The following is a 72,089-nucleotide window of genomic DNA, read 5'->3' as shown; positions in this document are numbered from 1 at the left end:
AACAAACTGCATGCATTCAATCAAACTACAACCATTGATTCATTGAATCAAACTGTATTCATTGTTTCAATGCAACAAACCTAACTCCCTTGTACAGTGAAACAAACTGCATACTTTCATTCAATCAAAGAGGCTGCACTTGTCCATTCAGTGAATAGCGTTATTCTCATTCTTTCAATGGGACAAGCTTCACGCTTTCTTTCAAATAAACAAACTGCATGCATTTAATCATTCAATCAAACTATAACCATTGATTCATTGAATCAAACTGTATTCCTTGTTTCAATGCAACAAACCAAACGTACTTTTCACCTGAACAAAACTTTGTAGGTTCATTCATTAAAAAGACTGCACTTGTCAATTCAATGAGTAGAGCTACTCTCATTGATTCAGTGGGACAAGCTTAACGCTTTCATTCAATTAAACAAACTGCATTCATTGAATCATTGAATCAAAGTGAAATCATTGCTTCAATGAATCAAACCGTATTCCTTCTTTCAATGGAACAAACCTACCTCCCTTGTACAGTGAAACAAACTGCATATATTCATTCAATGAAAAGTGCTTCACTTGTCAAATCAATGAGTAGAGTTATTCTCATTCTTTCAATGGGTCAAGCTTTATGCTTTCATTGAATGAAACAAACTGCATTCATTGAATCATTTAATCAAAGTACAACCAATATTTCATTGAATCAAACTGTATTCATTGTTTCAATGCAACAAACCAAACATACTTGTATCGTGATCAAAACTTTATAGGTTCATTCATGAAAAAGGCTGCACTTGTCAATTGCATGAGTAGAGCTACTCTCAGTGGAACAAGCTTAACGCTTTCGTTCAATTAAACAAACTGCATGCATTCAATCAAACTACAACCATTGGTTCATTGAATCAAACCGTATTCATTGTTTCAATGCAACAAACCTAACTCCCTTGTACAGTGAAACAAACGGCATACTCTCATTCAATCAAAGAGGCTGCACTTGTCCATTTAGTGAGTTGAGTTATTCTCATTCTTTCAATGGGACAAGCTTAACGCTTTCTTTCAAATAAACAAACTGCATGCATTTAATCATTCAATCAAACTATAACCATTGATTCATTGAATCAAACTGTATTCCTTGTTTCAATGCAACAAACCAAACGTACTTTTCTCCTGAACAAAACTTTGTAGGTTCATTCATTAAAAAGGCTGCACTTGTCAATTCAATGAGTAGAGCTACTCTCATTCATTCAGTGTGACAAGCTGAACGCTTTCATTCAACTAAACAAACTGCATTCATTGAATCATTGAATCAAAGTGAAATCATTGCTTCAATGAATCAAACCTTATTCATTGAATCAATGCAACAAACCTACCTCCCTTGTACAGTGAAACAAACTGCATATGTTCATTCAATGAAAAATGCTGCACTTGTCAATTCAATGAGTAGAGTTATTCTCATTCTTTCAATGGGACAAGCTTAACGCTTTCGTTCAATTAAACAAACTGCATGCACTGAACCATTCAATCAAACTGCAACCATTGATTCATTGAATCAAACTCTATTCATTGTTTCAATGCAACAAACCTAACTCCCTTGTACAGTGAAACAAACTGCATACTTTCATTTAATGAAAGAGGCTGCACTTGTCAATTCAGTGAATAGAGTCATTCTCATTCTTTCAATGGGACAAGCTTAACGCTTTCTTTCAAATAAACAAACTGCATGCAATTAATATTTCAATCAAACTATAACCATTGATTCATTGAATCAAACTGTATTCCTTGTTTCAATGCAACAAACCAAACGTACTTTTCTCCTGAACAAAACTTTGTAGGTTCATTCATTAAAAAGGCTACACTAGTCAATTCAATGAGTAGAGCTACTCTCATTCATTCAGTGGGACAAGCTTAATGCTTTCATTCAATGAAACAAACTGCATTCATTGAATCATTTAATCCAAGTGAAATCATTGCTTCAATGAATCAAACCTTATTCATTGTTTCAATGCAACAAACCGAACTCCCTTGCACAGTGAAACAAACTGCATACTTTCATTCAATGAAAGAGGCTACACTTGTCAATTCAGTGAGTAGAGCTACTCTCATTCATTCAAGTTGGGCAAGCTACATGCTTTCATTCAATGAAACAAACTGCATTCATTGAATCATTGAATCAAACTACAACCATTGATTCATTGAATCAAACTGTATTCCTTGTTTCAATGCAACGAAACTAACTCCCTTACATAGTGAACCAAACTGCATACTTTCATTCAATGAAAGAGGCTGCACTTGTCCATTCAGTGAATAGAGTTATTCTCATTCTTTCAATGGGACAAGCTTAACGCTTTCTTTCAAATAAACAAACTGCAGGCATTTAATCATTCAATCAAACTATAACCATTGATTCATTGAATCAAACTGTATTCCTTGTTTCAATGCAACAAACCAAACGTACATTTCTCCTGAACAAAACTTTATAGGTTCATTCATTAAAAAGGCTGCACTAGTCAATTCAATGGGTAGAGCTACTCTCATTCTTTCAATGGGACAAGCTTAACGCTTTCATTCAATGAAACAAACTGCATTCATTGAATCATTGATTCAAACTACAACCATTGATTCATTGAATCATACTGTATTCCTTGTTTCAATGCAACGAAGCTAACTCCCTTACATAGTGAACCAAACTGCATACTTTCATTCAATGAAAGAGGCTGCACTTGTCCATTCAGTGAATAGAGTTATTCTCATTCTTTCAATGGGACAAGCTTAACGCTTTCTTTCAAATAAACAAACTGCATGCATTTAATCATTCAATCAAACTATAACCATTGATTCATTGAATCAAACTGTATTCCTTGTTTCAATGCAACAATCCAAACGTACTTTTCTCCTGAACAAAACTTTGTAGGTTCATTCATTAAAAAGGCTGCACTAGTCAATTCAATGAGTAGAGCTACTCTCATTCATTCAAGTTGGGCAAGCTACATGCTTTCATTCAATGAAACAAACTGCATTCATTGAATCATTGAATCAAACTACAACCATTGATTCATTGAATCAAACTGTATTCCTTGTTTCAATGCAACGAAACTAACTCCCTTACATAGTGAACCAAACTGCATACTTTCATTCAATGAAAGAGGCTGCACTTGTCCATTCAGTGAATAGAGTTATTCTCATTCTTTCAATGGGACAAGCTTAACGCTTTCTTTCAAATAAACAAACTGCAGGCATTTAATCATTCAATCAAACTATAACCATTGATTCATTGAATCAAACTGTATTCCTTGTTTCAATGCAACAATCCAAACGGACTTTTCTCCTGAACAAAACTTTGTAGGTTCATTCATTAAAAAGACTGCACTTGTCAAATCAATGAGTAGCGCTACTCTCATTCATTCAGTGGGACAAGCTTAATGCTTTCATTCAATGAAACAAACCGCATTCATTGAATTATTTAATCAAAGTGAAATCATTGCTTCAATGAATCAAACCTTATTCATTGAATCAATGCAACAAACCTACCTCCCTTGTACAGTGAAACAAACTGCATATGTTCATTCAATGAAAAATGCTGCACTTGTCAATTCAATGAGTAGAGCTATTCTCTTTAATTCAATGGGACCAGTCTAAGGCTTTCATTCAATGAAAGAAACTGCATTCATTGAATCATTGAATCAACGTGAAATCATTGCTTCAATTAATCAAACCGTATTCCTTGTTTCAATGGAACAAACCTATCTCCCTTACATAGTGAAACAAACTGCATACTTTCATTTAATGAAAGAGGCTGCACTTGTCAATTCAGTGAGGAGAGTTATTCTCATTCTTTCAATGGGACATGATTAAAGATGTCCTCCAAATAAACAAACTACATGCATTGAATCATTCAATCAAACTACAACCATTGATTCATTGAATCAAACTATATTACTTGGTTCAATGCAACAAACCAAACATAATTTTCTCCTGAACAAAACTTTGTAGGTTCATTCATGAAAAAGGCTGCACTTGTCAATTCAATGAGTAGAGCTACTCTCATTCATTCAGTGGGACAATCTTAACGCTTTCGTTCAATTAAACAAACTGCATGCATTCAATCAAACTACAACCATTGATTCATTGAATCAAACTGTATTCCTTGTTTCAATGCAACAAACCAAACGTACTTTTCCACTGAACAAAACGTAATAGATTCATTCAATGAAAGAGGCTGCACTTGTCCATTCAATGAATAGAGCTACTCTCATTCATTCAATGGGACAAGCTTAATGCTTTCATTCAATGAAACAAACAGCATTCATTGAATCATTGAATCATTGAATCAAAATACAACCATTGATTCATTGAATCAAACTGTATTCCTTGTTTCAATGCAAAGAAACTAACTCCCTTACATCGTGAAACAAACTGCAAACTTTCATTCAATGAAAGAGGTTGAAATTGTCCATTCAGTGAATAGAGTTATTCTCATTCTTTCAATGGGACAAGCTTAACGCTTTCTTTCAAATAAAGAAACTGCATGCATTTAATCATTCAATCAAACTATAATCATTGATTCATTGAATCAAACTGTATTCCTTGTTTCAATGCAACAAACCAAACGTACTTTCCTCCTGAACAAAACTTAGTTGGTTCATTCATTAAAAAGGCTGCACTTGTCAATTCAATGAGTAGAGCTACTCTCATTGATTCAGTGGGACAAGCTTAACGCTTTCATTCAATGAAACAAACTGCATTCATTGAATCATTGAATCAAAGTGAAATCATTGCTTCAATGAATCAAACCGTATTCCTTCTTTCAATGGAACAAACCTACCTCCCTTGTACAGTGAAACAAACTGCATATGTTCATTCAATCAAAGAGGCTGCACTTGTCGATTCAATCAGTAGAGTTATTCTCATTCTTTCAATGGGACAAGCTTAACGCTTTCGTTCAATTAAACAAACTGCATTCATTGAACCATTCAATCAAACTGCAACCATTGATTCATTGAATCAAACTCTATTCATTGTTTCGATGAAACAAATCTAACTCCCTTGTACAGTGAAACAAACTGCATACTTTCATTTCATGAAAGAGGCTGCACTTGTGAATTCAGTGAGTAGAGTTATTCTCATTCTTTCAACGGGACAAGCTTAACGCTTTCTTTCAAATAAACAAACTGCATGCATTTAATCATTCAATCAAACTATAACCATTGATTCATTGAATCAAACTGTATTCCTTGTTTCAATGCAACGAAACTAACTCCCTTACATCATGAAACAAACTGCAAACGTTCATTCAATGAAAGAGACTACGCTAGTCAATTCAGTGAGTCGAGTTATTCTCATTCTTTCAATGGGACAAGATTTATGCTTTCATTGAATTATACAAACTGCATGTATTCAATCATTCAATCAAACTGCAACAATTGATTTATTGAATCAAACTGTATTCCTTGTTTCAATGCAAACAACCAAACTCACTAATGTCGTGAACAAAACTTTATACGTTCATTCTATGAAACAGGCTGCATTTGTCAATTCAATGAGTAGAGCTCCTTTCATTTCTTCAGTGGGACAAGTTTCACGCTTTTATTCAATGAAACAAACTGCATTCATTGAATCATTGAGTCAAAGTGAAAACATTGCTTCAATGAATCAAACCGTATTCCTTCTTTCAATGGAACAAACCTACCTCCCTTGAACAGTGAAACAAACTGCATATGTTCATTCAATGAAAAATGCTGCACTTGTCAATTCAATGAGTAGAGTTATTCTCATTCTTTCAATGGGACAAGCTTAACGCTTTCGTTCAATTAAACAATCTACATGCATTGAACCATTGAATCAAACTGGAACCATTGATTCATGAGGCAAACTCTATTCATTGTTTCAATGCAACAAACCTAACTCCCTTGTACAGTGAAACAATCTGCATACTTTCATTTAATGAAAGAGGCTGCACTTATCAATTCAGTGAATAGAGTCATTCTCATTCTATCAATGGGACAAGCTTAACGCTTTCTTTCAAATAAACAAACTGCATGCATTTAATCATTCAATCAAACTATAACCATTGATTCATTGAATCAAACTGTATTCCTTGTTTCAATTCAACAAACCAAACGTAATTTTCTCCTGAAGAAAACTTTGTAGGTTCATTCATTAAAAAGGCTGCACTTGTCAATTCAATTAGTAGAGCTACTCTCATTCATTCAGTGGGACAAGCTTAACGCTTTCATTCAATGAAACAAACTGCATTCTTTGAATCATTGAATCAAAGTGAAATCATTGCTTCAATGAATCAAACCGTATTCCTTCTTTCAATGCAACAAACCTACCTCCCTTGTACAGTGAAACAAACTGCATATATTCATTCAATGAAAAGTGCTGCACTTCTCAATTCAACGAGTAGAGTTATTCTCATTCTTCAATGGGACAAGCTTAACGCATTCGTTCAATTAAACAAACTGCATGCATTGAACCATTCAATCAAACTGCAACCATTGATTCATTGAATCAATCTCGATTCATTGTTTCAATGCAACAAACCTAACTCCCTTGTACAGTGAAACAAACAGCATACTTTCATTCAATGAAAGAGGCTGCAGTTGTCCATTCAGTGAATAGAGTTATTCTCATTCTTTTAATGGGACAAGCTTAACGCTTTCTTTCAAATAAACAAACTGCATGCATTTAATCATTCAATCAAACTATAACCATTGATTCATTGAATCAAACTGTATTCCTTGTTTCAATGCAACAAACCAAACGTACTTTTCTCCTGAACAAAACTTTGTAGGTTCATTCATTAAAAAGGCTGCACTAGTCAATTCAATGAGTAGAGCTACTCTCATTCATTCAAGTGGGGCAAGCTACATGCTTTCATTCAATGAAACAAACTGCATTCATTGAATCATTGAATCAAACTACAACCATTGTATCATTGAATCAAACTGTATTCATTGTTTCAATGCAACAAACCTAACTCCCTTGTACAGTGAAACAAACTGCATACTTTCATTCAATCAAAGAGGCTGCACTTGTCCATTCAGTGAATAGCGTTATTCTCATTCTTTCAATGGGACAAGCTTAACGCTTTCTTTCAAATAAACAAACTGCATGCATTTAATCATTCAATCAAACTATAACCATTGATTCATTGAATCAAACTGTATTCCTTGTTTCAATGCAACGGAACTAACTCCCTTACATAGTGAAACAAACTGCAAACGTTCATTCAATGAAAGAGGCTACACTTGTCAATTCAATGAGTAGAGCTACTCTCTTTCATTCAATGGGACCAGCCTAAGGCTTTCATTCAATGAAAGAAACTGCATTCATTGAATCATTGAATCAAAGTGAAATCATTGCTTCAATTAATCAAACCGTATTCCTTGTTTCAATGGAACAAACCTATCTCCCTTACAAAGTGAACCAAACTGCATACTTTCATTCAATTAAAGAGGCTGCACTTGTCAATTCAGTGAGTGGAGCTACTCTCATTCATTCAGTAGGACAGTCTTAATGCTTTCGTTCAATTAAACAAACTGCATGCATTCAATCAAACTACAACCATTCATTCATTGAATCAAACAGTATTCCTTGTTTCAATGCAACGAAACTAACTCCCTTACATAGTGAACCAAACTGCATACTTTCATTCAATGAAAGAGGCTGCACTTGTCCATTCAGTGAATAGAGTTATTCTCATTCTTTCAATGGGACAAGCTTAACGCTTTCTTTCAAATAAACAAACTGCATGCATTTAATCATTCAATCAAACTATAACCATTGATTCATTGAATCAAACTGTATTCCTTGTTTCAATGCAACAATCCAAACGTACTTTTCTCCTGAACAAAACTTTGTAGGTTCATTCATTTAAAAGGCTGCACTTGTCAAATCAATGAGTAGCGCTACTCTCATTCATTCAGTGGGACAAGCTTAATGCTTTCATTCAATGAAACAAACTGCATTCATTGAATTATTTAATCAAAGTGAAATCATTGCTTCAATGAATCAAACCTTATTCATTGAATCAATGCAACAAACCTACCTCCCTTGTATAGTGAAACAAACTGCATATGTTCATTCAATGAAAAATGCTGCACTTGTCAATTCAATGAGTAGAGCTATTCTCTTTCATTCAATGGGACGAGCCTAAGGCTTTCATTCAATGAAAGAAACTGCATTCATTGAATCATTGAATCAAAGTGAAATCATTGCTTCAATTAATCAAACCGTATTCCTTGTTTCAATGGAACAAACCTATCTCCCTTACAAAGTGAACCAAACTGCATACTTTCATTCAATGAAAGAGGCTGCACTTGTCAATTCAGTGAGTAGAGTTATTCTCATTCTTTCAATGGGACAAGCTTAACGCTTTCGCTCAATTAAACAAACTGCATGCATTCAATCAAACTACAACCATTGATTCATTGAATCAAACTATATTCATTGTTTCAATGCAACAAACCTAACTCCCTTGTAAAGTGAAACAAACTGCATACTTTCATTTAATGAAAGAGGCTGCACTTGTCAATTCAGTGAGGAGAGTTATTCTCATTCTTTCAATGGGACAAGCTTAACGCTTTCTTTCAAATAAACAAACTGCATGCATTTAATCATTCAATCAAACTATAAACATTGATTCATTGAATCAAACTGTATTCCTTGTTTCAATGCAACAAACCAAACGTACTTTTCTCCTGAACAAAACTTTGTAGGTTCATTCATTAAAAAGGCTGCACTTGTCAATTCAATGAGCAGAGCTACTCTCATTCATTCAGCGGGACAAGCTTAATGCTTTCATTCAATGAAACAAACTGCATTCATTGAATCATTTAATCAAAGTGAAATCATTGCTTCAATGAATCAAACCTTATTCATTGAATCAATGCAACAACCTCCCTTGTACAGTGAAACAAACTGCAGATGTTCATTCAATGAAAAATGCTGCACTTGTCAATTCAATGAGTAGAGCTATTCTCTTTCATTCAATGGGACCAGCCTAAGGCTTTCATTCAATGAAACAAACTGCATTCATTGAATCATTGAATAAATCTACAATCATTGATTCAATTAATCAAACCGTATTTATATTTTCAATGGAACAAACCTATCTCCCTTACAAAGTGAACCAAACTGCATACTTTCATTCAATGAAAGAAGCTGCATTTGTCAATTCATTGAGTAGAGTTATTCTCATTCTTTCAATGGGACAAGCTTAACGCTTTCGTTCAATTAAACAAACTGCATGCATTCAATCAAACTACAACCATTGATTCATTGAAACAAACTGTATTCTTTGTTTCAATGCAACAAACCTAACTCCCTTGCACAGTGAAACAAACTGCATACTTTCATTTAATGAAAGAGGCTGCACTTGTCAATTCAGTGAGGAGAGTCATTCTCATTCTTTCAATGGGACAAGATTAACGATTTCCTCCAAATAAACAAACTGCATGCATTGAATCATTCAATCAAACTACAACCATTGATTCATTGAATCAAACTATATTACTTGGTTCAATGCAACAAACCAAACATAATTTTCTCCGGAACCAAACTGCATACTTTCATTCAATGAAAGAGGCTGCACTTGCCAATTCAGTGAGTAGAGTTATTCTCAATCTTTCAATGGGACAAGCTTAACGCTTTCGTTCAATTAAACAAACTGCATGCATTCAATCAAACTACAACCATTGATTCATTGAATCAAACTGTATTCATTGTTTCAATGCAACAAACCTAACTCCCTTGCACAGTGAAACAAACTGCATACTTTCATTCAATGAAAGGGGCTGCACTTGTCAATTCAGTGAGTAGAGTTATTCTCATTCTTTCAATGGGACAAGCTTAACGATTTCCTCCAAATACACAAACTGCATGCATTGAATCATTCAATCAAACTACAACCATTGATTCATTGAATCAAACTATATTACTTGTTTCAATGCAACAAACCAAACATAATTTTCTCGTGAACAAAACTTTATAGGTTCATTCATGAAAAAGGCTGCACTTGTCAATTCAATGAGTAGAGCTACTCTCATTCATTCAGTGGGACAATCTTAACGCTTTCGTTCAATTAAACAAACTGCATGCATTCAATCAAACTACAACCATTGATTCATTGAATTAAACTGTATTCATTGTTTCAATGCAACAAACCTAACTCCCTTGTACAGTGAAACAAACTGCATACTTTCATTCAATCAAAGAGGCTGCACTTGTCCATTCAGTGAATAGCGTTATTCTCATTCTTTCAATGGGACAAGCTTAACGCTTTCTTTCATATAAACAAACTGCATGCATTTAATGATTCAATCAAACTATAACCATTGATTCATTGAATCAAACTGTATTCATTGTTTCAATGCAACAAACCTAACTCCCTTGTACAGTGAAACAAACTGCATACTTTCATTCAATCAAAGAGGCTGTACTTGTCCATTCAGTGAATAGAGTTATTCTCATTCTTTCAATGGGACAAGCTTAACGCTTTCGTTCAATTAAACAAACTGCATGCATTCAATCAAACTACAACCATTGATTCATTGAATCAAACTGTATTCATTGTTTCAATGCAACAAACCTAACTCCCTTGTACAGTGAAACAAACTGCATACTTTCATTCAATCAAAGAGACTGCACTTGTCCATTCAGTGAATAGAGTTATTCTCATTCTTTCAATGGGACAAGCTTAACGCTTTCTTTCAAATAAACAAACTGCATGCATTTAATCATTCAATCAAACTATAACCATTGATTCATTGAATCAAACTGTATTCCTTGTTTCAATGCAACAAACCAAACGTATATTTCTCCTGAACAAAACTTTGTAGGTTCATTCATTAAAAAGGCTGCACTTGTCAATTCAATGGGTAGAGCTACTCTCATTCATTCAATGGGACAAGCTTAACGCTTTCATTCAATGAAACAAATTGCATTCATTGAATCATTTAATCAAAGTGAAATCATTGCTTCAATGAATCAAACCTTATTCATTGAATCAATGCAACAAACCTACCTCCCTTGTACAGTGAAACAAACTGCATATGTTCATTCAATGAAAAATGCTGCACTTGTCAATTCAATGAGTAGAGCTATTCTCTTTCATTCAATGGGACCAGCCTAAGGCTTTCATTCAATGAAACAAACTGCATTCATTGAATCATTGAATCAAAGTGAAATCATTGCTTCAATTAATCAAACCGTATTCATTGTTTCAATGCAACAAACCTAACTCCCTTGTACAGTGAAACAAACTGCATACTTTCATTCAATGAAAGAGGCTACACTTGTCAATTCAGTGAGTAGAGTTATTCTCATTCTTTCAATGGGACAAGCTTAACGCTTTCTTTCAAATAAACAAACTGCATGCATTTAATGATTCAATCAAACTATAACCATTGATTCATTGAATCAAACTGTATTCCTTGTTTCAATGCAACAAACCAAACATACTTTCCTCGTGCACAAAACTTTGTAGGTTCATTCAATGAAAGAGGCTGAACTTGTCCATTCAGTGAATAGTGGTATTGTCATTCTTTCAATGGGACAAGCTTAACGCTTTCTTTCAAATAAACAAACTGCATGCATTTAATCATTCAATCAAACTATAACCATTGATTCATTGAATCAAACTATATTACTTGGTTCAATGCAACAAACCAAACATAATTTTCTCGTGAACAAAACTTTATAGGTTCATTCATGAAAAAGGCTGCACTTGTCAATTCAATGAGTAGAGCTACTCTCATTCATTCAGTGGGACAATCTTAACGCTTTCGTTCAATTAAACAAACTGCATGCATTCAATCAAACTACAACCATTGATTCATTGAATAAATCTACAATCATTGTTTTTTTAATCAAACCGTATTTATATTTTCAATGGAACAAACCTATCTCCCTTACAAAGTGAACCAAACTGCATACTTTCATTCAATGAAAGAGGCTGCATTTGTCAATTCAGTGAGTAGAGTTATTCTCATTCTTTCAATGGGACAAGCTTAACGCTTTCGTTCAATTAAACAAACTGCATGCATTCAATCAAACTACAACCATTGATTCATTGAATCAAACTGTATTCATTGTTTCAATGCAACAAACCTAACTCCCTTGCACAGTGAAACAAACTGCATACTTTCATTTAATGAAAGAGGCTGCACTTGTCAATTCAGTGAGGAGAGTTATTCTCATTCTTTCAATGGGACAAGCTTAACGATTTCCTCCAAATAAACAAACTGCATGCATTGAATCATTCAATCAAACTACAACCATTGATTCACTGAATCAAACTAAATTACTTGGTTTAATGCAACAAACCAAACATAATTTTCTCGTGAACAAAACTTAATAGGTTCATTCATGAAATAGGCTGCACTTGTCAATTCAATGAGTAGAGCTACTCTCATTCATTCAGTGGGACAATCTTAACGCTTTCGTTCAATTAAACAAACTGCATGCATTCAATCAAACTACAACCATTGATTCATTGAATCAAACTGTATTCATTGTTTCAATGCAACAAACCTAACTCCCTTGTACAGTGAATCAAACTGCATACTTTCATTCAATGAAAGAGGCTGCACTTGTCCATTCAGTGAATAGAGTTATTCTCATTCTTTCAATGGGACAAGCTTAACACTTTCTTTCAAATAAACAAATTGCATGCATTTAATCATTCAATCAAACTATAACCATTGATTCATTGAATCAAACTGTATTCCTTGTTTCAATGCAACAAACCAAACGTACATTTCTCCTGGACAAAACTTTGTAGGTTCATTCATTAAAAAGGCTGCATTAGTCAATTCAATGGGTAGAGCTACTCTCATTCATTCAATGGGACAAGCTTAACGCTTTCATTCAATGAAACAAATTGCATTCATTGAATCATTTAATCAAAGTGAAATCATTGCTTCAATGAATCAAACCTTATTCATTGAATCAATGCAACAAACCTACCTCCCTTGTACAGTGAAACAAACTGCATATGTTCATTCAATGAAAAATGCTGCACTTGTCAATTCAATGAGGAGAGCTATTCTCTTTCATTCAATGGGACCAGCCTAAGGCTTTCATTCAATGAAACAAACTGCATTCATTGAATCATTGAATAAATCTACAATCATTGATTCAATTAATCAAACCGTATTTATATTTTCAATGGAACAAACCTATCTCCCTTACAAAGTGAACCAAACTGCATACTTTCATTCAATCAAAGAGGCTGCACTTGTCAATTCAGTGAGGAGAGTTATTCTCATTCTTTCAATGGGACAAGCTTAACGATTTCCTCCAAATAAACAAACTGCATGCATTGAATCATTCAATCAAACTACAACCATTGATTCATTGAATCAAACTAAATTACTTGGTTTAATGCAACAAACCAAACATAATTTTCTCGTGAACAAAACTTAATAGGTTCATTCATGAAATAGGCTGCACTTGTCAATTCAATGAGTAGAGCTACTCTCATTCATTCAGTGGGACAATCTTAACGCTTTCGTTCAATTAAACAAACTGCATGCATTCAATCAAACTACAATCATTGATTCATTGAATCAAACTGTATTCATTGTTTCAATGCAACAAACCTAACTCCCTTGCACAGTGAAACAAACTGCATACTTTCATTTAATCAAAGAGGCTGCACTTGTCCATTCAGTGAATAGAGTTATTCTCATTCTTTCAATGGGACAAGCTTAACACTTTCTTTCAAATAAACAAACTGAATGCATTTAATCATTCAATCAAACTATAACCATTGATTCATTGAATCAAACTGTATTCCTTGTTTCAATGCAACAAACCAAACATACTTTCCTCGTGCACAAAACTTTGTAGGTTCATTCAATGAAAGAGGCTGCACTTGTCCATTCAGTGAATAGAGTTATTCTCATTCTTTCAATGGGACAAGCTTAACGCTTTCTTTCAAATAAACAAACTGCAGCATTTAATCATTCAATCAAACTACAACAATTGATTTATTGAATCAAACTGTATTCCTTGTTTCAATGCAAAAAACAAAACTCACTAATGTCGTCAACAAAACTTTATAGGTTCATTCTATGAAAGAGGCTGCAATTGTCAATTCAATGAGTAGAGTTCCTTTCATTAATTCAGTGGGACAAGCTTCACGCTTTTATTCAATGAAACAAACTGCATTCATTGAATCATTGAATCAAAGTGAAATCATTGCTTCAATTAATCAAACCGTATTCCTTCTTTCAATGGAACAAACCTTTCTCCCTTACATAGTGAACCAAACTGATAATTTCATTCAATGAAAGAGTCTGTACTTGTCAAATCAATGAGTAGAGCTACTCTCATTCATTCAGTGGGACAAGCTTAACGCTTGCGTTCAAGGAAACACACTGCATTCATTGAATCATTGAATCAAAGTGAAATAATTGCTTCAATGAATCAAACCGTATTCCTTCTTTCAATGGAACAAACCTATCTCCCTTACAGAGTGAAACAAACTGATAATTTCATTCAATGAAAGAGGCTGCACTTGTCAAATCAATGAGTAGAGCTACTCTCATTCATTCAGTGAGACAAGCTTAATGCTTTCATTCAATGAAACAAACTGCATTCATTGAATCATTGAATCAAAGTGAAATCATTGCTTCAATTAATCAAACCGTATTCCTTCTTTCAATGGAACAAACCTATCTCCCTTACATAGTGAACCAAACTGCATACTTTCATTCAATCAATGAGGCTGCACTTGTCAATTCAGTGAGTAGAGTTATTCTCATTCTTCAATGGGAGAAGCTTAACGGTTTCTTTCAAATAAACAAATTGCATGCATTGAATCATTCAATCAAACTATAACCATTGATTCATTGAATCAAACTGTATTCCTTGTTTCAATGCAACACACCAAACATACTTTCCTCGTGCACAAAACTTTGTAGGTTCATTCAATGAAAGAGGCTGAACTTGTCCATTCAGTGAATAGAGGTATTGTCATTCTTTCAATGGGACAAGCTTAACGCTTTCTTTCAAATAAACAAACTGCACGCATTTAATCTTTCAATCAATCTATAACCATTGATTCATTGAATCAAACTGTATTCCTTGTTTCAATGCAACAAACCAAACGTACTTTTCACCTGAACAAAACTATGTAGGTTCATTCATTAAAAAGACTGCACTTGTCAATTCAATGAGTAGAGCTACTCTCATTGATTCAGTGGGACAAGCTTAACGCTTTCATTCAATTAAACAAACTGCATTCATTGAATCATTGAATCAAAGTGAGATCATTGCTTCAATGAATCAAACCGTATTCCTTCTTTCAATGGAACAAACCTACCTCCCTTGTACAGTGAAACAAACTGCATATATTCATTCAATGAAAAGTGCTTCACTTGTCAAATCAATGAGTAGAGTTATTCTCATTCTTTCAATGGGACAAGCTTTATGCTTTCATTGAATGAAACAAACTGCATTCATTGAATCATTTAATCAAAGTACAACCAATGATTCATTCAATCAAACTGTATTCATTGTTTCAATGCAACAAACCAAACATACTTATATCGTGATCAAAACTTTATAGGTTCATTCATGAAAAAGGCTGCACTTGTCAATTGCATGAGTAGAGCTACTCTCAGTGTAACAAGCTTAACGCTTTCGTTCAATTAAACAAACTGCATGCATTCAATCAAACTACAACCATTGGTTCATTGAATCAAACTGTGTTCATTGTTTCAATGCAACAAACCTAACTCCCTTGTACAGTGAAACAAACGACATACTCTCATTCAATCAAAGAGGCTGCACTTGTCCATTTAGTGAATAGCGTTATTCTCATTCTTTCAATGGGACAGGCTTAACGCTTTCTTTCAAATAAACAAACTGCATGCATTTAATCATTCAATCAAACTATAAACATTGATTCATTGAATCAAACTGTATTCCTTGTTTCAATGCAACAAACCAAACGTACTTTTCTCCTGAACAAAACTTTGTCGGTTCATTCATTTAAAAAGGCTGCACTTGTCAATTCAATGAGTAGCGCTACTCTCATTCATTCAGTGGGACAAGCTTAATGCTTTCATTCAATGAAACAAACTGCATTCATTGAATTATTTAATCAAAGTGAAATCATTGCTTCAATGAATCAAACCTTATTCATTGAATCAATGCAACAAACCTACCTCCCTTTTATAGTGAAACAAACTGGATCTGTTCATTCACTGAAAAATGCTGCACTTGTCAATTCAATGAGTAGAGCTATTCTCTTTCATTCAATGGGACGAGCCTAAGGCTTTCATTCAATGAAAGAAACTGCATTCATTGAATCATTGAATCAAAGTGAAATTATTGCTTCAATTAATCAAACCGTATTCCTTGTTTCAATGGAACAAACCTATCTCCCTTACAAAGTGAACCAAACTGCATACTTTCATTCAATGAAAGAGGCTGCACTTTTCAATTCAGTGAGTAGAGTTATTCTCATTCTTTCAATGGGACAGGCTTAACGCTTTCGTTCAATTAAACAAACTGCATGCATTCAATCAAACTACAACCATTGATTCATTGAATCAAACTATATTCATTGTTTCAATGCAACAAACCTAACTCCCTTGCACATTGAAACAAACTGCATACTTTCATTTAATGAAAGATGCTGCACTTGTCAATTCAGTGAGGAGAGTTATTCTCATTCTTTCAATGGGACATGATTAACGCTTTCCTCCAAATAAACAAACTGCATGCATTGAATCATTCAATCAAACTACAACCATTGATTCATTGAATCAAACTATATTACTTGGTTCAATGCAACAAACCAAACATAATTTTTTCGTGAACAAAACTTTATAGGTTCATTCATGAAAAAGGCTGCACTTGTCAATTCAATGAGTAGACCTACTCTCAATCATTCAGTGGGACAATCTTAACGCTTTCGTTCAATTAAACAAACTGCATGCATTCAATCAAACTACAACCATTGATTCATTGAATCAAACTGTATTCATTGTTTCAATGCAACAAACCTAACTCCCTTGTACAGTGAAACAAACTGCATACTTTCATTCAATCAAAGAGACTGCACTTGTCCATTCAGTGAATAGAGTTATTCTCATTCTTTCAATGGGACAAGCTTAACGCTTTCTTTCAAATAAACAAACTGCATGCATTTAATCATTCAATCAAACTATAACCATTGATTCATTGAATCAAACTGTATTCCTTGTTTCAATGCAACAAACCAAACGTATATTTCTCCTGAACAAAACTTTGTAGGTTCATTCATTAAAAAGGCTGCACTTGTCAATTCAATGGGTAGAGCTACTCTCATTCATTCAATGGGACAAGCTTAACGCTTTCATTCAATGAAACAAATTGCATTCATTGAATCATTTAATCAAAGTGAAATCATTGCTTCAATGAATCAAACCTTATTCATTGAATCAATGCAACAAACCTACCTCCCTTGTACAGTGAAACAAACTGCATATGTTCATTCAATGAAAAATGCTGCACTTGTCAATTCAATGAGTAGAGCTATTCTCTTTCATTCAATGGGACCAGCCTAAGGCTTTCATTCAATGAAACAAACTGCATTCATTGAATCATTGAATCAACGTGAAATCATTGCTTCAATTAATCAAACCGTATTCCTTGTTTCAATGGAACAAACCTATCTCCCTTACATAGTGAAACAAACTGCATACTTTCATTTAATGAAAGAGGCTGCACTTGTCAATTCAGTGAGGAGAGTTATTCTCATTCTTTCAATGGGACATGATTAAAGATGTCCTCCAAATAAACAAACTGCATGCATTGAATCATTCAATCAAACTACAACCATTGATTCATTGAATCAAACTATATTACTTGGTTCAATGCAACAAACCAAACATAATTTTCTCCTGAACAAAACTTTGTAGGTTCATTCATGAAAAAGGCTGCACTTGTCAATTCAATGAGTAGAGCTACTCTCATTCATTCAGTGGGACAATCTTAACGCTTTCGTTCAATTAAACAAACTGCATGCATTCAATCAAACTACAACCATTGATTCATTGAATCAAACTGTATTCCTTGTTTCAATGCAACAAACCAAACGTACTTTTCCACTGAACAAAACGTAATAGATTCATTCAATGAAAGAGGCTGCACTTGTCCATTCAATGAATAGAGCTACTCTCATTCATTCAATGGGACAAGCTTAATGCTTTCATTCAATGAAACAAACAGCATTCATTGAATCATTGAATCATTGAATCAAAATACAACCATTGATTCATTGAATCAAACTGTATTCCTTGTTTCAATGCAAAGAAACTAACTCCCTTACATCGTGAAACAAACTGCAAACTTTCATTCAATGAAAGAGGTTGAAATTGTCCATTCAGTGAATAGAGTTATTCACATTCTTTCAATGGGACAAGCTTAACGCTTTCTTTCAAATAAAGAAACTGCATGCATTTAATCATTCAATCAAACTATAATCATTGATTCATTGAATCAAACTGTATTCCTTGTTTCAATGCAACAAACCAAACGTACTTTCCTCCTGAACAAAACTTAGTTGGTTCATTCATTAAAAAGGCTGCACTTGTCAATTCAATGAGTAGAGCTACTCTCATTGATTCAGTGGGACAAGCTTAACGCTTTCATTCAATGAAACAAACTGCATTCATTGAATCATTGAATCAAAGTGAAATCATTGCTTCAATGAATCAAACCGTATTCCTTCTTTCAATGGAACAAACCTACCTCCCTTGTACAGTGAAACAAACTGCATATGTTCATTCAATCAAAGAGGCTGCACTTGTCGATTCAATCAGTAGAGTTATTCTCATTCTTTCAATGGGACAAGCTTAACGCTTTCGTTCAATTAAACAAACTGCATTCATTGAACCATTCAATCAAACTGCAACCATTGATTCATTGAATCAAACTCTATTCATTGTTTCGATGAAACAAATCTAACTCCCTTGTACAGTGAAACAAACTGCATACTTTCATTTCATGAAAGAGGCTGCACTTGTGAATTCAGTGAGTAGAGTTATTCTCATTCTTTCAACGGGACAAGCTTAACGCTTTCTTTCAAATAAACAAACTGCATGCATTTAATCATTCAATCAAACTATAACCATTGATTCATTGAATCAAACTGTATTCCTTGTTTCAATGCAACGAAACTAACTCCCTTACATCATGAAACAAACTGCAAACGTTCATTCAATGAAAGAGACTACGCTAGTCAATTCAGTGAGTCGAGTTATTCTCATTCTTTCAATGGGACAAGATTTATGCTTTCATTGAATTATACAAACTGCATGTATTCAATCATTCAATCAAACTGCAACAATTGATTTATTGAATCAAACTGTATTCCTTGTTTCAATGCAAACAACCAAACTCACTAATGTCGTGAACAAAACTTTATACGTTCATTCTATGAAACAGGCTGCATTTGTCAATTCAATGAGTAGAGCTCCTTTCATTTCTTCAGTGGGACAAGTTTCACGCTTTTATTCAATGAAACAAACTGCATTCATTGAATCATTGAGTCAAAGTGAAAACATTGCTTCAATGAATCAAACCGTATTCCTTCTTTCAATGGAACAAACCTACCTCCCTTGAACAGTGAAACAAACTGCATATGTTCATTCAATGAAAAATGCTGCACTTGTCAATTCAATGAGTAGAGTTATTCTCATTCTTTCAATGGGACAAGCTTAACGCTTTCGTTCAATTAAACAATCTACATGCATTGAACCATTGAATCAAACTGGAACCATTGATTCATGAGGCAAACTCTATTCATTGTTTCAATGCAACAAACCTAACTCCCTTGTACAGTGAAACAATCTGCATACTTTCATTTAATGAAAGAGGCTGCACTTATCAATTCAGTGAATAGAGTCATTCTCATTCTATCAATGGGACAAGCTTAACGCTTTCTTTCAAATAAACAAACTGCATGCATTTAATCATTCAATCAAACTATAACCATTGATTCATTGAATCAAACTGTATTCCTTGTTTCAATTCAACAAACCAAACGTAATTTTCTCCTGAAGAAAACTTTGTAGGTTCATTCATTAAAAAGGCTGCACTTGTCAATTCAATTAGTAGAGCTACTCTCATTCATTCAGTGGGACAAGCTTAACGCTTTCATTCAATGAAACAAACTGCATTCTTTGAATCATTGAATCAAAGTGAAATCATTGCTTCAATGAATCAAACCGTATTCCTTCTTTCAATGCAACAAACCTACCTCCCTTGTACAGTGAAACAAACTGCATATATTCATTCAATGAAAAGTGCTGCACTTCTCAATTCAACGAGTAGAGTTATTCTCATTCTTCAATGGGACAAGCTTAACGCATTCGTTCAATTAAACAAACTGCATGCATTGAACCATTCAATCAAACTGCAACCATTGATTCATTGAATCAATCTCGATTCATTGTTTCAATGCAACAAACCTAACTCCCTTGTACAGTGAAACAAACAGCATACTTTCATTCAATGAAAGAGGCTGCAGTTGTCCATTCAGTGAATAGAGTTATTCTCATTCTTTTAATGGGACAAGCTTAACGCTTTCTTTCAAATAAACAAACTGCATGCATTTAATCATTCAATCAAACTATAACCATTGATTCATTGAATCAAACTGTATTCCTTGTTTCAATGCAACAAACCAAACGTACTTTTCTCCTGAACAAAACTTTGTAGGTTCATTCATTAAAAAGGCTGCACTAGTCAATTCAATGAGTAGAGCTACTCTCATTCATTCAAGTGGGGCAAGCTACATGCTTTCATTCAATGAAACAAACTGCATTCATTGAATCATTGAATCAAACTACAACCATTGTATCATTGAATCAAACTGTATTCATTGTTTCAATGCAACAAACCTAACTCCCTTGTACAGTGAAACAAACTGCATACTTTCATTCAATCAAAGAGGCTGCACTTGTCCATTCAGTGAATAGCGTTATTCTCATTCTTTCAATGGGACAAGCTTAACGCTTTCTTTCAAATAAACAAACTGCATGCATTTAATCATTCAATCAAACTATAACCATTGATTCATTGAATCAAACTGTATTCCTTGTTTCAATGCAACGGAACTAACTCCCTTACATAGTGAAACAAACTGCAAACGTTCATTCAATGAAAGAGGCTACACTTGTCAATTCAATGAGTAGAGCTACTCTCTTTCATTCAATGGGACCAGCCTAAGGCTTTCATTCAATGAAAGAAACTGCATTCATTGAATCATTGAATCAAAGTGAAATCATTGCTTCAATTAATCAAACCGTATTCCTTGTTTCAATGGAACAAACCTATCTCCCTTACAAAGTGAACCAAACTGCATACTTTCATTCAATTAAAGAGGCTGCACTTGTCAATTCAGTGAGTGGAGCTACTCTCATTCATTCAGTAGGACAGTCTTAATGCTTTCGTTCAATTAAACAAACTGCATGCATTCAATCAAACTACAACCATTCATTCATTGAATCAAACAGTATTCCTTGTTTCAATGCAACGAAACTAACTCCCTTACATAGTGAACCAAACTGCATACTTTCATTCAATGAAAGAGGCTGCACTTGTCCATTCAGTGAATAGAGTTATTCTCATTCTTTCAATGGGACAAGCTTAACGCTTTCTTTCAAATAAACAAACTGCATGCATTTAATCATTCAATCAAACTATAACCATTGATTCATTGAATCAAACTGTATTCCTTGTTTCAATGCAACAATCCAAACGTACTTTTCTCCTGAACAAAACTTTGTAGGTTCATTCATTTAAAAGGCTGCACTTGTCAAATCAATGAGTAGCGCTACTCTCATTCATTCAGTGGGACAAGCTTAATGCTTTCATTCAATGAAACAAACTGCATTCATTGAATTATTTAATCAAAGTGAAATCATTGCTTCAATGAATCAAACCTTATTCATTGAATCAATGCAACAAACCTACCTCCCTTGTATAGTGAAACAAACTGCATATGTTCATTCAATGAAAAATGCTGCACTTGTCAATTCAATGAGTAGAGCTATTCTCTTTCATTCAATGGGACGAGCCTAAGGCTTTCATTCAATGAAAGAAACTGCATTCATTGAATCATTGAATCAAAGTGAAATCATTGCTTCAATTAATCAAACCGTATTCCTTGTTTCAATGGAACAAACCTATCTCCCTTACAAAGTGAACCAAACTGCATACTTTCATTCAATGAAAGAGGCTGCACTTGTCAATTCAGTGAGTAGAGTTATTCTCATTCTTTCAATGGGACAAGCTTAACGCTTTCGCTCAATTAAACAAACTGCATGCATTCAATCAAACTACAACCATTGATTCATTGAATCAAACTATATTCATTGTTTCAATGCAACAAACCTAACTCCCTTGTAAAGTGAAACAAACTGCATACTTTCATTTAATGAAAGAGGCTGCACTTGTCAATTCAGTGAGGAGAGTTATTCTCATTCTTTCAATGGGACAAGCTTAACGCTTTCTTTCAAATAAACAAACTGCATGCATTTAATCATTCAATCAAACTATAAACATTGATTCATTGAATCAAACTGTATTCCTTGTTTCAATGCAACAAACCAAACGTACTTTTCTCCTGAACAAAACTTTGTAGGTTCATTCATTAAAAAGGCTGCACTTGTCAATTCAATGAGCAGAGCTACTCTCATTCATTCAGCGGGACAAGCTTAATGCTTTCATTCAATGAAACAAACTGCATTCATTGAATCATTTAATCAAAGTGAAATCATTGCTTCAATGAATCAAACCTTATTCATTGAATCAATGCAACAACCTCCCTTGTACAGTGAAACAAACTGCAGATGTTCATTCAATGAAAAATGCTGCACTTGTCAATTCAATGAGTAGAGCTATTCTCTTTCATTCAATGGGACCAGCCTAAGGCTTTCATTCAATGAAACAAACTGCATTCATTGAATCATTGAATAAATCTACAATCATTGATTCAATTAATCAAACCGTATTTATATTTTCAATGGAACAAACCTATCTCCCTTACAAAGTGAACCAAACTGCATACTTTCATTCAATGAAAGAAGCTGCATTTGTCAATTCATTGAGTAGAGTTATTCTCATTCTTTCAATGGGACAAGCTTAACGCTTTCGTTCAATTAAACAAACTGCATGCATTCAATCAAACTACAACCATTGATTCATTGAATCAAACTGTATTCTTTGTTTCAATGCAACAAACCTAACTCCCTTGCACAGTGAAACAAACTGCATACTTTCATTTAATGAAAGAGGCTGCACTTGTCAATTCAGTGAGGAGAGTCATTCTCATTCTTTCAATGGGACAAGATTAACGATTTCCTCCAAATAAACAAACTGCATGCATTGAATCATTCAATCAAACTACAACCATTGATTCATTGAATCAAACTATATTACTTGGTTCAATGCAACAAACCAAACATAATTTTCTCCGGAACCAAACTGCATACTTTCATTCAATGAAAGAGGCTGCACTTGCCAATTCAGTGAGTAGAGTTATTCTCAATCTTTCAATGGGACAAGCTTAACGCTTTCGTTCAATTAAACAAACTGCATGCATTCAATCAAACTACAACCATTGATTCATTGAATCAAACTGTATTCATTGTTTCAATGCAACAAACCTAACTCCCTTGCACAGTGAAACAAACTGCATACTTTCATTCAATGAAAGGGGCTGCACTTGTCAATTCAGTGAGTAGAGTTATTCTCATTCTTTCAATGGGACAAGCTTAACGATTTCCTCCAAATACACAAACTGCATGCATTGAATCATTCAATCAAACTACAACCATTGATTCATTGAATCAAACTATATTACTTGTTTCAATGCAACAAACCAAACATAATTTTCTCGTGAACAAAACTTTATAGGTTCATTCATGAAAAAGGCTGCACTTGTCAATTCAATGAGTAGAGCTACTCTCATTCATTCAGTGGGACAATCTTAACGCTTTCGTTCAATTAAACAAACTGCATGCATTCAATCAAACTACAACCATTGATTCATTGAATCAAACTGTATTCATTGTTTCAATGCAACAAACCTAACTCCCTTGTACAGTGAAACAAACTGCATACTTTCATTCAATCAAAGAGGCTGCACTTGTCCATTCAGTGAATAGCGTTATTCTCATTCTTTCAATGGGACAAGCTTAACGCTTTCTTTCATATAAACAAACTGCATGCATTTAATGATTCAATCAAACTATAACCATTGATTCATTGAATCAAACTGTATTCATTGTTTCAATGCAACAAACCTAACTCCCTTGTACAGTGAAACAAACTGCATACTTTCATTCAATCAAAGAGGCTGTACTTGTCCATTCAGTGAATAGAGTTATTCTCATTCTTTCAATGGGACAAGCTTAACGCTTTCGTTCAATTAAACAAACTGCATGCATTCAATCAAACTACAACCATTGATTCATTGAATCAAACTGTATTCATTGTTTCAATGCAACAAACCTAACTCCCTTGTACAGTGAAACAAACTGCATACTTTCATTCAATCAAAGACACTGCACTTGTCCATTCAGTGAATAGAGTTATTCTCATTCTTTCAATGGGACAAGCTTAACGCTTTCTTTCAAATAAACAAACTGCATGCATTTAATCATTCAATCAAACTATAACCATTGATTCATTGAATCAAACTGTATTCCTTGTTTCAATGCAACAAACCAAACGTATATTTCTCCTGAACAAAACTTTGTAGGTTCATTCATTAAAAAGGCTGCACTTGTCAATTCAATGGGTAGAGCTACTCTCATTCATTCAATGGGACAAGCTTAACGCTTTCATTCAATGAAACAAATTGCATTCATTGAATCATTTAATCAAAGTGAAATCATTGCTTCAATGAATCAAACCTTATTCATTGAATCAATGCAACAAACCTACCTCCCTTGTACAGTGAAACAAACTGCATATGTTCATTCAATGAAAAATGCTGCACTTGTCAATTCAATGAGTAGAGCTATTCTCTTTCATTCAATGGGACCAGCCTAAGGCTTTCATTCAATGAAACAAACTGCATTCATTGAATCATTGAATCAAAGTGAAATCATTGCTTCAATTAATCAAACCGTATTCATTGTTTCAATGCAACAAACCTAACTCCCTTGTACAGTGAAACAAACTGCATACTTTCATTCAATGAAAGAGGCTACACTTGTCAATTCAGTGAGTAGAGTTATTCTCATTCTTTCAATGGGACAAGCTTAACGCTTTCTTTCAAATAAACAAACTGCATGCATTTAATGATTCAATCAAACTATAACCATTGATTCATTGAATCAAACTGTATTCCTTGTTTCAATGCAACAAACCAAACATACTTTCCTCGTGCACAAAACTTTGTAGGTTCATTCAATGAAAGAGGCTGAACTTGTCCATTCAGTGAATAGTGGTATTGTCATTCTTTCAATGGGACAAGCTTAACGCTTTCTTTCAAATAAACAAACTGCATGCATTTAATCATTCAATCAAACTATAACCATTGATTCATTGAATCAAACTATATTACTTGGTTCAATGCAACAAACCAAACATAATTTTCTCGTGAACAAAACTTTATAGGTTCATTCATGAAAAAGGCTGCACTTGTCAATTCAATGAGTAGAGCTACTCTCATTCATTCAGTGGGACAATCTTAACGCTTTCGTTCAATTAAACAAACTGCATGCATTCAATCAAACTACAACCATTGATTCATTGAATAAATCTACAATCATTGTTTTTTTAATCAAACCGTATTTATATTTTCAATGGAACAAACCTATCTCCCTTACAAAGTGAACCAAACTGCATACTTTCATTCAATGAAAGAGGCTGCATTTGTCAATTCAGTGAGTAGAGTTATTCTCATTCTTTCAATGGGACAAGCTTAACGCTTTCGTTCAATTAAACAAACTGCATGCATTCAATCAAACTACAACCATTGATTCATTGAATCAAACTGTATTCATTGTTTCAATGCAACAAACCTAACTCCCTTGCACAGTGAAACAAACTGCATACTTTCATTTAATGAAAGAGGCTGCACTTGTCAATTCAGTGAGGAGAGTTATTCTCATTCTTTCAATGGGACAAGCTTAACGATTTCCTCCAAATAAACAAACTGCATGCATTGAATCATTCAATCAAACTACAACCATTGATTCACTGAATCAAACTAAATTACTTGGTTTAATGCAACAAACCAAACATAATTTTCTCGTGAACAAAACTTAATAGGTTCATTCATGAAATAGGCTGCACTTGTCAATTCAATGAGTAGAGCTACTCTCATTCATTCAGTGGGACAATCTTAACGCTTTCGTTCAATTAAACAAACTGCATGCATTCAATCAAACTACAACCATTGATTCATTGAATCAAACTGTATTCATTGTTTCAATGCAACAAACCTAACTCCCTTGTACAGTGAATCAAACTGCATACTTTCATTCAATGAAAGAGGCTGCACTTGTCCATTCAGTGAATAGAGTTATTCTCATTCTTTCAATGGGACAAGCTTAACACTTTCTTTCAAATAAACAAATTGCATGCATTTAATCATTCAATCAAACTATAACCATTGATTCATTGAATCAAACTGTATTCCTTGTTTCAATGCAACAAACCAAACGTACATTTCTCCTGGACAAAACTTTGTAGGTTCATTCATTAAAAAGGCTGCATTAGTCAATTCAATGGGTAGAGCTACTCTCATTCATTCAATGGGACAAGCTTAACGCTTTCATTCAATGAAACAAATTGCATTCATTGAATCATTTAATCAAAGTGAAATCATTGCTTCAATGAATCAAACCTTATTCATTGAATCAATGCAACAAACCTACCTCCCTTGTACAGTGAAACAAACTGCATATGTTCATTCAATGAAAAATGCTGCACTTGTCAATTCAATGAGGAGAGCTATTCTCTTTCATTCAATGGGACCAGCCTAAGGCTTTCATTCAATGAAACAAACTGCATTCATTGAATCATTGAATAAATCTACAATCATTGATTCAATTAATCAAACCGTATTTATATTTTCAATGGAACAAACCTATCTCCCTTACAAAGTGAACCAAACTGCATACTTTCATTCAATCAAAGAGGCTGCACTTGTCAATTCAGTGAGGAGAGTTATTCTCATTCTTTCAATGGGACAAGCTTAACGATTTCCTCCAAATAAACAAACTGCATGCATTGAATCATTCAATCAAACTACAACCATTGATTCATTGAATCAAACTAAATTACTTGGTTTAATGCAACAAACCAAACATAATTTTCTCGTGAACAAAACTTAATAGGTTCATTCATGAAATAGGCTGCACTTGTCAATTCAATGAGTAGAGCTACTCTCATTCATTCAGTGGGACAATCTTAACGCTTTCGTTCAATTAAACAAACTGCATGCATTCAATCAAACTACAATCATTGATTCATTGAATCAAACTGTATTCATTGTTTCAATGCAACAAACCTAACTCCCTTGCACAGTGAAACAAACTGCATACTTTCATTTAATCAAAGAGGCTGCACTTGTCCATTCAGTGAATAGAGTTATTCTCATTCTTTCAATGGGACAAGCTTAACACTTTCTTTCAAATAAACAAACTGAATGCATTTAATCATTCAATCAAACTATAACCATTGATTCATTGAATCAAACTGTATTCCTTGTTTCAATGCAACAAACCAAACATACTTTCCTCGTGCACAAAACTTTGTAGGTTCATTCAATGAAAGAGGCTGCACTTGTCCATTCAGTGAATAGAGTTATTCTCATTCTTTCAATGGGACAAGCTTAACGCTTTCTTTCAAATAAACAAACTGCAGCATTTAATCATTCAATCAAACTACAACAATTGATTTATTGAATCAAACTGTATTCCTTGTTTCAATGCAAAAAACAAAACTCACTAATGTCGTCAACAAAACTTTATAGGTTCATTCTATGAAAGAGGCTGCAATTGTCAATTCAATGAGTAGAGTTCCTTTCATTAATTCAGTGGGACAAGCTTCACGCTTTTATTCAATGAAACAAACTGCATTCATTGAATCATTGAATCAAAGTGAAATCATTGCTTCAATTAATCAAACCGTATTCCTTCTTTCAATGGAACAAACCTTTCTCCCTTACATAGTGAACCAAACTGATAATTTCATTCAATGAAAGAGTCTGTACTTGTCAAATCAATGAGTAGAGCTACTCTCATTCATTCAGTGGGACAAGCTTAACGCTTGCGTTCAAGGAAACACACTGCATTCATTGAATCATTGAATCAAAGTGAAATAATTGCTTCAATGAATCAAACCGTATTCCTTCTTTCAATGGAACAAACCTATCTCCCTTACAGAGTGAAACAAACTGATAATTTCATTCAATGAAAGAGGCTGCACTTGTCAAATCAATGAGTAGAGCTACTCTCATTCATTCAGTGAGACAAGCTTAATGCTTTCATTCAATGAAACAAACTGCATTCATTGAATCATTGAATCAAAGTGAAATCATTGCTTCAATTAATCAAACCGTATTCCTTCTTTCAATGGAACAAACCTATCTCCCTTACATAGTGAACCAAACTGCATACTTTCATTCAATCAATGAGGCTGCACTTGTCAATTCAGTGAGTAGAGTTATTCTCATTCTTCAATGGGAGAAGCTTAACGGTTTCTTTCAAATAAACAAATTGCATGCATTGAATCATTCAATCAAACTATAACCATTGATTCATTGAATCAAACTGTATTCCTTGTTTCAATGCAACACACCAAACATACTTTCCTCGTGCACAAAACTTTGTAGGTTCATTCAATGAAAGAGGCTGAACTTGTCCATTCAGTGAATAGAGGTATTGTCATTCTTTCAATGGGACAAGCTTAACGCTTTCTTTCAAATAAACAAACTGCACGCATTTAATCTTTCAATCAATCTATAACCATTGATTCATTGAATCAAACTGTATTCCTTGTTTCAATGCAACAAACCAAACGTACTTTTCACCTGAACAAAACTATGTAGGTTCATTCATTAAAAAGACTGCACTTGTCAATTCAATGAGTAGAGCTACTCTCATTGATTCAGTGGGACAAGCTTAACGCTTTCATTCAATTAAACAAACTGCATTCATTGAATCATTGAATCAAAGTGAGATCATTGCTTCAATGAATCAAACCGTATTCCTTCTTTCAATGGAACAAACCTACCTCCCTTGTACAGTGAAACAAACTGCATATATTCATTCAATGAAAAGTGCTTCACTTGTCAAATCAATGAGTAGAGTTATTCTCATTCTTTCAATGGGACAAGCTTTATGCTTTCATTGAATGAAACAAACTGCATTCATTGAATCATTTAATCAAAGTACAACCAATGATTCATTCAATCAAACTGTATTCATTGTTTCAATGCAACAAACCAAACATACTTATATCGTGATCAAAACTTTATAGGTTCATTCATGAAAAAGGCTGCACTTGTCAATTGCATGAGTAGAGCTACTCTCAGTGTAACAAGCTTAACGCTTTCGTTCAATTAAACAAACTGCATGCATTCAATCAAACTACAACCATTGGTTCATTGAATCAAACTGTGTTCATTGTTTCAATGCAACAAACCTAACTCCCTTGTACAGTGAAACAAACGACATACTCTCATTCAATCAAAGAGGCTGCACTTGTCCATTTAGTGAATAGCGTTATTCTCATTCTTTCAATGGGACAAGCTTAACGCTTTCTTTCAAATAAACAAACTGCATGCATTTAATCATTCAATCAAACTATAAACATTGATTCATTGAATCAAACTGTATTCCTTGTTTCAATGCAACAAACCAAACGTACTTTTCTCCTGAACAAAACTTTGTCGGTTCATTCATTTAAAAAGGCTGCACTTGTCAATTCAATGAGTAGCGCTACTCTCATTCATTCAGTGGGACAAGCTTAATGCTTTCATTCAATGAAACAAACTGCATTCATTGAATTATTTAATCAAAGTGAAATCATTGCTTCAATGAATCAAACCTTATTCATTGAATCAATGCAACAAACCTACCTCCCTTTTATAGTGAAACAAACTGGATCTGTTCATTCACTGAAAAATGCTGCACTTGTCAATTCAATGAGTAGAGCTATTCTCTTTCATTCAATGGGACGAGCCTAAGGCTTTCATTCAATGAAAGAAACTGCATTCATTGAATCATTGAATCAAAGTGAAATTATTGCTTCAATTAATCAAACCGTATTCCTTGTTTCAATGGAACAAACCTATCTCCCTTACAAAGTGAACCAAACTGCATACTTTCATTCAATGAAAGAGGCTGCACTTTTCAATTCAGTGAGTAGAGTTATTCTCATTCTTTCAATGGGACAGGCTTAACGCTTTCGTTCAATTAAACAAACTGCATGCATTCAATCAAACTACAACCATTGATTCATTGAATCAAACTATATTCATTGTTTCAATGCAACAAACCTAACTCCCTTGCACATTGAAACAAACTGCATACTTTCATTTAATGAAAGATGCTGCACTTGTCAATTCAGTGAGGAGAGTTATTCTCATTCTTTCAATGGGACATGATTAACGCTTTCCTCCAAATAAACAAACTGCATGCATTGAATCATTCAATCAAACTACAACCATTGATTCATTGAATCAAACTATATTACTTGGTTCAATGCAACAAACCAAACATAATTTTTTCGTGAACAAAACTTTATAGGTTCATTCATGAAAAAGGCTGCACTTGTCAATTCAATGAGTAGACCTACTCTCAATCATTCAGTGGGACAATCTTAACGCTTTCGTTCAATTAAACAAACTGCATGCATTCAATCAAACTACAACCATTGATTCATTGAATCAAACTGTATTCATTGTTTCAATGCAACAAACCTAACTCCCTTGTACAGTGAAACAAACTGCATACTTTCATTCAATCAAAGAGACTGCACTTGTCCATTCAGTGAATAGAGTTATTCTCATTCTTTCAATGGGACAAGCTTAACGCTTTCTTTCAAATAAACAAACTGCATGCATTTAATCATTCAATCAAACTATAACCATTGATTCATTGAATCAAACTGTATTCCTTGTTTCAATGCAACAAACCAAACGTATATTTCTCCTGAACAAAACTTTGTAGGTTCATTCATTAAAAAGGCTGCACTTGTCAATTCAATGGGTAGAGCTACTCTCATTCATTCAATGGGACAAGCTTAACGCTTTCATTCAATGAAACAAATTGCATTCATTGAATCATTTAATCAAAGTGAAATCATTGCTTCAATGAATCAAACCTTATTCATTGAATCAATGCAACAAACCTACCTCCCTTGTACAGTGAAACAAACTGCATATGTTCATTCAATGAAAAATGCTGCACTTGTCAATTCAATGAGTAGAGCTATTCTCTTTCATTCAATGGGACCAGCCTAAGGCTTTCATTCAATGAAACAAACTGCATTCATTGAATCATTGAATCAAAGTGAAATCATTGCTTCAATTAATCAAACCGTATTCATTGTTTCAATGCAACAAACCTAACTCCCTTGTACAGTGAAACAAACTGCATACTTTCATTCAATGAAAGAGGCTACACTTGTCAATTCAGTGAGTAGAGTTATTCTCATTTTTTCAATGGGACAAGCTTAACGCTTTCTTTCAAATAAACAAACTGCATGCATTTAATGATTCAATCAAACTATAACCATTGATTCATTGAATCAAACTGTATTCCTTGTTTCAATGCAACAAACCAAACATACTTTCCTCGTGCACAAAACTTTGTAGGTTCATTCAATGAAAGAGGCTGAACTTGTCCATTCAGTGAATAGTGGTATTGTCATTCTTTCAATGGGACAAGCTTAACGCTTTCTTTCAAATAAACAAACTGCATGCATTTAATCATTCAATCAAACTATAACCATTGATTCATTGAATCAAACTATATTACTTGGTTCAATGCAACAAACCAAACATAATTTTCTCGTGAACAAAACTTTATAGGTTCATTCATGAAAAAGGCTGCACTTGTCAATTCAATGAGTAGAGCTACTCTCATTCATTCAGTGGGACAATCTTAACGCTTTCGTTCAATTAAACAAACTGCATGCATTCAATCAAACTACAACCATTGATTCATTGAATAAATCTACAATCATTGTTTTTTTAATCAAACCGTATTTATATTTTCAATGGAACAAACCTATCTCCCTTACAAAGTGAACCAAACTGCATACTTTCATTCAATGAAAGAGGCTGCATTTGTCAATTCAGTGAGTAGAGTTATTCTCATTCTTTCAATGGGACAAGCTTAACGCTTTCGTTCAATTAAACAAACTGCATGCATTCAATCAAACTACAACCATTGATTCATTGAATCAAACTGTATTCATTGTTTCAATGCAACAAACCTAACTCCCTTGCACAGTGAAACAAACTGCATACTTTCATTTAATGAAAGAGGCTGCACTTGTCAATTCAGTGAGGAGAGTTATTCTCATTCTTTCAATGGGACAAGCTTAACGATTTCCTCCAAATAAACAAACTGCATGCATTGAATCATTCAATCAAACTACAACCATTGATTCACTGAATCAAACTAAATTACTTGGTTTAATGCAACAAACCAAACATAATATTCTCGTGAACAAAACTTAATAGGTTCATTCATGAAATAGGCTGCACTTGTCAATTCAATGAGTAGAGCTACTCTCATTCATTCAGTGGGACAATCTTAACGCTTTCGTTCAATTAAACAAACTGCATGCATTCAATCAAACTACAACCATTGATTCATTGAATCAAACTGTATTCATTGTTTCAATGCAACAAACCTAACTCCCTTGTACAGTGAATCAAACTGCATACTTTCATTCAATGAAAGAGGCTGCACTTGTCCATTCAGTGAATAGAGTTATTCTCATTCTTTCAATGGGACAAGCTTAACACTTTCTTTCAAATAAACAAATTGCATGCATTTAATCATTCAATCAAACTATAACCATTGATTCATTGAATCAAACTGTATTCCTTGTTTCAATGCAACAAACCAAACGTACATTTCTCCTGGACAAAACTTTGTAGGTTCATTCATTAAAAAGGCTGCATTAGTCAATTCAATGGGTAGAGCTACTCTCATTCATTCAATGGGACAAGCTTAACGCTTTCATTCAATGAAACAAATTGCATTCATTGAATCATTTAATCAAAGTGAAATCATTGCTTCAATGAATCAAACCTTATTCATTGAATCAATGCAACAAACCTACCTCCCTTGTACAGTGAAACAAACTGCATATGTTCATTCAATGAAAAATGCTGCACTTGTCAATTCAATGAGGAGAGCTATTCTCTTTCATTCAATGGGACCAGCCTAAGGCTTTCATTCAATGAAACAAACTGCATTCATTGAATCATTGAATAAATCTACAATCATTGATTCAATTAATCAAACCGTATTTATATTTTCAATGGAACAAACCTATCTCCCTTACAAAGTGAACCAAACTGCATACTTTCATTCAATCAAAGAGGCTGCACTTGTCAATTCAGTGAGGAGAGTTATTCTCATTCTTTCAATGGGACAAGCTTAACGATTTCCTCCAAATAAACAAACTGCATGCATTGAATCATTCAATCAAACTACAACCATTGATTCATTGAATCAAACTAAATTACTTGGTTTAATGCAACAAACCAAACATAATTTTCTCGTGAACAAAACTTAATAGGTTCATTCATGAAATAGGCTGCACTTGTCAATTCAATGAGTAGAGCTACTCTCATTCATTCAGTGGGACAATCTTAACGCTTTCGTTCAATTAAACAAACTGCATGCATTCAATCAAACTACAATCATTGATTCATTGAATCAAACTGTATTCATTGTTTCAATGCAACAAACCTAACTCCCTTGCACAGTGAAACAAACTGCATACTTTCATTTAATCAAAGAGGCTGCACTTGTCCATTCAGTGAATAGAGTTATTCTCATTCTTTCAATGGGACAAGCTTAACACTTTCTTTCAAATAAACAAACTGAATGCATTTAATCATTCAATCAAACTATAACCATTGATTCATTGAATCAAACTGTATTCCTTGTTTCAATGCAACAAACCAAACATACTTTCCTCGTGCACAAAACTTTGTAGGTTCATTCAATGAAAGAGGCTGCACTTGTCCATTCAGTGAATAGAGTTATTCTCATTCTTTCAATGGGACAAGCTTACCGCTTTCTTTCAAATAAACAAACTGCAGCATTTAATCATTCAATCAAACTACAACAATTGATTTATTGAATCAAACTGTATTCCTTGTTTCAATGCAAAAAACAAAACTCACTAATGTCGTCAACAAAACTTTATAGGTTCATTCTATGAAAGAGGCTGCAATTGTCAATTCAATGAGTAGAGTTCCTTTCATTAATTCAGTGGGACAAGCTTCACGCTTTTATTCAATGAAACAAACTGCATTCATTGAATCATTGAATCAAAGTGAAATCATTGCTTCAATTAATCAAACCGTATTCCTTCTTTCAATGGAACAAACCTTTCTCCCTTACATAGTGAACCAAACTGATAATTTCATTCAATGAAAGAGTCTGTACTTGTCAAATCAATGAGTAGAGCTACTCTCATTCATTCAGTGGGACAAGCTTAACGCTTGCGTTCAAGGAAACACACTGCTTTCATTGAATCATTGAATCAAAGTGAAATAATTGCTTCAATGAATCAAACCGTATTCCTTCTTTCAATGGAACAAACCTATCTCCCTTACAGAGTGAAACAAACTGATAATTTCATTCAATGAAAGAGGCTGCACTTGTCAAATCAATGAGTAGAGCTACTCTCATTCATTCAGTGAGACAAGCTTAATGCTTTCATTCAATGAAACAAACTGCATTCATTGAATCATTGAATCAAAGTGAAATCATTGCTTCAATTAATCAAACCGTATTCCTTCTTTCAATGGAACAAACCTATCTCCCTTACATAGTGAACCAAACTGCATACTTTCATTCAATCAATGAGGCTGCACTTGTCAATTCAGTGAGTAGAGTTATTCTCATTCTTCAATGGGAGAAGCTTAACGGTTTCTTTCAAATAAACAAATTGCATGCATTGAATCATTCAATCAAACTATAACCATTGATTCATTGAATCAAACTGTATTCCTTGTTTCAATGCAACACACCAAACATACTTTCCTCGTGCACAAAACTTTGTAGGTTCATTCAATGAAAGAGGCTGAACTTGTCCATTCAGTGAATAGAGGTATTGTCATTCTTTCAATGGGACAAGCTTAACGCTTTCTTTCAAATAAACAAACTGCACGCATTTAATCTTTCAATCAATCTATAACCATTGATTCATTGAATCAAACTGTATTCCTTGTTTCAATGCAACAAACCAAACGTACTTTTCACCTGAACAAAACTATGTAGGTTCATTCATTAAAAAGACTGCACTTGTCAATTCAATGAGTAGAGCTACTCTCATTGATTCAGTGGGACAAGCTTAACGCTTTCATTCAATTAAACAAACTGCATTCATTGAATCATTGAATCAAAGTGAGATCATTGCTTCAATGAATCAAACCGTATTCCTTCTTTCAATGGAACAAACCTACCTCCCTTGTACAGTGAAACAAACTGCATATATTCATTCAATGAAAAGTGCTTCACTTGTCAAATCAATGAGTAGAGTTATTCTCATTCTTTCAATGGGACAAGCTTTATGCTTTCATTGAATGAAACAAACTGCATTCATTGAATCATTTAATCAAAGTACAACCAATGATTCATTCAATCAAACTGTATTCATTGTTTCAATGCAACAAACCAAACATACTTATATCGTGATCAAAACTTTATAGGTTCATTCATGAAAAAGGCTGCACTTGTCAATTGCATGAGTAGAGCTACTCTCAGTGTAACAAGCTTAACGCTTTCGTTCAATTAAACAAACTGCATGCATTCAATCAAACTACAACCATTGGTTCATTGAATCAAACTGTGTTCATTGTTTCAATGCAACAAACCTAACTCCCTTGTACAGTGAAACAAACGACATACTCTCATTCAATCAAAGAGGCTGCACTTGTCCATTTAGTGAATAGCGTTATTCTCATTCTTTCAATGGGACAAGCTTAACGCTTTCTTTCAAATAAACAAACTGCATGCATTTAATCATTCAATCAAACTATAAACATTGATTCATTGAATCAAACTGTATTCCTTGTTTCAATGCAACAAACCAAACGTACTTTTCTCCTGAACAAAACTTTGTCGGTTCATTCATTTAAAAAGGCTGCACTTGTCAATTCAATGAGTAGCGCTACTCTCATTCATTCAGTGGGACAAGCTTAATGCTTTCATTCAATGAAACAAACTGCATTCATTGAATTATTTAATCAAAGTGAAATCATTGCTTCAATGAATCAAACCTTATTCATTGAATCAATGCAACAAACCTACCTCCCTTTTATAGTGAAACAAACTGGATCTGTTCATTCACTGAAAAATGCTGCACTTGTCAATTCAATGAGTAGAGCTATTCTCTTTCATTCAATGGGACGAGCCTAAGGCTTTCATTCAATGAAAGAAACTGCATTCATTGAATCATTGAATCAAAGTGAAATTATTGCTTCAATTAATCAAACCGTATTCCTTGTTTCAATGGAACAAACCTATCTCCCTTACAAAGTGAACCAAACTGCATACTTTCATTCAATGAAAGAGGCTGCACTTTTCAATTCAGTGAGTAGAGTTATTCTCATTCTTTCAATGGGACAGGCTTAACGCTTTCGTTCAATTAAACAAACTGCATGCATTCAATCAAACTACAACCATTGATTCATTGAATCAAACTATATTCATTGTTTCAATGCAACAAACCTAACTCCCTTGCACATTGAAACAAACTGCATACTTTCATTTAATGAAAGATGCTGCACTTGTCAATTCAGTGAGGAGAGTTATTCTCATTCTTTAAATGGGACATGATTAACGCTTTCCTCCAAATAAACAAACTGCATGCATTGAATCATTCAATCAAACTACAACCATTGATTCATTGAATCAAACTATATTACTTGGTTCAATGCAACAAACCAAACATAATTTTTTCGTGAACAAAACTTTATAGGTTCATTCATGAAAAAGGCTGCACTTGTCAATTCAATGAGTAGACCTACTCTCAATCATTCAGTGGGACAATCTTAACGCTTTCGTTCAATTAAACAAACTGCATGCATTCAATCAAACTACAACCATTGATTCATTGAATCAAACTGTATTCATTGTTTCAATGCAACAAACCTAACTCCCTTGTACAGTGAAACAAACTGCATACTTTCATTCAATCAAAGAGGCTGCACTTGTCAATTCAGTGAGTAGAGTTATTCTCATTCTTCAATGGGAAAAGCTTAACGCTTTCTTTCAAATAAATAAACTGCATGCATTTAATCATTCAATCAAACTATAACCATTGATTCATTGAATCAAACTGTATTCCTTGTTTCAATGCAACAAACCAAACGTACTTTTCACCTGAACAAAACTTTGTAGGTTCATTCATTAAAAAGACTGCACTTGTCAATTCAATGAGTAGAGCTACTCTCATTGATTCAGTGGGACAAGCTTAACGCTTTCATTCAATTAAACAAACTGCATTCATTGAATCATTGAATCAAAGTGAAATCATTGCTTCAATGAATCAAACCGTATTCCTTCTTTCAATGGAACAAACCTACCTCCCTTGTACAGTGAAACAAACTGCATATATTCATTCAATGAAAAGTGCTTCACTTGTCAAATCAATGAGTAGAGTTATTCTCATTCTTTCAATGGGACAAGCTTTATGCTTTCATTGAATGAAACAAACTGCATTCATTGAATCATTTAATCAAAGTACAACCAATGATTCATTGAATCAAACTGTATTCATTGTTTCAATGCAACAAACCAAACATACTTATATCGTGATCAAAACTTTATAGGTTCATTCATGAAAAAGGCTGCACTTGTCAATTGCATGAGTAGAGCTACTCTCAGTGGAACAAGCTTAACGCTTTCGTTCAATTAAACAAACTGCATGCATTCAATCAAACTACAACCATTGGTTCATTGAATCAAACAGTGTTCATTGTTTCAATGCAACAAACCTAACTCCCTTGTACAGTGAAACAAACGACATACTCTCATTCAATCAAAGAGGCTGCACTTGTCCATTTAGTGAGTAGAGATATTCTCATTCTTTCAATGGGACAAGCTTAACGCTTTCTTTCAAATAAACAAACTGCATGCATTTAATCATTCAATCAAACTATAAACATTGATTCATTGAATCAAACTGTATTCCTTGTTTCAATGCAACAAACCAAACGTACTTTTCTCCTGAACAAAACTTTGTAGGTTCATTCATTAAAAAGGCTGCACTTGTCAATTCAATGAGTAGAGCTACTCCCATTCATTCAGTGGGACAAGCTTAACGCTTTCATTCAACGAAACAAACTGCATTCATTGAATCATTGAATCAAAGTGAAATCATTGCTTCAATGAATCAAACCTGATTCATTGATCAATGCAACAAACCTACCTCCCTTGTACAGTGAAACAAACTGCATATGTTCATTCAATGAAAAATGCTGCACTTGTCAATTCAATGAGTAGAGTTATTCTCATTCTTTCAATGGGACAAGCTTAACGCTTTCGTTCAATTAAACAAACTGCATGCACTGAACCATTCAATCAAACTGCAACCATTGATTCATTGAATCAAACTGTATTCATTGTTTCAATGCAACAAACCTAACTCCCTTGTACAGTGAAACAAACTGCATACTTTCATTTAATGAAAGAGGCTGCACTTGTCAATTCAGTGAATAGAGTTATTCTCATTCTTTCAATGGGACAAGCTTAACGCTTTCTTTCAAATAAACAAACTGCATGCATTTAATCATTCAATCAAACTATAACCATTGATTCATTGAATCAAACTGTATTCCTTGTTTCCATGCAACAAACCAAACATACTTTCCTCGTGCACAAAACTTTGTAGGTTCATTCAATGAAAGAGGCTGCACTTGTCAATTCAGTGAGGAGAGTTATTCTCATTCTTTCAATGGGACAAGCTTAACGCTTTCTTTCAAATAAACAAACTGCATGCATTTAATCATTCAATCAAACTATAACCATTGATTCATTGAATCAAACTATATTACTTGGTTCAATGCAACAAACCAAACATAATTTTCTCGTGAACAAAACTTTATAGGTTCATTCATGAAAAAGGCTGCACTTGTCAATTCAATGAGTAGAGCTACTCTCATTCATTCAGTGGGACAATCTTAACGCTTTCGTTCAATTAAACAAACTGCATGCATTCAATCAAACTACAACCATTGATTCATTGAATAAATCTACAATCATTGTTTTTTTAATCAAACCGTATTTATATTTTCAATGGAACAAACCTATCTCCCTTACAAAGTGAACCAAACTGCATACTTTCATTCAATGAAAGAGGCTGCATTTGTCAATTCAGTGAGTAGAGTTATTCTCATTCTTTCAATGGGACAAGCTTAACGCTTTCGTTCAATTAAACAAACTGCATGCATTCAATCAAACTACAACCATTGATTCATTGAATCAAACTGTATTCATTGTTTCAATGCAACAAACCTAACTCCCTTGCACAGTGAAACAAACTGCATACTTTCATTTAATGAAAGAGGCTGCACTTGTCAATTCAGTGAGGAGAGTTATTCTCATTCTTTCAATGGGACAAGCTTAACGATTTCCTCCAAATAAACAAACTGCATGCATTGAATCATTCAATCAAACTACAACCATTGATTCACTGAATCAAACTAAATTACTTGGTTTAATGCAACAAACCAAACATAATATTCTCGTGAACAAAACTTAATAGGTTCATTCATGAAATAGGCTGCACTTGTCAATTCAATGAGTAGAGCTACTCTCATTCATTCAGTGGGACAATCTTAACGCTTTCGTTCAATTAAACAAACTGCATGCATTCAATCAAACTACAACCATTGATTCATTGAATCAAACTGTATTCATTGTTTCAATGCAACAAACCTAACTCCCTTGTACAGTGAATCAAACTGCATACTTTCATTCAATGAAAGAGGCTGCACTTGTCCATTCAGTGAATAGAGTTATTCTCATTCTTTCAATGGGACAAGCTTAACACTTTCTTTCAAATAAACAAATTGCATGCATTTAATCATTCAATCAAACTATAACCATTGATTCATTGAATCAAACTGTATTCCTTGTTTCAATGCAACAAACCAAACGTACATTTCTCCTGGACAAAACTTTGTAGGTTCATTCATTAAAAAGGCTGCATTAGTCAATTCAATGGGTAGAGCTACTCTCATTCATTCAATGGGACAAGCTTAACGCTTTCATTCAATGAAACAAATTGCATTCATTGAATCATTTAATCAAAGTGAAATCATTGCTTCAATGAATCAAACCTTATTCATTGAATCAATGCAACAAACCTACCTCCCTTGTACAGTGAAACAAACTGCATATGTTCATTCAATGAAAAATGCTGCACTTGTCAATTCAATGAGGAGAGCTATTCTCTTTCATTCAATGGGACCAGCCTAAGGCTTTCATTCAATGAAACAAACTGCATTCATTGAATCATTGAATAAATCTACAATCATTGATTCAATTAATCAAACCGTATTTATATTTTCAATGGAACAAACCTATCTCCCTTACAAAGTGAACCAAACTGCATACTTTCATTCAATCAAAGAGGCTGCACTTGTCAATTCAGTGAGGAGAGTTATTCTCATTCTTTCAATGGGACAAGCTTAACGATTTCCTCCAAATAAACAAACTGCATGCATTGAATCATTCAATCAAACTACAACCATTGATTCATTGAATCAAACTAAATTACTTGGTTTAATGCAACAAACCAAACATAATTTTCTCGTGAACAAAACTTAATAGGTTCATTCATGAAATAGGCTGCACTTGTCAATTCAATGAGTAGAGCTACTCTCATTCATTCAGTGGGACAATCTTAACGCTTTCGTTCAATTAAACAAACTGCATGCATTCAATCAAACTACAATCATTGATTCATTGAATCAAACTGTATTCATTGTTTCAATGCAACAAACCTAACTCCCTTGCACAGTGAAACAAACTGCATACTTTCATTTAATCAAAGAGGCTGCACTTGTCCATTCAGTGAATAGAGTTATTCTCATTCTTTCAATGGGACAAGCTTAACACTTTCTTTCAAATAAACAAACTGAATGCATTTAATCATTCAATCAAACTATAACCATTGATTCATTGAATCAAACTGTATTCCTTGTTTCAATGCAACAAACCAAACATACTTTCCTCGTGCACAAAACTTTGTAGGTTCATTCAATGAAAGAGGCTGCACTTGTCCATTCAGTGAATAGAGTTATTCTCATTCTTTCAATGGGACAAGCTTACCGCTTTCTTTCAAATAAACAAACTGCAGCATTTAATCATTCAATCAAACTACAACAATTGATTTATTGAATCAAACTGTATTCCTTGTTTCAATGCAAAAAACAAAACTCACTAATGTCGTCAACAAAACTTTATAGGTTCATTCTATGAAAGAGGCTGCAATTGTCAATTCAATGAGTAGAGTTCCTTTCATTAATTCAGTGGGACAAGCTTCACGCTTTTATTCAATGAAACAAACTGCATTCATTGAATCATTGAATCAAAGTGAAATCATTGCTTCAATTAATCAAACCGTATTCCTTCTTTCAATGGAACAAACCTTTCTCCCTTACATAGTGAACCAAACTGATAATTTCATTCAATGAAAGAGTCTGTACTTGTCAAATCAATGAGTAGAGCTACTCTCATTCATTCAGTGGGACAAGCTTAACGCTTGCGTTCAAGGAAACACACTGCTTTCATTGAATCATTGAATCAAAGTGAAATAATTGCTTCAATGAATCAAACCGTATTCCTTCTTTCAATGGAACAAACCTATCTCCCTTACAGAGTGAAACAAACTGATAATTTCATTCAATGAAAGAGGCTGCACTTGTCAAATCAATGAGTAGAGCTACTCTCATTCATTCAGTGAGACAAGCTTAATGCTTTCATTCAATGAAACAAACTGCATTCATTGAATCATTGAATCAAAGTGAAATCATTGCTTCAATTAATCAAACCGTATTCCTTCTTTCAATGGAACAAACCTATCTCCCTTACATAGTGAACCAAACTGCATACTTTCATTCAATCAATGAGGCTGCACTTGTCAATTCAGTGAGTAGAGTTATTCTCATTCTTCAATGGGAGAAGCTTAACGGTTTCTTTCAAATAAACAAATTGCATGCATTGAATCATTCAATCAAACTATAACCATTGATTCATTGAATCAAACTGTATTCCTTGTTTCAATGCAACACACCAAACATACTTTCCTCGTGCACAAAACTTTGTAGGTTCATTCAATGAAAGAGGCTGAACTTGTCCATTCAGTGAATAGAGGTATTGTCATTCTTTCAATGGGACAAGCTTAACGCTTTCTTTCAAATAAACAAACTGCACGCATTTAATCTTTCAATCAATCTATAACCATTGATTCATTGAATCAAACTGTATTCCTTGTTTCAATGCAACAAACCAAACGTACTTTTCACCTGAACAAAACTATGTAGGTTCATTCATTAAAAAGACTGCACTTGTCAATTCAATGAGTAGAGCTACTCTCATTGATTCAGTGGGACAAGCTTAACGCTTTCATTCAATTAAACAAACTGCATTCATTGAATCATTGAATCAAAGTGAGATCATTGCTTCAATGAATCAAACCGTATTCCTTCTTTCAATGGAACAAACCTACCTCCCTTGTACAGTGAAACAAACTGCATATATTCATTCAATGAAAAGTGCTTCACTTGTCAAATCAATGAGTAGAGTTATTCTCATTCTTTCAATGGGACAAGCTTTATGCTTTCATTGAATGAAACAAACTGCATTCATTGAATCATTTAATCAAAGTACAACCAATGATTCATTCAATCAAACTGTATTCATTGTTTCAATGCAACAAACCAAACATACTTATATCGTGATCAAAACTTTATAGGTTCATTCATGAAAAAGGCTGCACTTGTCAATTGCATGAGTAGAGCTACTCTCAGTGTAACAAGCTTAACGCTTTCGTTCAATTAAACAAACTGCATGCATTCAATCAAACTACAACCATTGGTTCATTGAATCAAACTGTGTTCATTGTTTCAATGCAACAAACCTAACTCCCTTGTACAGTGAAACAAACGACATACTCTCATTCAATCAAAGAGGCTGCACTTGTCCATTTAGTGAATAGCGTTATTCTCATTCTTTCAATGGGACAAGCTTAACGCTTTCTTTCAAATAAACAAACTGCATGCATTTAATCATTCAATCAAACTATAAACATTGATTCATTGAATCAAACTGTATTCCTTGTTTCAATGCAACAAACCAAACGTACTTTTCTCCTGAACAAAACTTTGTCGGTTCATTCATTTAAAAAGGCTGCACTTGTCAATTCAATGAGTAGCGCTACTCTCATTCATTCAGTGGGACAAGCTTAATGCTTTCATTCAATGAAACAAACTGCATTCATTGAATTATTTAATCAAAGTGAAATCATTGCTTCAATGAATCAAACCTTATTCATTGAATCAATGCAACAAACCTACCTCCCTTTTATAGTGAAACAAACTGGATCTGTTCATTCACTGAAAAATGCTGCACTTGTCAATTCAATGAGTAGAGCTATTCTCTTTCATTCAATGGGACGAGCCTAAGGCTTTCATTCAATGAAAGAAACTGCATTCATTGAATCATTGAATCAAAGTGAAATTATTGCTTCAATTAATCAAACCGTATTCCTTGTTTCAATGGAACAAACCTATCTCCCTTACAAAGTGAACCAAACTGCATACTTTCATTCAATGAAAGAGGCTGCACTTTTCAATTCAGTGAGTAGAGTTATTCTCATTCTTTCAATGGGACAGGCTTAACGCTTTCGTTCAATTAAACAAACTGCATGCATTCAATCAAACTACAACCATTGATTCATTGAATCAAACTATATTCATTGTTTCAATGCAACAAACCTAACTCCCTTGCACATTGAAACAAACTGCATACTTTCATTTAATGAAAGATGCTGCACTTGTCAATTCAGTGAGGAGAGTTATTCTCATTCTTTAAATGGGACATGATTAACGCTTTCCTCCAAATAAACAAACTGCATGCATTGAATCATTCAATCAAACTACAACCATTGATTCATTGAATCAAACTATATTACTTGGTTCAATGCAACAAACCAAACATAATTTTTTCGTGAACAAAACTTTATAGGTTCATTCATGAAAAAGGCTGCACTTGTCAATTCAATGAGTAGACCTACTCTCAATCATTCAGTGGGACAATCTTAACGCTTTCGTTCAATTAAACAAACTGCATGCATTCAATCAAACTACAACCATTGATTCATTGAATCAAACTGTATTCATTGTTTCAATGCAACAAACCTAACTCCCTTGTACAGTGAAACAAACTGCATACTTTCATTCAATCAAAGAGGCTGCACTTGTCAATTCAGTGAGTAGAGTTATTCTCATTCTTCAATGGGAAAAGCTTAACGCTTTCTTTCAAATAAATAAACTGCATGCATTTAATCATTCAATCAAACTATAACCATTGATTCATTGAATCAAACTGTATTCCTTGTTTCAATGCAACAAACCAAACGTACTTTTCACCTGAACAAAACTTTGTAGGTTCATTCATTAAAAAGACTGCACTTGTCAATTCAATGAGTAGAGCTACTCTCATTGATTCAGTGGGACAAGCTTAACGCTTTCATTCAATTAAACAAACTGCATTCATTGAATCATTGAATCAAAGTGAAATCATTGCTTCAATGAATCAAACCGTATTCCTTCTTTCAATGGAACAAACCTACCTCCCTTGTACAGTGAAACAAACTGCATATATTCATTCAATGAAAAGTGCTTCACTTGTCAAATCAATGAGTAGAGTTATTCTCATTCTTTCAATGGGACAAGCTTTATGCTTTCATTGAATGAAACAAACTGCATTCATTGAATCATTTAATCAAAGTACAACCAATGATTCATTGAATCAAACTGTATTCATTGTTTCAATGCAACAAACCAAACATACTTATATCGTGATCAAAACTTTATAGGTTCATTCATGAAAAAGGCTGCACTTGTCAATTGCATGAGTAGAGCTACTCTCAGTGGAACAAGCTTAACGCTTTCGTTCAATTAAACAAACTGCATGCATTCAATCAAACTACAACCATTGGTTCATTGAATCAAACAGTGTTCATTGTTTCAATGCAACAAACCTAACTCCCTTGTACAGTGAAACAAACGACATACTCTCATTCAATCAAAGAGGCTGCACTTGTCCATTTAGTGAGTAGAGATATTCTCATTCTTTCAATGGGACAAGCTTAACGCTTTCTTTCAAATAAACAAACTGCATGCATTTAATCATTCAATCAAACTATAAACATTGATTCATTGAATCAAACTGTATTCCTTGTTTCAATGCAACAAACCAAACGTACTTTTCTCCTGAACAAAACTTTGTAGGTTCATTCATTAAAAAGGCTGCACTTGTCAATTCAATGAGTAGAGCTACTCCCATTCATTCAGTGGGACAAGCTTAACGCTTTCATTCAACGAAACAAACTGCATTCATTGAATCATTGAATCAAAGTGAAATCATTGCTTCAATGAATCAAACCTGATTCATTGATCAATGCAACAAACCTACCTCCCTTGTACAGTGAAACAAACTGCATATGTTCATTCAATGAAAAATGCTGCACTTGTCAATTCAATGAGTAGAGTTATTCTCATTCTTTCAATGGGACAAGCTTAACGCTTTCGTTCAATTAAACAAACTGCATGCACTGAACCATTCAATCAAACTGCAACCATTGATTCATTGAATCAAACTGTATTCATTGTTTCAATGCAACAAACCTAACTCCCTTGTACAGTGAAACAAACTGCATACTTTCATTTAATGAAAGAGGCTGCACTTGTCAATTCAGTGAATAGAGTTATTCTCATTCTTTCAATGGGACAAGCTTAACGCTTTCTTTCAAATAAACAAACTGCATGCATTTAATCATTCAATCAAACTATAACCATTGATTCATTGAATCAAACTGTATTCCTTGTTTCCATGCAACAAACCAAACATACTTTCCTCGTGCACAAAACTTTGTAGGTTCATTCAATGAAAGAGGCTGCACTTGTCCACTCAGTGAATAGAGTTATTCTCATTCTTTCAATGGGACAAGCTTAACGCTTTCTTTCAAATAAACAAACTGCATGCATTTAATCATTCAATCAAACTATAACCATTGATTCATTGAATCAAACTGTATTCCTTGTTTCAATGCAACAAACCAAACGTACTTTTCTCCTGAACAAAACTTTGTAGATTCATTCATTAAAAAGGCTGCACTTGTCAATTCAATGAGTAGAGCTACTCTCATTCATTCAGTGGGACAAGCTTAATGCTTTCATTCAATGAAACAAATTGCATTCATTGAATCATTTAATCAAAGTGAAATCATTGCTTCAATGAATCAAACCTTATTCATTGTTTCAATGCAACAAACCGAACTCCCTTGTACAGTGAAACAAACTGCATACTTTCATTCAATGAAAGAGGCTACACTTGTCAATTCAGTGAGTAGAGTTATTCTCATTCTTTCAATGGGACAAGCTTAACGCTTTCTTTCAAATAAACAAACTGCATGCATTTAATCATTCAATCAAACTATAACCATTGATTCATTGAATCAAACTGTATTCCTTGTTTCAGTGCAACGGAACTAACTCCCTTACATAGTGAAACAACTGCAAACGTTCATTCAATGAAAGAGGCTACACTTGTCAATTCAGTGAGGAGAGTTATTCTCATTCTTTCAATGGGACAAGATTTATGCTTTCATTGAATTATACAAACTGCATGCATTGAATCATTCAGCCAACCACAACAATTGATTTATTGAATCAAACTGTATTCCTTGTTTCAATGCAAAAAACAAAACTCACTAATGTCGTCAACAAAACTTTATAGGTTCATTCTATGAAAGAGGCTGCATTTGTCAATTCAATGAGTAGAGCTCCTTTCATTAATTCAGTGGGACAAGCTTCACGCTTTTATTCAATGAAACAAACTGCATTCATTGAATCATTGAATCAAAGTGAAATCATTGCTTCAATTAATCAAACCGTATTCCTTCTTTCAATGGAACAAACCTATCTCCCTTACATAGTGAACCAAACTGATAATTTCATTCAATGAAAGAGTCTGTACTTGTCAAATCAATGAGTAGAGCTACTCTCATTCATTCAGTGGGACAAGCTTAACGCTTGCGTTCAAGGAAACACACTGCATTCATTGAATCATTGAATCAAAGTGAAATCATTGCTTCAATGAATCAAACCGTATTCCTTCTTTCAATGGAACAAACCTATCTCCCTTACATAGTGAACCAAACTGATAATTTCATTCAATGAAAGAGTCTGTACTTGTCAAATCAATGAGTAGAGCTACTCTCATTCATTCAGTGGAACAAGCTTAACGCTTTCGTTCAATTAAACAAACTGCATGCATTCAATCAAACTACAACCATTGGTTCATTGAATCAAACTGTGTTCATTGTTTCAATGCAACAAACCTAACTCCCTTGTACAGTGAAACAAACGACATACTCTCATTCAATCAAAGAGGCTGCACTTGTCCATTTAGTGAGTAGAGATATTCTCATTCTTTCAATGGGACAAGCTTAACGCTTTCTTTCAAATAAACAAACTGCATGCATTTAATCATTCAATCAAACTATAAACATTGATTCATTGAATCAAACTGTATTCCTTGTTTCAATGCAACAAACCAAACGTACTTTTCTCCTGAACAAAACTTTGTAGGTTCATTCATTTAAAAAGGCTGCACTTGTCAATTCAATGAGTAGAGCTACTCTCATTCATTCAGTGTGACAAGCTTAACGCTTTCATTCAACGAAACAAACTGCATTCATTGAATCATTGAATCAAAGTGAAATCATTGCTTCAATGAATCAAACCTTATTCATTGAATCAATGCAACAAACCTACCTCCCTTGTACAGTGAAACAAACTGCATATGTTCATTCAATGAAAAATGCTGCACTTGTCAATTCAATGAGTAGAGTTATTCTCATTCTTTCAATGGGACAAGCTTAACGCTTTCGTTCAATTAAACAAACTGCATGCACTAAACCATTCAATCAAACTGCAACCATTGATTCATTGAATCAAACTCTATTCATTGTTTCAATGCAACAAACCTAACTCCCTTGTACAGTGAAACAAACTGCATACTTTCATTCAATGAAAGAGGCTACACTTGTCAATTCAGTGAGTAGAGTTATTCTCATTCTTTCAATGGGACAAGCTTAACGCTTTCGTTCAATTAAACAAACTGCATGCATTCAATCAAACTACAACCATTGATTCATTGAATCAAACTGTATTCATTGTTTCAATGCAACAAACCTAACTCCCTTGCACAGTGAAACAAACTGCATACTTTCATTTAATGAAAGATGCTGCACTTGTCAATTCAGTGAGGAGAGTTATTCTCATTCTTTCAATGGGACATGATTAACGATTTCCTCCAAATAAACAAACTGCATGCATTGAATCATTCAATCATCCTATAACCATTGATTCATTGAATCAAACTGTATTCCTTGTTTCAATGCAACAAACCAAACATACTTTCCTCGTGCACAAAACTTTGTAGGTTCACTCAATGAAAGAGGCTGCACTTGTCCATTCAGTGAATAGAGTTATTCTCATTCTTTCAATGGGACAAGCTTAACGCTTTCTTTCAAATAAACAAACTGCATGCATTTAATCATTCAATCAAACTATAACCATTGATTCATTGAATCAAACTGTATTCCTTGTTTCAATGCAACAAACCAAACGTACTTTTCTCCTGAACAAAACTTTGTAGGTTCATTCATTAAAAAGGCTGCACTAGTCAATTCAATGATACGAGCTACTCTCATTCATTCAAGTGGGGCAGGCTACATGCTTTCATTCAATGAAACAAACTGCATTCATTGAATCATTGAATCAAACTACAACCATTGATTCATTGAATCAAACTGTATTCCTTGTTTCAATGCAACGAAACTAACTCCCTTACATAGTGAACCAAACTGCATACTTTCATTCAATGAAAGAGGCTGCACTTGTCCATTCAGTGAAGAGAGTTATTCTCATTCTTTCAATGGGACAAGCTTAACGCTTTCTTTCAAATAAACAAACTGCATGCATTTAATCATTCAATCAAACTATAACCATTGATTCATTGAATCAAACTGTATTCCTTGTTTCAATGCAACAATCCAAACGTACTTTTCTCCTGAACAAAACTTTGTAGGTTCATTCATTTAAAAGGCTGCACTTGTCAAATCAATGAGTAGCGCTACTCTCATTCATTCAGTGGGACAAGCTTAATGCTTTCATTCAATGAAACAAACTGCATTCATTGAATTATTTAATCAAAGTGAAATCATTGCTTCAATGAATCAAACCTTATTCATTGAATCAATGCAACAAACCTACCTCCCTTTTATAGTGAAACTAACTGCATCTGTTCATTCACTGAAAAATGCTGCACTTGTCAATTCAATGAGTAGAGCTATTCTCTTTCATTCAATGGGACGAGCCTAAGGCTTTCATTCAATGAAAGAAACTGCATTCATTGAATCATTGAATCAAAGTGAAATTATTGCTTCAATTAATCAAACCGTATTCCTTGTTTCAATGGAACAAACCTATCTCCCTTACAAAGTGAACCAAACTGCATACTTTCATTCAATGAAAGAGGCTGCACTTGTCAATTCAGTGAGTAGAGGTATTCTCATTCTTTCAATGGGACAAGCTGAACGCTTTCGTTCAATTAAACAAACTGCATGCATTCAATCAAACTACAACCATTGATTCATTGAATCAAACTGTATTCATTGTTTCAATGCAACAAACATAACTCCCTTGCACAGTGAAACAAACTGCATACTTTCATTTAATGAAAGATGCTGCACTTGTCAATTCAGTGAGGAGAGTTATTCTCATTCTTTCAATGGGACATGATTAACGATTTCCTCCAAATAAACAAACTGCATGCATTGAATCATTCAATCAAACTACAACCATTGATTCATTGAATCAAACTATATTACTTGGTTCAATGCAACAAACCAAACATTATTTTCTCGTGAACAAAACTTTATAGGTTCATTCATGAAAAAGGCTGCACTTGTCAATTCAATGAGTAGACCTACTCTCATTCATTCAGTGGGACAATCTTAACGCTTTCGTTCAATTAAACAAACTGCATGCATTCAATCAAACTACAACCATTGATTCATTGAATCAAACTGTATTCATTGTTTCAATGCAACAAACCTAACTCCCTTGTACAGTGAAACAAACTGCATACTTTCATTCAATCAAAGAGGCTGCACTTGTCAATTCAGTGAGTAGAGTTATTCTCATTCTTCAATGGGAAAAGCTTAACGCTTTCTTTCAAATAAATAAACTGCATGCATTTAATCATTCAATCAAACTATAACCATTGATTCATTGAATCAAACTGTATTCCTTGTTTCAATGCAACAAACCAAACGTACTTTTCACCTGAACAAAACTTTGTAGGTTCATTCATTAAAAAGACTGCACTTGTCAATTCAATGAGTAGACCTACTCTCATTGATTCAGTGGGACAAGCTTAACGCTTTCATTCAATTAAACAAACTGCATTCATTGAATCATTGAATCAAAGTGAAATCATTGCTTCAATGAATCAAACCGTATTCCTTCTTTCAATGGAACAAACCTACCTCCCTTGTACAGTGAAACAAACTGCATATATTCATTCAATGAAAAGTGCTTCACTTGTCAAATCAATGAGTAGAGTTATTCTCATTCTTTCAATGGGACAAGCTTTATGCTTTCATTGAATGAAACAAACTGCATTCATTGAATCATTTAATCAAAGTACAACCAATGATTCATTGAATCAAACTGTATTCATTGTTTCAATGCAACAAACCAAACATACTTATATCGTGATCAAAACTTTATAGGTTCATTCATGAAAAAGGCTGCACTAGTCAATTGCATGAGTAGAGCTACTCTCAGTGGAACAAGCTTAACGCTTTCGTTCAATTAAACAAACTGCATGCATTCAATCAAACTACAACCATTGGTTCATTGAATCAAACAGTGTTCAACGTTTCAATGCAACAAACCTAACTCCCTTGTACAGTGAAACAAACGACATACTCTCATTCAATCAAAGAGGCTGCACTTGTCCATTTAGTGAGTAGAGATATTCTCATTCTTTCAATGGGACAAGCTTAACGCTTTCTTTCAAATAAACAAACTGCATGCATTTAATCATTCAATCAAACTATAAACATTGATTCATTGAATCAAACTGTATTCCTTGTTTCAATGCAACAAACCAAACGTACTTTTCTCCTGAACAAAACTTTGTAGGTTCATTCATTAAAAAGGCTGCACTTGTCAATTCAATGAGTAGAGCTACTCTCATTCATTCAGTGGGACAAGCTTAACGCTTTCATTCAACGAAACAAATTGCATTCATTGAATCATTGAATCAAAGTGAAATCATTGCTTCAATGAATCAAACCTGATTCATTGATCAATGCAACAAACCTACCTCCCTTGTACAGTGAAACAAACTGCATATGTTCATTCAATGAAAAATGCTGCACTTGTCAATTCAATGAGTAGAGTTATTCTCATTCTTTCAATGGGACAAGCTTAACGCTTTCGTTCAATTAAACAAACTGCATGCACTGAACCATTCAATCAAACTGCAACCATTGATTCATTGAATCAAACTGTATTCATTGTTTAAATGCAACAAACCTAACTCCCTTGTACAGTGAAACAAACTGCATACTTTCATTTAATGAAAGAGGCTGCACTTGTCAATTCAGTGAATAGAGTTATTCTCATTCTTTCAATGGGACAAGCTTAACGCTTTCTTTCAAATAAACAAACTGCATGCATTTAATCATTCAATCAAACTATAACCATTGTTTCATTGAATCAAACTGTATTCCTTGTTTCCATGCAACAAACCAAACATACTTTCCTCGTGCACAAAACTTTGTAGGTTCATTCAATGAAAGAGGCTGCACTTGTCCACTCAGTGAATAGAGTTATTCTCATTCTTTCAATGGGACAAGCTTAACGCTTTCTTTCAAATAAACAAACTGCATGCATTTAATCATTCAATCAAACTATAACCATTAATTCATTGAATCAAACTGTATTCCTTGTTTCAATGCAACAAACCAAACGTACTTTTCTCCTGAACAAAATTTTGTAGATTCATTCATTAAAAAGGCTGCACTTGTCAATTCAATGAGTAGAGCTACTCTCATTCATTCAGTGGGACAAGCTTAATGCTTTCATTCAATGAAACAAATTGCATTCATTGAATCATTTAATCAAAGTGAAATCATTGCTTCAATGAATCAAACCTTATTCATTGTTTCAATGCAACAAACCGAACTCCCTTGTACAGTGAAACAAACGACATACTCTCATTCAATCAAAGAGGCTGCACTTGTCCATTTAGTGAGTAGAGATATTCTCATTCTTTCAATGGGACAAGCTTAACGCTTTCTTTCAAATAAACAAACTGCATGCATTTAATCATTCAATCAAACTATAAACATTGATTCATTGAATCAAACTGTATTCCTTGTTTCAATGCAACAAACCAAACGTACTTTTCTCCTGAACAAAACTTTGTAGGTTCATTCATTAAAAAGGCTGCACTTGTCAATTCAATGAGTAGAGCTACTCTCATTCATTCAGTGGGACAAGCTTAACGCTTTCATTCAACGAAACAAACTGCATTCATTGAATCATTGAATCAATTTGAAATCATTGCTTCAATGAATCAAACCTGATTCATTGATCAATGCAACAAACCTACCTCCCTTGTACAGTGAAACAAACTGCATATGTTCATTCAATGAAAAATGCTGCACTTGTCAATTCAATGAGTAGAGTTATTCTCATTCTTTCAATGGGACAAGCTTAACGCTTTCGTTCAATTAAACAAACTGCATGCACTGAACCATTCAATCAAACTGCAACCATTGATTCATTGAATCAAACTGTATTCATTGTTTCAATGCAACAAACCTAACTCCCTTGTACAGTGAAACAAACTGCATACTTTCATTCAATGAAAGAGGCTACACTTGTCAATTCAGTGAGTAGAGTTATTCTCATTCTTTCAATGGGACAAGCTTAACGCTTTCTTTCAAATAAACAAACTGCATGCATTTAATCATTCAATCAAACTATAACCATTGATTCATTGAATCAAACTGTATTCCTTGTTTCAGTGCAACGGAACTAACTCCCTTACATAGTGAAACAACTGCAAACGTTCATTCAATGAAAGAGGCTACACTTGTCAATTCAGTGAGGAGAGTTATTCTCATTCTTTCAATGGGACAAGATTTATGCTTTCATTGAATTATACAAACTGCATGCATTGAATCATTCAATCAAACTACAACAATTGATTTATTGAATCAAACTGTATTCCTTGTTTCAATGCAAAAAACAAAACTCACTAATGTCGTCAACAAAACTTTATAGGTTCATTCTATGAAAGAGGCTGCATTTGTCAATTCAATGAGTAGAGCTCCTTTCATTAATTCAGTGGGACAAGCTTCACGCTTTTATTCAATGAAACAAACTGCATTCATTGAATCATTGAATCAAAGTGAAATCATTGCTTCAATTAATCAAACCGTATTCCTTCTTTCAATGGAACAAACCTATCTCCCTTACATAGTGAACCAAACTGATAATTTCATTCAATGAAAGAGTCTGTACTTGTCAAATCAATGAGTAGAGCTACTCTCATTCATTCAGTGGGACAAGCTTAACGCTTGCCTTCAACGAAACACACTGCATTCATTGAATCATTGAATCAAAGTGAAATCATTGCTTCAATGAATCAAACCGTATTCCTTCTTTCAATGGAACAAACCTATCTCCCTTACAGAGTGAAACAAACTGATAATTTCATTCAATGAAAGAGGCTGCACTTGTCAAATCAATGAGTAGAGCTACTCTCATCCATTCAGTGGGACAAGCTTAATGCTTTCATTCAATGAAACAAACTGCATTCATTGAATCATTGAATCAAAGTGAAATCATTGCTTCAATTTATCAAACCGTATTCCTTCTTTCAATGGAACAAACCTATCTCCCTTACATAGTGAACCAAACTGCATACTTTCATTCAATCAATGAGGCTGCACTTGTCAATTCAGTGAGTAGAGTTATTCTCATTCTTCAATGGGAGAAGCTTAACGGTTTCTTTCAAATAAACAAATTGCATGCATTGAATCATTCAATCAAACTATAACCATTGATTCATTGAATCAAACTGTATTCCTTGTTTCAATGCAACAAACCAAACGTACTTTTCACCTGAACAAAACTTTGTAGGTTCATTCATTAAAAAGACTACACTTGTCAATTCAATGAGTAGAGCTACTCTCATTGATTCAGTGGGACAAGCTTAACGCTTTCATTCAATTAAACAAACTGCATTCATTGAATCATTGAATCAAAGTGAAATCATTGCTTCAATGAATCAAACCGTATTCCTTCTTTCAATGGAACAAACCTACCTCCCTTGTACAGTGAAACAAACTGCATATATTCATTCAATGAAAAGTGCTTCACTTGTCAAATCAATGAGTAGAGTTATTCTCATTCTTTCAATGGGACAAGCTTTATGCTTTCATTGAATGAAACAAACTGCATTCATTGAATCATTTAATCAAAGTACAACCAATGATTCATTCAATCAAACTGTATTCATTGTTAAAATGCAACAAACCAAACATACTTATATCGTGATCAAAACTTTATAGGTTCATTCATGAAAAAGGCTGCACTTGACAATTGCATGAGTAGAGCTACTCTCAGTGGAACAAGCTTAACGCTTTCGTTCAATTAAACAAACTGCATGCATTCAATCAAACTACAACCATTGGTTCATTGAATCAAACAGTGTTCATTGTTTCAATGCAACAAACCTAACTCCCTTGTACAGTGAAACAAACGACATACTCTCATTCAATCAAAGAGGCTGCACTTGTCCATTTAGTGAGTAGAGATATTCTCATTCTTTCAATGGGACAAGCTTAACGCTTTCTTTCAAATAAACAAACTGCATGCATTTAATCATTCAATCAAACTATAAACATTGATTCATTGAATCAAACTGTATTCCTTGTTTCAATGCAACAAACCAAACGTACTTTTCTCCTGAACAAAACTTTGTAGGTTCATTCATTTAAAAAGGCTGCACTTGTCAATTCAATGAGTAGAGCTACTCTCATTCATTCAGTGTGACAAGCTTAACGCTTTCATTCAACGAAACAAACTGCATTCATTGAATCATTGAATCAAAGTGAAATCATTGCTTCAATGAATCAAACCTTATTCATTGAATCAATGCAACAAACCTACCTCCCTTGTACAGTGAAACAAACTGCATATGTTCATTCAATGAAAAATGCTGCACTTGTCAATTCAATCAGTAGAGTTATTCTCATTCTTTCAATGGGACAAGCTTAACGCTTTCGTTCAATTAAACAAACTGCATGCACTGAACCATTCAATCAAACTGCAACCATTGATTCATTGAATCAAACTCTATTCATTGTTTCAATGCAACAAACCTAACTCCCTTGTACAGTGAAACAAACTGCATACTTTCATTCAATGAAAGAGGCTACACTTGTCAATTCAGTGAGTAGAGTTATTCTCATTCTTTCAATGGGACAAGCTTAACGCTTTCTTTCAAATAAACAAACTGCATGCATTTAATGATTCAATTAAACTATAACCATTGATTCATTGAATCAAACTGTATTCCTTGTTTCAATGCAACAAACCAAACGTACTTTTCACCTGAACAAAACTTTGTAGGTTCATTCATTAAAAAGACTGCACTTGTCAATTCAATGAGTAGACCTACTCTCATTGATTCAGTGGGACAAGCTTAACGCTTTCATTCAATTAAACAAACTGCATTCATTGAATCATTGAATCAAAGTGAAATCATTGCTTCAATGAATCAAACCGTATTCCTTCTTTCAATGGAACAAACCTACCTCCCTTGTACAGTGAAACAAACTGCATATATTCATTCAATGAAAAGTGCTTCACTTGTCAAATCAATGAGTAGAGTTATTCTCATTCTTTCAATGGGACAAGCTTTATGCTTTCATTGAATGAAACAAACTGCATTCATTGAATCATTTAATCAAAGTACAACCAATGATTCATTGAATCAAACTGTATTCATTGTTTCAATGCAACAAACCAAACATACTTATATCGTGATCAAAACTTTATAGGTTCATTCATGAAAAAGGCTGCACTAGTCAATTGCATGAGTAGAGCTACTCTCAGTGGAACAAGCTTAACGCTTTCGTTCAATTAAACAAACTGCATGCATTCAATCAAACTACAACCATTGGTTCATTGAATCAAACAGTGTTCAACGTTTCAATGCAACAAACCTAACTCCCTTGTACAGTGAAACAAACGACATACTCTCATTCAATCAAAGAGGCTGCACTTGTCCATTTAGTGAGTAGAGATATTCTCATTCTTTCAATGGGACAAGCTTAACGCTTTCTTTCAAATAAACAAACTGCATGCATTTAATCATTCAATCAAACTATAAACATTGATTCATTGAATCAAACTGTATTCCTTGTTTCAATGCAACAAACCAAACGTACTTTTCTCCTGAACAAAACTTTGTAGGTTCATTCATTAAAAAGGCTGCACTTGTCAATTCAATGAGTAGAGCTACTCTCATTCATTCAGTGGGACAAGCTTAACGCTTTCATTCAACGAAACAAATTGCATTCATTGAATCATTGAATCAAAGTGAAATCATTGCTTCAATGAATCAAACCTGATTCATTGATCAATGCAACAAACCTACCTCCCTTGTACAGTGAAACAAACTGCATATGTTCATTCAATGAAAAATGCTGCACTTGTCAATTCAATGAGTAGAGTTATTCTCATTCTTTCAATGGGACAAGCTTAACGCTTTCGTTCAATTAAACAAACTGCATGCACTGAACCATTCAATCAAACTGCAACCATTGATTCATTGAATCAAACTGTATTCATTGTTTAAATGCAACAAACCTAACTCCCTTGTACAGTGAAACAAACTGCATACTTTCATTTAATGAAAGAGGCTGCACTTGTCAATTCAGTGAATAGAGTTATTCTCATTCTTTCAATGGGACAAGCTTAACGCTTTCTTTCAAATAAACAAACTGCATGCATTTAATCATTCAATCAAACTATAACCATTGTTTCATTGAATCAAACTGTATTCCTTGTTTCCATGCAACAAACCAAACATACTTTCCTCGTGCACAAAACTTTGTAGGTTCATTCAATGAAAGAGGCTGCACTTGTCCACTCAGTGAATAGAGTTATTCTCATTCTTTCAATGGGACAAGCTTAACGCTTTCTTTCAAATAAACAAACTGCATGCATTTAATCATTCAATCAAACTATAACCATTAATTCATTGAATCAAACTGTATTCCTTGTTTCAATGCAACAAACCAAACGTACTTTTCTCCTGAACAAAATTTTGTAGATTCATTCATTAAAAAGGCTGCACTTGTCAATTCAATGAGTAGAGCTACTCTCATTCATTCAGTGGGACAAGCTTAATGCTTTCATTCAATGAAACAAATGGAATTCATTGAATCATTTAATCAAAGTGAAATCATTGCTTCAATGAATCAAACCTTATTCATTGTTTCAATGCAACAAACCGAACTCCCTTGTACAGTGAAACAAACGACATACTCTCATTCAATCAAAGAGGCTGCACTTGTCCATTTAGTGAGTAGAGATATTCTCATTCTTTCAATGGGACAAGCTTAACGCTTTCTTTCAAATAAACAAACTGCATGCATTTAATCATTCAATCAAACTATAAACATTGATTCATTGAATCAAACTGTATTCCTTGTTTCAATGCAACAAACCAAACGTACTTTTCTCCTGAACAAAACTTTGTAGGTTCATTCATTAAAAAGGCTGCACTTGTCAATTCAATGAGTAGAGCTACTCTCATTCATTCAGTGGGACAAGCTTAACGCTTTCATTCAACGAAACAAACTGCATTCATTGAATCATTGAATCAATTTGAAATCATTGCTTCAATGAATCAAACCTGATTCATTGATCAATGCAACAAACCTACCTCCCTTGTACAGTGAAACAAACTGCATATGTTCATTCAATGAAAAATGCTGCACTTGTCAATTCAATGAGTAGAGTTATTCTCATTCTTTCAATGGGACAAGCTTAACGCTTTCGTTCAATTAAACAAACTGCATGCACTGAACCATTCAATCAAACTGCAACCATTGATTCATTGAATCAAACTGTATTCATTGTTTCAATGCAACAAACCTAACTCCCTTGTACAGTGAAACAAACTGCATACTTTCATTCAATGAAAGAGGCTACACTTGTCAATTCAGTGAGTAGAGTTATTCTCATTCTTTCAATGGGACAAGCTTAACGCTTTCTTTCAAATAAACAAACTGCATGCATTTAATCATTCAATCAAACTATAACCATTGATTCATTGAATCAAACTGTATTCCTTGTTTCAGTGCAACGGAACTAACTCCCTTACATAGTGAAACAACTGCAAACGTTCATTCAATGAAAGAGGCTACACTTGTCAATTCAGTGAGGAGAGTTATTCTCATTCTTTCAATGGGACAAGATTTATGCTTTCATTGAATTATACAAACTGCATGCATTGAATCATTCAATCAAACTACAACAATTGATTTATTGAATCAAACTGTATTCCTTGTTTCAATGCAAAAAACAAAACTCACTAATGTCGTCAACAAAACTTTATAGGTTCATTCTATGAAAGAGGCTGCATTTGTCAATTCAATGAGTAGAGCTCCTTTCATTAATTCAGTGGGACAAGCTTCACGCTTTTATTCAATGAAACAAACTGCATTCATTGAATCATTGAATCAAAGTGAAATCATTGCTTCAATTAATCAAACCGTATTCCTTCTTTCAATGGAACAAACCTATCTCCCTTACATAGTGAACCAAACTGATAATTTCATTCAATGAAAGAGTCTGTACTTGTCAAATCAATGAGTAGAGCTACTCTCATTCATTCAGTGGGACAAGCTTAACGCTTGCCTTCAACGAAACACACTGCATTCATTAAATCATTGAATCAAAGTGAAATCATTGCTTCAATGAATCAAACCGTATTCCTTCTTTCAATGGAACAAACCTATCTCCCTTACAGAGTGAAACAAACTGATAATTTCATTCAATGAAAGAGGCTGCACTTGTCAAATCAATGAGTAGAGCTACTCTCATCCATTCAGTGGGACAAGCTTAATGCTTTCATTCAATGAAACAAACTGCATTCATTGAATCATTGAATCAAAGTGAAATCATTGCTTCAATTTATCAAACCGTATTCCTTCTTTCAATGGAACAAACCTATCTCCCTTACATAGTGAACCAAACTGCATACTTTCATTCAATCAATGAGGCTGCACTTGTCAATTCAGTGAGTAGAGTTATTCTCATTCTTCAATGGGAGAAGCTTAACGGTTTCTTTCAAATAAACAAATTGCATGCATTGAATCATTCAATCAAACTATAACCATTGATTCATTGAATCAAACTGTATTCCTTGTTTCAATGCAACAAACCAAACGTACTTTTCACCTGAACAAAACTTTGTAGGTTCATTCATTAAAAAGACTACACTTGTCAATTCAATGAGTAGAGCTACTCTCATTGATTCAGTGGGACAAGCTTAACGCTTTCATTCAATTAAACAAACTGCATTCATTGAATCATTGAATCAAAGTGAAATCATTGCTTCAATGAATCAAACCGTATTCCTTCTTTCAATGGAACAAACCTACCTCCCTTGTACAGTGAAACAAACTGCATATATTCATTCAATGAAAAGTGCTTCACTTGTCAAATCAATGAGTAGAGTTATTCTCATTCTTTCAATGGGACAAGCTTTATGCTTTCATTGAATGAAACAAACTGCATTCATTGAATCATTTAATCAAAGTACAACCAATGATTCATTCAATCAAACTGTATTCATTGTTAAAATGCAACAAACCAAACATACTTATATCGTGATCAAAACTTTACAGGTTCATTCATGAAAAAGGCTGCACTTGACAATTGCATGAGTAGAGCTACTCTCAGTGGAACAAGCTTAACGCTTTCGTTCAATTAAACAAACTGCATGCATTCAATCAAACTACAACCATTGGTTCATTGAATCAAACAGTGTTCATTGTTTCAATGCAACAAACCTAACTCCCTTGTACAGTGAAACAAACGACATACTCTCATTCAATCAAAGAGGCTGCACTTGTCCATTTAGTGAGTAGAGATATTCTCATTCTTTCAATGGGACAAGCTTAACGCTTTCTTTCAAATAAACAAACTGCATGCATTTAATCATTCAATCAAACTATAAACATTGATTCATTGAATCAAACTGTATTCCTTGTTTCAATGCAACAAACCAAACGTACTTTTCTCCTGAACAAAACTTTGTAGGTTCATTCATTTAAAAAGGCTGCACTTGTCAATTCAATGAGTAGAGCTACTCTCATTCATTCAGTGTGACAAGCTTAACGCTTTCATTCAACGAAACAAACTGCATTCATTGAATCATTGAATCAAAGTGAAATCATTGCTTCAATGAATCAAACCTTATTCATTGAATCAATGCAACAAACCTACCTCCCTTGTACAGTGAAACAAACTGCATATGTTCATTCAATGAAAAATGCTGCACTTGTCAATTCAATGAGTAGAGTTATTCTCATTCTTTCAATGGGACAAGCTTAACGCTTTCGTTCAATTAAACAAACTGCATGCACTGAACCATTCAATCAAACTGCAACCATTGATTCATTGAATCAAACTCTATTCATTGTTTCAATGCAACAAACCTAACTCCCTTGTACAGTGAAACAAACTGCATACTTTCATTCAATGAAAGAGGCTACACTTGTCAATTCAGTGAGTAGAGTTATTCTCATTCTTTCAATGGGACAAGCTTAACGCTTTCTTTCAAATAAACAAACTGCATGCATTTAATGATTCAATTAAACTATAACCATTGATTCATTGAATCAAACTGTATTCCTTGTTTCAATGCAACGGAACTAACTCCCTTACATAGTGAAACAAACTGCAAACGTTCATTCAATGAAAGAGGCTACACTTGTCAATTCAGTGAGTAGAGTTATTCTCATTCTTTCAATGCGACAAGATTTATGCTTTCATTGAATTATACAAACTGCATGCATTGAATCATTCAATCAAACTACAACAATTGATTTATTGAATCAAACTGTATTCCTTGTTTCAATGCAAAAAACAAAACTCACTAATGTCGTCAACAAAACTTGATAGGTTCATTCTATGAAAGAGGCTGCATTTGTCAATTCAATGAGTAGAGCTCCTTTCATTAATTCAGTGGGACAAGCTTCACGCTTTTATTCAATGAAACAAACTGCATTCATTGAATCATTGAATCAAAGTGAAATCGTTGCTTCAATTAATCAAACCGTATTCCTTCTTTCAATGGAACAAACCTATCTCCCTTACATAGTGAACCAAACTGATAATTTCATTCAATAAAAGCGTCTGTACTTGTCAAATCAATGAGTAGAGCTACTCTCATTCATTCAGTGGGACAAGCTTAACGCTTGCGTTCAAGGAAACACACTGCATTCATTGAATCATTGAATCAAAGTGAAATCATTGCTTCAATGAATCAAACCTTATTCATTGAATCAATGCAACAAACCTACCTCCCTTTTATAGTGAAACAAACTGCATCTGTTCATTCAATGAAAAATGCTGCACTTGTCAATTCAATGAGTAGAGCTATTCTCTTTCATTCAATGGGACCATCCTAAGGCTTTCATTCAATGAAACAAACTGCATTCATTGAATCATTGAATCAAAGTGAAATCATTGCTTCAATTAATCAAACCGTATTCCTTGTTTCAATGGAACAAACCTATCTCCCTTACAAAGTGAACCAAACTGCATACTTTCATTCAATGAAAGAGGCTGCACTTGTCAATTCAGTGAGTAGAGTTATTCTCATTCTTTCAATGGGACAAGCTTAACGCTTTCGTTCAATTAAACAAACTGCATGCATTCAATCAAACTACAACCATTGATTCATTGAATCAAACTGTATTCATTGTTTCAATGCAACAAACCTAACTCCCTTGCACAGTGAAACAAACTGCATACTTTCATTTAATGAAAGATGCTGCACTTGTCAATTCAGTGAGGAGAGTTATTCTCATTCTTTCAATGGGACATGATTAACGATTTCCTCCAAATAAACAAACTGCATGCATTGAATCATTCAATCATCCTATAACCATTGATTCATTGAATCAAACTGTATTCCTTGTTTCAATGCAACAAACCAAACATACTTTCCTCGTGCACAAAACTTTGTAGGTTCACTCAATGAAAGAGGCTGCACTTGTCCATTCAGTGAATAGAGTTATTCTCATTCTTTCAATGGGACAAGCTTAACGCTTTCTTTCAAATAAACAAACTGCATGCATTTAATCATTCAATCAAACTATAACCATTGATTCATTGAATCAAACTGTATTCCTTGTTTCAATGCAACAAACCAAACGTACTTTTCTCCTGAACAAAACTTTGTAGGTTCATTCATTAAAAAGGCTGCACTAGTCAATTCAATGATACGAGCTACTCTCATTCATTCAAGTGGGGCAGGCTACATGCTTTCATTCAATGAAACAAACTGCATTCATTGAATCATTGAATCAAACTACAACCATTGATTCATTGAATCAAACTGTATTCCTTGTTTCAATGCAACGAAACTAACTCCCTTACATAGTGAACCAAACTGCATACTTTCATTCAATGAAAGAGGCTGCACTTGTCCATTCAGTGAAGAGAGTTATTCTCATTCTTTCAATGGGACAAGCTTAACGCTTTCTTTCAAATAAACAAACTGCATGCATTTAATCATTCAATCAAACTATAACCATTGATTCATTGAATCAAACTGTATTCCTTGTTTCAATGCAACAATCCAAACGTACTTTTCTCCTGAACAAAACTTTGTAGGTTCATTCATTTAAAAGGCTGCACTTGTCAAATCAATGAGTAGCGCTACTCTCATTCATTCAGTGGGACAAGCTTAATGCTTTCATTCAATGAAACAAACTGCATTCATTGAATTATTTAATCAAAGTGAAATCATTGCTTCAATGAATCAAACCTTATTCATTGAATCAATGCAACAAACCTACCTCCCTTTTATAGTGAAACAAACTGCATCTGTTCATTCACTGAAAAATGCTGCACTTGTCAATTCAATGAGTAGAGCTATTCTCTTTCATTCAATGGGACGAGCCTAAGGCTTTCATTCAATGAAAGAAACTGCATTCATTGAATCATTGAATCAAAGTGAAATTATTGCTTCAATTAATCAAACCGTATTCCTTGTTTCAATGGAACAAACCTATCTCCCTTACAAAGTGAACCAAACTGCATACTTTCATTCAATGAAAGAGGCTGCACTTGTCAATTCAGTGAGTAGAGTTATTCTCATTCTTTCAATGGGACAAGCTGAACGCTTTCGTTCAATTAAACAAACTGCATGCATTCAATCAAACTACAACCATTGATTCATTGAATCAAACTGTATTCATTGTTTCAATGCAACAAACCTAACTCCCTTGCACAGTGAAACAAACTGCATACTTTCATTTAATGAAAGATGCTGCACTTGTCAATTCAGTGAGGAGAGTTATTCTCATTCTTTCAATGGGACATGATTAACGATTTCCTCCAAATAAACAAACTGCATGCATTGAATCATTCAATCAAACTACAACCATTGATTCATTGAATCAAACTATATTACTTGGTTCAATGCAACAAACCAAACATTATTTTCTCGTGAACAAAACTTTATAGGTTCATTCATGAAAAAGGCTGCACTTGTCAATTCAATGAGTAGACCTACTCTCATTCATTCAGTGGGACAATCTTAACGCTTTCGTTCAATTAAACAAACTGCATGCATTCAATCAAACTACAACCATTGATTCATTGAATCAAACTGTATTCATTGTTTCAATGCAACAAACCTAACTCCCTTGTACAGTGAAACAAACTGCATACTTTCATTCAATCAAAGAGGCTGCACTTGTCAATTCAGTGAGTAGAGTTATTCTCATTCTTCAATGGGAAAAGCTTAACGCTTTCTTTCAAATAAATAAACTGCATGCATTTAATCATTCAATCAAACTATAACCATTGATTCATTGAATCAAACTGTATTCCTTGTTTCAATGCAACAAACCAAACGTACTTTTCACCTGAACAAAACTTTGTAGGTTCATTCATTAAAAAGACTGCACTTGTCAATTCAATGAGTAGAGCTACTCTCATTGATTCAGTGGGACAAGCTTAACGCTTTCATTCAATTAAACAAACTGCATTCATTGAATCATTGAATCAAAGTGAAATCATTGCTTCAATGAATCAAACCGTATTCCTTCTTTCAATGGAACAAACCTACCTCCCTTGTACAGTGAAACAAACTGCATATATTCATTCAATGAAAAGTGCTTCACTTGTCAAATCAATGAGTAGAGTTATTCTCATTCTTTCAATGGGACAAGCTTTATGCTTTCATTGAATGAAACAAACTGCATTCATTGAATCATTTAATCAAAGTACAACCAATGATTCATTGAATCAAACTGTATTCATTGTTTCAATGCAACAAACCAAACATACTTATATCGTGATCAAAACTTTATAGGTTCATTCATGAAAAAGGCTGCACTTGTCAATTGCATGAGTAGAGCTACTCTCAGTGGAACAAGCTTAACGCTTTCGTTCAATTAAACAAACTGCATGCATTCAATCAAACTACAACCATTGGTTCATTGAATCAAACAGTGTTCATTGTTTCAATGCAACAAACCTAACTCCCTTGTACAGTGAAACAAACGACATACTCTCATTCAATCAAAGAGGCTGCACTTGTCCATTTAGTGAGTAGAGATATTCTCATTCTTTCAATGGGACAAGCTTAACGCTTTCTTTCAAATAAACAAACTGCATGCATTTAATCATTCAATCAAACTATAAACATTGATTCATTGAATCAAACTGTATTCCTTGTTTCAATGCAACAAACCAAACGTACTTTTCTCCTGAACAAAACTTTGTAGGTTCATTCATTAAAAAGGCTGCACTTGTCAATTCAATGTGTAGAGCTACTCTCATTCATTCAGTGGGACAAGCTTAACGCTTTCATTCAACGAAACAAACTCCATTCATTGAATCATTGAATCAAAGTGAAATCATTGCTTCAATGAATCAAACCTGATTCATTGATCAATGCAACAAACCTACCTCCCTTGTACAGTGAAACAAACTGCATATGTTCATTCAATGAAAAATGCTGCACTTGTCAATTCAATGAGTAGAGTTATTCTCATTCTTTCAATGGGACAAGCTTAACGCTTTCGTTCAATTAAACAAACTGCATGCACTGAACCATTCAATCAAACTGCAACCATTGATTCATTGAATCAAACTGTATTCATTGTTTCAATGCAACAAACCTAACTCCCTTGTACAGTGAAACAAACTGCATACTTTCATTTAATGAAAGAGGCTGCACTTGTCAATTCAGTGAATAGAGTTATTCTCATTCTTTCAATGGGACAAGCTTAACGCTTTCTTTCAAATAAACAAACTGCATGCATTTAATCATTCAATCAAACTATAACCATTGATTCATTGAATCATACTGTATTCCTTGTTTCAATGCAACAAACCAAACGTACTTTTCTCCTGAACAAAACTTTGTAGATTCATTCATTAAAAAGGCTGCACTTGTCAATTCAATGAGTAGAGCTACTCTCATTCATTCAGTGGGACAAGCTTAATGCTTTCATTCAATGAAACAAATTGCATTCATTGAATCATTTAATCAAAGTGAAATCATTGCTTCAATGAATCAAACCTTATTCATTGTTTCAATGCAACAAACCGAACTCCCTTGTACAGTGAAACAAACTGCATACTTTCATTCAATGAAAGAGGCTACACTTGTCAATTCAGTGAGTAGAGTTATTCTCATTCTTTCAATGGGACAAGCTTAACGCTTTCTTTCAAATAAACAAACTGCATGCATTTAACCATTCAATCAAACTGCAACCATTGATTCATTGAATCAAACTGTATTCCTTGTTTCAGTGCAACGGAACTAACTCCCTTACATAGTGAAACAACTGCAAACGTTCATTCAATGAAAGAGGCTACACTTGTCAATTCAGTGAGGAGAGTTATTCTCATTCTTTCAATGGGACAAGATTTATGCTTTCATTGAATTATACAAACTGCATGCATTGAATCATTCAATCAAACTACAACAATTAATTTATTGAATCAAACTGTATTCCTTGTTTCAATGCAAAAAACAAAACTCACTAATGTCGTCAACAAAACTTTATAGGTTCATTCTATGAAAGAGGCTGCATTTGTCAATTCAATGAGTAGAGCTCCTTTCATTAATTCAGTGGGACAAGCTTCACGCTTTTATTCAATGAAACAAACTGCATTCATTGAATCATTGAATCAAAGTGAAATCATTGCTTCAATTAATCAAACCGTATTCCTTCTTTCAATGGAACAAACCTATCTCCCTTACATAGTGAACCAAACTGATAATTTCATTCAATGAAAGAGTCTGTACTTGTCAAATCAATGAGTAGAGCTACTCTCATTCATTCAGTGGGACAAGCTTAACGCTTGCCTTCAACGAAACACACTGCATTCATTGAATCATTGAATCAAAGTGAAATCATTGCTTCAATGAATCAAACCGTATTCCTTCTTTCAATGGAACAAACCTATCTCCCTTACAGAGTGAAACAAACTGATAATTTCATTCAATGAAAGAGGCTGCACTTGTCAAATCAATGAGTAGAGCTACTCTCATCCATTCAGTGGGACAAGCTTAATGCTTTCATTCAATGAAACAAACTGCATTCATTGAATCATTGAATCAAAGTGAAATCATTGCTTCAATTTATCAAACCGTATTCCTTCTTTCAATGGAACAAACCTATCTCCCTTACATAGTGAACCAAACTGCATACTTTCATTCAATCAATGAGGCTGCACTTGTCAATTCAGTGAGTAGAGTTATTCTCATTCTTCAATGGGAGAAGCTTAACGGTTTCTTTCAAATAAACAAATTGCATGCATTGAATCATTCAATCAAACTATAACCATTGATTCATTGAATCAAACTGTATTCCTTGTTTCAATGCAACAAACCAAACGTACTTTTCACCTGAACAAAACTTTGTAGGTTCATTCATTAAAAAGACTACACTTGTCAATTCAATGAGTAGAGCTACTCTCATTGATTCAGTGGGACAAGCTTAACGCTTTCATTCAATTAAACAAACTGCATTCATTGAATCATTGAATCAAAGTGAAATCATTGCTTCAATGAATCAAACCGTATTCCTTCTTTCAATGGAACAAACCTACCTCCCTTGTACAGTGAAACAAACTGCATATATTCATTCAATGAAAAGTGCTTCACTTGTCAAATCAATGAGTAGAGTTATTCTCATTCTTTCAATGGGACAAGCTTTATGCTTTCATTGAATGAAACAAACTGCATTCATTGAATCATTTAATCAAAGTACAACCAATGATTCATTCAATCAAACTGTATTCATTGTTAAAATGCAACAAACCAAACATACTTATATCGTGATCAAAACTTTATAGGTTCATTCATGAAAAAGGCTGCACTTGACAATTGCATGAGTAGAGCTACTCTCAGTGGAACAAGCTTAACGCTTTCGTTCAATTAAACAAACTGCATGCATTCAATCAAACTACAACCATTGGTTCATTGAATCAAACTGTGTTCATTGTTTCAATGCAACAAACCTAACTCCCTTGTACAGTGAAACAAACGACATACTCTCATTCAATCAAAGAGGCTGCACTTGTCCATTTAGTGAGTAGAGATATTCTCATTCTTTCAATGGGACAAGCTTAACGCTTTCTTTCAAATAAACAAACTGCATGCATTTAATCATTCAATCAAACTATAAACATTGATTCATTGAATCAAACTGTATTCCTTGTTTCAATGCAACAAACCAAACGTACTTTTCTCCTGAACAAAACTTTGTAGGTTCATTCATTTAAAAAGGCTGCACTTGTCAATTCAATGAGTAGAGCTACTCTCATTCATTCAGTGTGACAAGCTTAACGCTTTCATTCAACGAAACAAACTGCATTCATTGAATCATTGAATCAAAGTGAAATCATTGCTTCAATGAATCAAACCTTATTCATTGAATCAATGCAACAAACCTACCTCCCTTGTACAGTGAAACAAACTGCATATGTTCATTCAATGAAAAATGCTGCACTTGTCAATTCAATGAGTAGAGTTATTCTCATTCTTTCAATGGGACAAGCTTAACGCTTTCGTTCAATTAAACAAACTGCATGCACTGAACCATTCAATCAAACTGCAACCATTGATTCATTGAATCAAACTCTATTCATTGTTTCAATGCAACAAACCTAACTCCCTTGTACAGTGAAACAAACTGCATACTTTCATTCAATGAAAGAGGCTACACTTGTCAATTCAGTGAGTAGAGTTATTCTCATTCTTTCAATGGGACAAGCTTAACGCTTTCTTTCAAATAAACAAACTGCATGCATTTAATGATTCAATTAAACTATAACCATTGATTCATTGAATCAAACTGTATTCCTTGTTTCAATGCAACGGAACTAACTCCCTTACATAGTGAAACAAACTGCAAACGTTCATTCAATGAAAGAGGCTACACTTGTCAATTCAGTGAGTAGAGTTATTCTCATTCTTTCAATGCGACAAGATTTATGCTTTCATTGAATTATACAAACTGCATGCATTGAATCATTCAATCAAACTACAACAATTGATTTATTGAATCAAACTATTCCTTGTTTCAATGCAAAAAACAAAACTCACTAATGTCGTCAACAAAACTTTATAGGTTCATTCTATGAAAGAGGCTGCATTTGTCAATTCAATGAGTAGAGCTCCTTTCATTAATTCAGTGGGACAAGCTTCACGCTTTTATTCAATGAAACAAACTGCATTCATTGAATCATTGAATCAAAGTGAAATCGTTGCTTCAATTAATCAAACCGTATTCCTTCTTTCAATGGAACAAACCTATCTCCCTTACATAGTGAACCAAACTGATAATTTCATTCAATAAAAGAGTCTGTACTTGTCAAATCAATGAGTAGAGCTACTCTCATTCATTCAGTGGGACAAGCTTAACGCTTGCGTTCAAGGAAACACACTGCATTCATTGAATCATTGAATCAAAGTGAAATCATTGCTTCAATGAATCAAACCTTATTCATTGAATCAATGCAACAAACCTACCTCCCTTTTATAGTGAAACAAACTGCATCTGTTCATTCAATGAAAAATGCTGCACTTGTCAATTCAATGAGTAGAGCTATTCTCTTTCATTCAATGGGACCATCCTAAGGCTTTCATTCAATGAAACAAACTGCATTCATTGAATCATTGAATCAAAGTGAAATCATTGCTTCAATTTATCAAACCGTATTCCTTCTTTCAATGGAACAAACCTATCTCCCTTACATAGTGAACCAAACTGCATACTTTCATTCAATCAATGAGGCTGCACTTGTCAATTCAGTGAGTAGAGTTATTCTCATTCTTCAATGGGAGAAGCTTAACGGTTTCTTTCAAATAAACAAATTGCATGCATTGAATCATTCAATCAAACTATAACCATTGATTCATTGAATCAAACTGTATTCCTTGTTTCAATGCAACAAACCAAACGTACTTTTCACCTGAACAAAACTTTGTAGGTTCATTCATTAAAAAGACTACACTTGTCAATTCAATGAGTAGAGCTACTATCATTGATTCAGTGGGACAAGCTTAACGCTTTCATTCAATTAAACAAACTGCATTCATTGAATCATTGAATCAAAGTGAAATCATTGCTTCAATGAATCAAACCGTATTCCTTCTTTCAATGGAACAAACCTACCTCCCTTGTACAGTGAAACAAACTGCATATATTCATTCAATGAAAAGTGCTTCACTTGTCAAATCAATGAGTAGAGTTATTCTCATTCTTTCAATGGGACAAGCTTTATGCTTTCATTGAATGAAACAAACTGCATTCATTGAATCATTTAATCAAAGTACAACCAATGATTCATTCAATCAAACTGTATTCATTGTTAAAATGCAACAAACCAAACATACTTATATCGTGATCAAAACTTTATAGGTTCATTCATGAAAAAGGCTGCACTTGACAATTGCATGAGTAGAGCTACTCTCAGTGGAACAAGCTTAACGCTTTCGTTCAATTAAACAAACTGCATGCATTCAATCAAACTACAACCATTGGTTTATTGAATCAAACAGTGTTCATTGTTTCAATGCAACAAACCTAACTCCCTTGTACAGTGAAACAAACGACATACTCTCATTCAATCAAAGAGGCTGCACTTGTCCATTTAGTGAGTAGAGATATTCTCATTCTTTCAATGGGACAAGCTTAACGCTTTCTTTCAAATAAACAAACTGCATGCATTTAATCATTCAATCAAACTATAAACATTGATTCATTGAATCAAACTGTATTCCTTGTTTCAATGCAACAAACCAAACGTACTTTTCTCCTGAACAAAACTTTGTAGGTTCATTCATTTAAAAAGGCTGCACTTGTCAATTCAATGAGTAGAGCTACTCTCATTCATTCAGTGTGACAAGCTTAACGCTTTCATTCAACGAAACAAACTGCATTCATTGAATCATTGAATCAAAGTGAAATCATTGCTTCAATGAATCAAACCTTATTCATTGAATCAATGCAACAAACCTACCTCCCTTGTACAGTGAAACAAACTGCATATGTTCATTCAATGAAAAATGCTGCACTTGTCAATTCAATGAGTAGAGTTATTCTCATTCTTTCAATGGGACAAGCTTAACGCTTTCGTTCAATTAAACAAACTGCATGCACTGAACCATTCAATCAAACTGCAACCATTGATTCATTGAATCAAACTCTATTCATTGTTTCAATGCAACAAACCTAACTCCCTTGTACAGTGAAACAAACTGCATACTTTCATTCAATGAAAGAGGCTACACTTGTCAATTCAGTGAGTAGAGTTATTCTCATTCTTTCAATGGGACAAGCTTAACGCTTTCTTTCAAATAAACAAACTGCATGCATTTAATGATTCAATTAAACTATAACCATTGATTCATTGAATCAAACTGTATTCCTTGTTTCAATGCAACGGAACTAACTCCCTTACATAGTGAAACAAACTGCAAACGTTCATTCAATGAAAGAGGCTACACTTGTCAATTCAGTGAGTAGAGTTATTCTCATTCTTTCAATGCGACAAGATTTATGCTTTCATTGAATTATACAAACTGCATGCATTGAATCATTCAATCAAACTACAACAATTGATTTATTGAATCAAACTATTCCTTGTTTCAATGCAAAAAACAAAACTCACTAATGTCGTCAACAAAACTTTATAGGTTCATTCT

The sequence above is a fragment of the Chiloscyllium punctatum genome, chromosome 8, assembly GCF_047496795.1.
Source record: "Chiloscyllium punctatum isolate Juve2018m chromosome 8, sChiPun1.3, whole genome shotgun sequence".
In the NCBI taxonomy this organism is placed as follows: domain Eukaryota; kingdom Metazoa; phylum Chordata; class Chondrichthyes; order Orectolobiformes; family Hemiscylliidae; genus Chiloscyllium; species Chiloscyllium punctatum.
This window is presented reverse-complemented; position numbering follows the sequence as displayed.